Raw genomic sequence first — 72,089 nt, forward strand, 5'->3', positions numbered from 1 at the left:
ATGCCAAAGTGATCGTGACCTACAAAATGTTGGCCATTGTCACAGGGCATAAAATTCATAAAACAATAAAGAACATTCCTTTTTGTTCTACCAAAGCAGCGGAACCATAATGAGTTGATAAAACACAAGGATATTTGTTGTTATTTTGCAAACCATTGCTAATAAAATCAGCTTCAGAAACTATTATTATTGTCCGCCCTAGAGGAAAGATTTTACAAGGTGGAAATCACTGACTGTCAGTATCCCTGGAATGACAACCAGTATGACAACTATAACTAGTTTGTGCATCAGTAAATAATCTTGAGTAGCCACTGCACCTGAAATGCGTGCAGTCCATTCATCGAATACCTCCTATTCATTCATTGCATAATACACATTTTACTTACTAAGAATACCCTATCACAGTATAAATGTTTAGTCATAAATCGGGAAAGTTTACAACTGTATATGCATATTTATTTCTATTTTAACCGTACTGTCATAAAGGTACTTCTGTGGAGGCTAGTGTGTATATGTCATGATGAAAGCTTATGTCATTAATAGTTTTCTTTCTTTGCTCTTTACAAAAAATCAAAATAATAAGACTTTCGTTCATCTTTTGTTAGATTTCATATTTTCTTGAGAATTTTTTTAAAAAATGTATCTGGAAAGTAAACATAAAAAATACGATAATTTAAAAAATGAAATTTGGGTCTCCATCTAAAGAATTTATATATTCTTAGTTACTACTCAGTAAGTTTTAATTATTCATAAATGATTGTAAGATAAATTAGTTTTACAATGTAAAAGTGCGAGTTTGCTCCATTTACAGAAGGGTTTACTTGCTATTCTCTTTGTATAATTCTCCCAGCTTTAAACTACAGATACAGAACATTACATAAGACAGCGAATTTCAGTCTTAACCTAAAGCTCGAGGCTGGAGAAGAGGTCACTAAATTACCGTTTCCATAGTTACACACTGGTCAGATAGAGCAGTCTCCCGCAGGTATCATTCCCTATAGATGAATTAGAGGCCAAGTAAACTGCCTTCATTTCATGAGCTATACTAGTGTAGTATAGATGAAATAAGTTTTAAATTGCAAAAGTTGTCTCTTTTGTAACCAAAGTGCAAATCAATAAAGAAATATAATGACATGTAAAATTACATCAACAGCAATGAAGGATCTTTTCACGAGAGTCGCAAAAGATTGAAACTATTTAACGAATTTCATAAATTTCATTTTAAATAATCTTAAATGTAAGATTATGTTATGTGTATCACATGACAGAAATGATATTCAATAAAAAGCATAAAAATAGGTTACATAATTGACTTTAAATTACATTCGTCATTACACCTTCAATTCATATGTCGTCATGCCGGCATTTGCTGAGTTATTGGGTGTTATTAAACGTATCATATAGTTACGTATGATACTGGAAAATATCATATGGGTATATTAATCTTAAGAGGAGCAACATTGGCTCAGTGGTTAGCGTCTCAGACCTGCGACCGAAAGGATGCAGGTTCAACCCCTGCCATCGGATCAAATCCTCGACCTTATTGGAAAATTATGAGATAACAAGTACATTCTACAAAGACATGGAACCTATTACCTTCACTGAAACGTACGAAATGATCATCTAAATTTGCAACAAGTGATCAGGAGAAGTGCGACTTGTTGAACTCGGAAGTTTGATATGTTACACGTTTAAAAATTTATGATAAACAGTTACCGCATTTTGAAGTTAGAAATGAAACTTTTATTTCTGCCATCATTATATATAAACAAGAAATTATAGATGTAGTAACTAGTCTTGACCTAAACAAAACCGCTGGAACCAATCCAATAAGTAATAAACTTGTACAAGTATAGTTGAAGAAATGTATGTTCCATTGCAAATACATTTAAATAAATCACTCCCAGCCAGCGTGTTCCTAACACAGTGCAAGCTAGCGTATGACATACCGATGTATAAGAAAGGAGATAAAACACTACCGTCTAAATGCAGACTAATTGTTGACTTCAGCTAAATTATATACACTATTCATAAGTCCAACCTTAGAATATACTTCTGGAGTCTGGGATAATTGTTCTATTGAAGATTCGGAAAGATCAGAATAAAGGGGGGAAAATCAGATGGAAGATGCACGGATCGTTCCAGATCTATACCCATTAATTCTTCTAGATAGTCTCTTTATGCGGAAACTGCTTGGTTTGCACAACGAAGGAAAAGGAAGAGATTATACATTATGTATTCGATTATAAATACTCAAGTACCTAACTATTTAAACGAACTTCTTTCACAAAGGAGATATGAGGCATCTAATTATCGTCTACGTTACTCTCAAAGTATCACACCAATCTCAACCAAACTTTATATTTTCACACGTCCTTTTACCATATACGATTCGTCTTTAGAACTCTCTGCCTGATGATATCCGAAATCCTCCAAATCTTTCTATTTTTAAGAAACGTTTCTCTAATTTAACTAACGTGTCATCACACAAGCAGAAAGACATCTTATTGTAGGTGAGTAGTCACGTCACTTTTCAATGATAAATCTAGACTTAACCAAGAAGTGTATTGAAAGGTAGAGCGAAAGAGCTGGGATCTTTGGCATTAGGTAAGGGGCAATAGACAAAGTGTTCAACTTCTTCATTATCATAAGCACATGCACACGTGAAAGAGTTAACTAAATTCACCATGTAAAGGTCGGATTTCAGGAGACTACCTGCTTGTCTAAGTTTAGTATGTAGGATATTAAGGTGACATTTGTCAGTAGCGTAATTTTAGCGTGATGACCCGTTAGTTGAATTAGAAAAACGTTTCTTAAAAACAGAAAGATTTGGAGGATGAGAAACCTATAAACTGATATCAAATGTGTTAACATCGGTGGTTCTTTACAATTGGCATGACTTATTTGGTTATATATAAACCATCAAAAAACGGCAAGGGTAGAAGCGGGTAGCAAAGATATGAAGATCGGTAAGTCGCAAGCAATACCGAGACAAAAAAGGCAACTTTCAAGGTAGCATTTTCATACATTTATATTGACACGGGTCGTTTTAGACTAATGAGAAACCAATAACTGGATATCAAATAGGTCCAAATCTTTGTAGCTTTTTTTACGATTAACATGACATATTTAGCCTTATAGAAAACGATCATGTTGCAAGGATATAGGCGCACGGACAGAGAAATGAAGATGTATTTAATAAGATACATACACATAATTTTTACTGTTTTATTGCTTAAGTATATGCTTCATATCACTAGTATCAGCATCGAGGTATGTGATACCATCGCAAAACAGCAATACTAGAGGCACGTAACAAGGATATGAAGATTGGTAATGGTAAAGTCGCAAAGGATACTGGGTAAAATATATAAACTTTTCTAGGTTGCATTTTCACACATTTCTGTAGGCATAGATCAATTTAGACTGATGAGAAACCTACCAAATAATACCAGATTTGTCAAAATCTGTGTGTGCTTACGATTGGTATGACTTATTCGACTCTAAGATAAACGTTCGTGTTGTAAAGATCTAGGAGCACTAACATTCAAATGATTATCATCGAATTATATGGTACCATCTCAAAGTGGCAAGGGTAGAGGCACGTAGGTAGAATATAGAATATGATGATCCGTTGATGATCCGTAATATCGCAAGCGACACCAAGTAAAAATATCAACTTTTTTACTTGCATTTTCACACATTTATATATTTCACAGATCAATTTAGACTGATGAGAAACCTATCAATTGATATCAAATTCGTCTAAATCGCGTTTTTAAAAAATTACTAATGTTATAACTTATTTGCCTATATGGAAAACGCTCATTGAGGAAGACATTGAGCGGACATACAGACACACAAAGATGTACTTTATAAGATGCATACACATATTATATATTGTTGTATAGCTTTCCTTATATGTTTGAGATCTATAATATTAAAATTGAAATATGTGGTACCGTGGCAAGCTGCAATGGTAGAGGCACGTATCAAGGATATGAAGATCGTTAAAGTCGCAACCGATATCGAGTCAAAAATACAAACTATTTTATTTTCATTTTCACACATTTCTGTTGGCACAGATCGATTTAGACTGACGAGAAACCTAACAATTGATATCAAATTTTGCTAAATCGGTGTTTATTACTATTGTAATGACTTATTCACCTGTTTGTTAAACGATCGTATAGAAGACATTAGGAGAAAAGACAGACAAATGAAGACGTACTTAATAAGACACACACACATATTATTTACTGTTGTACAGCTTTAATTATATTCTTCAAATTTATAGTATTAGCATCGAAATATGTGGTACAATCGCAAAACGGCAATGGTAGTTTCACGTACCAAGGATATGAAGATCGGTAATGTCGCACCCGATATTCAGTAAAAAGAACAATCTTTTTTATTTTGCATTTTCACACATGTCTATTGGCAGAGATCGACTTAGAATCATGAGAAACGTATCAATTAATATCAAACTTGTCAACATCGTTGGTTGTTTGCGATTGGTATGACTTATTCGCCTATATGGAAAATATTCGGTTAGGAAGGCACTAAACGCAAGGACGTACAAATGAAGACGTACTTCATAAGACGCATACACATTATTTACCGTTGAACAGCTTTTATTATATGTGTCAGGTTTATAGAATTAGCATCGAAAACATGTGATACGATCGCAAAACGGGAATGGCAGATGGACTTAGCAAGGATACGATGATCGGTAACGTTGCAAGGGATACTGAGTGAAAAATACCAACTTTTCTATTTTGCATTTTCACCCATTTATATTGGCACAGATCTATTTAGACTGATAAAAATTTATCAACTGATATCAAACGTGTCAAAGTCGTTCTTTGCGATTGGTATGACTTATTCGCCCATATGGAAAACTTTCGTATAGGTCAGATGTAGGCACACGGAAAGACAGATAAAGACGTGCTTAATAAGATACATGCACATATTTTATAATTATGTACAGCTTTAATTCTATGCTTCAGATCTATAGTATTAGCATGGAAGTATGTGCTACCATCGCAGAACGGGAACGGTATATGAACGTAGCAAGGATATGAAGATCAGTAAAATCGAACCCAATATTCAGTAAAAAGTACACTTTTTTGTATTCTGCATGTTCACACATGTCTGTTGGCACAGATCGAGTTAGACAGATGAGAAACCTATATATTAATATGAAATTTGTCAAAATCGGTGTTTATTTACTATTGGTATGACTTATTCGTGTATATCGAAACCGTTCGTAGAGGAAGGCATTGGGCGCACGAACATACATTATGAAGACGTACTTAATAAGAAGATACATAAACATATTATTTACTGTTGTACAGCTTTAATTATATGCTTCAAATCTATAGTATTAGCATCCAAGTAGGTGCTACCATCCCTAAACGGGAAGGATGGAAGCATCAAGGATACGAAGATCGGTAAAGTCGCAAGCGACAATGAGTCACAAATAGCAACTTTTTTATTATTCATTTTCACACATTTTTTTTTTTTTTTTTTTTTTTTTTTTTTTTGTTGCACAGATCGATTTAAACTGATGAGAAACCTATAAATTGATATCATATATGTCGAAATCGGTGGTTGTTTACGATTGGTACAACTTATTTACCTATATGGAACATGTTCGTGTAGGAAGGCATTTTGGCGCACGGAAAGACAAATGAAGACGTATTTAATAAGATATATAAACATGTTATGCTGTTGTTTAGTTTTAATTTTATGCTTCAAATCAGTAGTCAGCATCGAAGTATGTTGTAAACTCCCCCTCCCCTTAGTATGCAACTGCAAGCACACTTTGTCAAATGCTAAAAGGCACTAACTTTCTTGAAAATTATAATAATCAAAAAAATTCCGGATTCGTATATTATAACGTTATAATGCGCTTTCATTTTCCGTCAGGTAGGTCTCCAGGTCGAGTTGTTATGAACAACAGGAAACAGTATCGTACATTCTTTGCTAAGCGATCGCTCAGGTGGTGCAGTGTCTGTACAGAGCGTCCGCCTTGGATGCGAGAGGTCGCGTATTCAAACCCCTGCCGAATCATACTAAAGACATAAAAATGCTACTGGCAGCTGCCTCTTTTGGCGCCCATCATTAAGATATTGGTGTGAGGATAATGTGATTGGGTGGGACAAAATGCTGTATGTTTGTGGCATGATGCCACATTGCTAGACATCATTATAAACTGTCACAATGCAGACATGGTAGCGATATGATTGCATTTTTTTTTTTAAAGCTACGTTAAAAATTACACACACACACACACACACACACTTTGCTTGGTTATTTGCTATTTGAAGAGATGGAATATTGTTCATATTTCAACCGCTTTTTATTAATGATCATCGATGTGACCAACATATACGATAATAATACTCCCGATGATGATGATGATGGTTGTTGTTCTGATTTCTGTATTACTATTGCTCCATGGGTATATTATATATCGAACTTGAAAACAGAAGCACTACCAGCAATAAAGCAGCTTTGAAAACAAATCGCACTTAATCGATATCAATATATATTGACATCAAAATGAACGTCAAATGCTCTGTGCAACTGTATCGAAATGAACTATTACATGCTGGGTTTTTTTTCTTTTTTTTTTTTTGGACAGTTTTAGACCGAAAAAAGTAGTACTTCAAGGCCCTGTCTATGGTATAAATATGTTCATGTACACTTTTCCATTGTAACTTTAATGTATAGACTGCAAATACGATGAAGCACAAATCGAGGACGTCGAGTGTTAGCATTGGAACAATGTTACTACTTCGGTCGAGAAGGATAACGACCTATATATGTATTCCTGCCCACTACCATGTAGGATGTATCAAACTGTATATTACTCAAGCGCTCTTTGTCGAGCGTGCTGGTGTGTGTGTACAAAAAAAAATGGAATATAATAACTTTAACTGAAATATATACAATTAAATTCTATATAAAAGTGATGCGGCACCTGGGAGTAAAGCAAAAATGGAAGAAACAAATTTCCGGATCGCTACTATCAACAGCAATGGGATAGACAAAGCGAAAGCAGACAAAGTAGCCAAAGAAACAAACTTTGATGTAATAATGATACAAGAAACACACTATAGAATTAAACCAGAGTTCAAAATTTTAGTAGAAGACAAACTTAACGCAATAAAGATATGCAACAATTTTGCAAATAATGATATTAGAGTTGGTTGCAACAATAATATTTTTAAAAAGCTGGGAAAGGTTTGAGGAGGGGGGAATTTTTTAAGGGACGGTTGCTACGTGTTAAAATGTTTAATTGGCATATTATAAATGTGTACATGCCAGCTAATAGAAATAAGAAACTAATTTTAAAGAAAACTTATATACCTACCTACAACAATATTCGATGGAAAATCTAATCATAGGGGGAGATTTCAACTGGGTAACTATAAATTAAACCAGTCTAGCAGGATTGATAAATTTTACGGAAATTTTTATGATCCATTAATATATATTAATACTGCAATAACCAACCAAAAGCTATCAGACCATTTCATGCTCACTATTGACCTAAAAATGAAAAAAATAGAAAAATGTGGGCCAGGACTATGGAAACTAAATAATAAGATTTTAAATGACAAAGAATATGTCGAAATAATAATTAAAAAAAGAAATTGAAACCGTCAAAAATGAAGAAAATATTAATATAATAATTGATTGGGATGTTTTAAAAAACAAAATAAAAGGAATAAATATTCATTACTCAAATAGAGGGCGGAAAAACCCCAGAAAAAAAAGACAAACACGAACTCAAATTAGAACTAAGCAAAACAACAAACGACGATGGAGAAAGAAAAAAAGAACGATTGACAGACAAAATTAAAATCGTTGAAGAAGACGAAAATCAGGGGAGAATAATAAGGGCGGGAAAATTTACAGAGATCTACAACGAGGCAAAAAACGTATATAAGCGAGAAGAATTTAGAAAAGGGGGTGATACAATTTTAAACAATATCAAAATAAACAATGTAACCCATACTGTAAAAGAAGATATCCTAAATAATATTTCCAAATATTATAAAGAACTATACACCACACACCACACAGAACATATACTTCAGCACAATCGACAGCTACTTAAAAAATGTCGACTGTGAGATGACATCAGCAGTACATAGAGACCAATGTGATGATGTCATCTCAGATGAAGAAATCACAAAAAGTATATCAACACTCACAAAAGTCACCAGTGAAAGATGGACTCATCGTGGAATTCTACCAAAAGTTCCACGGTGAACTGACGCCGATCTTAAACGCTTTGTATAATAATATAGTTTTAAGTAAAAATAAAATGACTAAATCTATGAGGGAGGGAGTTATCACAATTATATACAAAGGGAAAGGGAATAGAGACGAGATTAAAAACTGGAGGCCTATATCACTTTTAAACACGGACTATAAGATTTTAAGTAGGATTTTAACAAATACAGTAAAGGGTAGGATAAACAAGATAATTAACGTATATCAAACTTGTGGGGGAGGGATATACAAAACAATATTTTAAACATTAAAACTATAATTAACTACATAAATGAAACTGGTATGATGAGTGCTATGGTACTCTTCGACCAGGAGAAAGCTTTCGACTGATTTGAACAAAACTGTATAAAGAATGTTTTTAAAAAATTTGGTTTCGGACCCAATTTCCAAAATGGACCAAAATCCTACACACTGGGATAATTAAACGGGGAATGCACGAAAGAATTTGAAATACAACGATCAGTGATACAAGGATGTCCACTATCAATGCTAGAATACGTAATGGCAATATAAATCCTACGTCACACGATAAGAAACAACCCAGATATACAAGCAGGGGCGTATTAACCATTAAGCAGACTAAGCACGTGCATAGGACACCAGGGCCAAAGGGGGCACCACAAAGTTGAGAAAAGGGTGAAAAGAAAGAAAGAAAAAAGAATGAAGATTTGTAAGAAAAACTGATACAACTAGTGCAAATTGATCATGATGTTCTGTTTCTTGATCATGGTACACCCTAGGGTTATCTTCTCAGGTGTACGTGGAAAAGAGGGGGGCACCAAGATTTGTCAGTGCTTAGGGCACCAGTGAGCCTTAATCCGCCCCTGATTATACAAGGCATACAAATACCAAACCTAAAAAAAGAATTAAAAAATGCTCTAACGTGCATATGATTGCAACATCTTTATAAGAGAGGGGAAATGCTATAAGCGTCGGGTTCCAAAATAAACCACAACAAGCACGAAATCTTAAAAATAGTTAACTGGAGGGGCAACCACCCTGAATTATCGCCCCCCCCCCCCCCCACACACACACACACACTTACTGAGAGACACTGTAAAGGCTCTAGGGGTTTACTTTGGTAATAAAAAAAAGAAGCTGTAGAAAATTATGAACATATTATCAATAAAATAAGAGAAAATGTGAAAATCTGGCCATGGCGCCATTACCTATCATGGAGCGGGCCCAAGTGGCCAAGACTTATTTATACTCAAATATTAACTACATAATTAAATCCATAGATATGGATAATACAATTTTAAACAAAACAGACAACGAAATAATAGATTATATATGGAATCATAAAATGCATCATGTAAAAAAGAGACATTATATAGGGCCAAAAGTAGAGGGGGCTTGGGGTTGCCGAGCCCTCTACTACTATAATTAACTAACATAATCAATAGATTAAAAAAAAAATGCACTCAGACCCGGCTACAGCGTGAGAAGCACCGTACATCTACTGGTTCGGCTTCACCTTGAGAAACCGACCAGAGATATACAAAAATAACAAATTAATATAAAAAAATCGAAGTGCCACGCAAACATATGAGAACTAATTTTAAAATAGAGAGACAAAACAGATTTATGCGAAATTTAATAAGTAAAAGTCACGCTTGGATTAGGGAGGAGGTAACCAAAAATATAAAATGTAGAGTAGAGCAGGACAACTGAGGGGGTAAATTGGACAAAAAATTGGAAAAATTGGGGAAAATAAGATCTGTCAAAACACAAAGTATAATTTTTAAATACCTGCACAACACCTGGCTAACAGGCGAAGAAACAATCAAACATCGTATGCTGAGGATAATGTCGAAATGCCCTTTATGTAAAACAGCGAACTTCACCAAACTACATACGATTGTCCAATGTGATAAAACTAAACATAATAGGATAAAGTTAATAATGAAAATTTGCAAAAAATATAAGTATAACAAAAATAACATTTTATTCATAGATTTAGACTACGAAAACAAAATCGTTCTAAAATGTATAGACTATATAGTAACTACGATGATATCCTGTGGACAGGTGATAAAGATTTTTAAATAAGATACGTGGTAAAAATAAGAATATTAACCACAACAAGAACTCAATACGTCTTACGACGAATAGATACTTACCGTCAGGTTGATATAACGCAATTGATGTTGGAATTGGGGGAGAGAGGGGAGGGAGGAATAGGTATTACAGACCGAAGGGTCGCGTAGCGCAATTGCGAGCTGATGCCATACCCATACCCCCTCCTCGCACCCCACAACAGCCATATTTCAAAGAAAATTTCAAATTCTATTTCAAATATTTCAAAGAAACTCATATAACTTTTTTTTTAAAAGAGAAAAGGGAAGAAAGGAAGAAAGAAAAAAATAAAAGAATTTTGTAATTTAATTTTTTTTCTTCTTTCTCTGAAAGAAAATTCTAAAGACATATATATGAAGGGATACAGGGAAAATATAAGGGGGAAGTAAATGGCGATGACATCATGGGGCTAAGTCACAGGGCTCAGTGAAGTGCACAGGCCCATCATGAGTCTTTGAAAACACCCAATGTAGAACATAAACAGACAAAATAAAGACACAAATACATACTGTATAACACTTAGTTTAAAACCCTACTAACTTCTCCCGCACTGCATGGTTGACCACTATAGAATAATGTGGTCTCATAAATACGTTTGGATCTTTCAATAAAGCATAATCAGATAAACTAAATAAAGGAGGCCTAACGCGACCCAGGAAAAACACATAGAGAATAAAGAAGCGTGAACCTTGGATCGAGCGTAACCTACCTATCAACATCTTTAAAGACTATTATGAGGAACGACACATATTATCACTCGAATAATAAAATAGGAAATTATTTTTTTTAAACAAAATCTAAATAGTACACCATTCCATCGTCAAAATTAGAAAACCATAAAACAAATTAAAAGATACAATATAACATCATAAAGGAAGAAATACAACTGGGAAAGATATTTGATCTATACTTGCTGTCTCAAACATAAAGAAAATATAGCATACACACAATATAACACCATTACATATAGCAAACACTGAGACCTAGGCGACATATAGCAAAGGTTACAAAACATTTCAAGGGAAGGAACTTCGAGCAAGGTGAGGGAAACCAGACTCGGACGAACAACCCTTTAGATAACACTATGGAAACATAAATACCCCATCAAAAATTCTAAAAACTAAATTTTTTATATAAAATTTTGTTTTAATAAAACGTAGAACACATCTGAGGGGGAAATACACAAATATAAAATACTTTTTATTTTTTTTTGGAAATGGGGGCATCTGTCCGTTGCCCCCACCCCACTCCCAAAAAAGTGTGTGTGTGTGTGTTATTATACCCATTACATTACTTGCAAAATATATATGGTGCTGACATTTTCGGCAAGAGGGAGACCTACCGATATTCTGCATATAATTATTTTAATGTTTTTCAGAGCGAGAGTATTGGGGCCTGATCTGTTCAATATATTTCTCAACTGATACAGCAGGCATAATCAGAGGCGTAGCTGGGGGGGGGGGGGGAGGGGAGTACATATGTCCCCAGGCGCCAAGGTACAGGGGCGCCAAAATGAGGCTTACAACGTTACATTATAATAAGTAAACAAGGGTAATATTCAAAAATGTGATTAAACGGGGAGGGGGCTGGGGCGCCAATTTTATAGTTCGTCCCCGGGCGCAAAATATCATAGCTACGCCTCTGGGTATAATAGAGACACCCACCCCCCCCCCGAGTTTGCCACAGAGCGCTCGTGTAATATACGGTTTAATACAAAATACATGATTGTGGGCAGGAATATACAAATTTTGGTCGATATACATGATCGTTGGTATCTATTCAAACAAGGGCCATGAAATACATTAGCAAATTCCTACAGTATTTTAAGGCAGGCGATTACGAATTATTTAAACCACGTTTTTCATCTGTCACAGATTTTATAATCATTTTGAAGTGGCTGCTTTATCTCGAGGAAAACGAGCGGTAAGTGTTATACAAAACAAAATCTTAATAGCAATTTGATCACTTTTGCGTCATTTGACAGTAAGAATAGTAATAAATAGAGGATAATTTCTTTTCCTACGTTAGGCCTAATACCTGGTATGTTTTTTAGTGTGGTACACACACAAAAAACAACCCCAAAACAACACTAACAACGTTTTAAAAACCCACAAAAACGAGTGCCGTGCCGAAGCCACGGGCTAAAATGCTTTATTATCATTTTTTTTTTATTTATAGCATCAATCACAAATTGAAATATATACAGCATTAGCGTTGGAAAAGAAAGTTTTCTTTTTGTTACATTTTTTTCTCTCACCCTAGCGAAACACTTTCTGCAAATGACCTTAATAAAGAAAAATAATAAATTAACCTAAACCACTTTGAATGTCGACCGTATCTTTTATTTACACGGCATCATGCGCGGAAGAAAATACCAACTGAACCGGGATTTCAGACAGCAGATGAATTGAAGTTGATTCATTGAACATCATTAGCAATTGTACAATCAAACAGATGCAACAATGAAAAGTGGAACTATGAAAAATCGAGAATGTTAGATTTGCGAAGGATTTATTCCGAATCATTGTCTGCTAATAGAGAATTCATGTCAGTTGCTGTGTCGGCGATGCCCACACAGCGCGCCGTCCAAATGTGAAGTTGCGTTTTGCTGACAGACGTAACACTGTGCCATAATTTTTATCTGATGGCATGTAAAGAAGCTGCTTAAATTATAGTATTTAAAAGTTTCTTCATTTTGTAAGAGCTCAAGAAATTAATTCTGGTTTGAAAGACAAGATGACGGTAAAACTCAGAAGACGTAGCTGTACAGTACCGTTGGTGTTGGAGACATCATAATAAAGGTAACTGCGTTAACTTCGCTTTTTGTTTGGTAATTTGTTGGATATTATCTTTTGCTGATCTTCTTTGAGCTTGGAGTAAATTTTACATTCTGAACATTTTTATTTGCACTTATCTGCTTAATATGTATTGCTGGGATATCATATAGAATATGAAGTCAGTATAATGGTACTATATTTTACATATTTGAATGATAAAAGACTGGTAAATGATATAATGATAAACTACAAAATAAATAATTTGCCCATTATCCCAAATATGTTAATTAAAACAAACATTGAATGTAAATTCAGATATAATGAGCAGTTGTAAGAAGTAAGAAATAACATTTTATCCATTGAACCTGTTATGTGTTATCATCATCAGTTTTAAAATAAACACATGGAGACAAGTTTGCTTAAATTCTAAAATTAACACACACACACACTCACACACACACACATATGGTATTTTAATTTAATACAGAAATGGTGACATTGATATATGCAGACCAATAGTTTTTTTTCTTCTACAGATATAAATTAAAAAGCCTAATTCTGAGAGTTTCACCTACAACATTCATGATGGGAAAGGGCCACTAATTAAGAGTTGACATATGTGGAAGAAAAATACCATCCATGTTGAAAAGGGCTAGAGATAATGTGAGAAAACATAATTTATCAATCTTATTTAACATTATTGTTGATATTTTATCTCAACTGGTCAAAAGGCTAAGTGGGTTTATGTAATGGTCCAGAGTGTGTTATTTATTTCACATCCCCTTCTGTCTTTCAACAGTAAGAAATTAGCTACTTTGGAGTCCATAGTTCTGATCAATTTGTTTATATAAAACTTGGTTTTGGGCTTAAATCAACACCTTGGATAAATCTAATAATGAGCAAAATCCAAGTATATACATGTGATCATGTATAAGATTAGTTGAGTTTTTTAACCAGCCTAAAAGCCATACTTCCACAATATAGGCTAAAATCATTAAGTTGTCCTTGAAGTTTGATGAGTGTTAACCATTAATAATAATAAGGTGATCTTTCATCTGAGTATGTTACCACCGCATGCAATATTTATACATGTAGTGCAGTTTTTACTAAACTTTGAATACATGCTTATATAAATGAGATCTAGATTGAAGAATTGAAGATACATACAAATACATGAGGTTATAACCACTACTGCTGATTCAAGTTTGATCATGCTTGGCCATTGGGCTTATATAGTCAAGTTTCACAATGATGCTTATTATGAGCGTGATAAAGGTATGGTAGTGAAGTGACCTTGCATCTGATTGGCAGAGTTTCTTATGATTTGCACAACAGTGTTTATGATCCAATTTAGATCTGACTTGTTTAATTATTTGCTTGTATGTCTGAGGCTATAAGCAAAATCTATGCATATAATGTGGTGGTTCTACATCTCACTAGCCATTCTTGCTACTGCTCTTAAAACTATTTCTCATTAATTTTATCAGACCAAGTCTGACTTGATGAATAGATTTATCTCATCAAGATATAGCAAAAGAGCAATTTTGTAAAAAAAATATTCATTCATATTAAACTCAAATTCTGCATCTGATTGGTTGACCTTGCAAATACTATAAGGGCTCTATTTCTGACAAAAAGATTATTTTGATCTAATGTAGCAGAAATGCTTATATGATCAAAACATTGAACATATTTGATGACAAATAAGAAATAGTTTTTCATGCAAATTTGATAAACATTGATAAATCGGTTCATATCATTAAAAGCTTGGAAGAGTTTGATTACATGCGAGACCATCACATATTAATCATTCTTTATTTAGAGAATTATTTTTGTCAGGATTTAGTAAAATATGTAAAATCAATATGGACTGGTTTTGTTATGTACAGCAACACTAGTTGTTTACTGAGTGCTGAGGGAATTGGAGTAAGGCAAGGGTACATTGCAGTAGGTAACCTGGTTGACTTGATAACAGGATTTTAACACAAACATTTTTATCAGGAGTCTAGCATACTAACCATTGATTCACTGCAGATCCTGCCCCCATTAGTTACCTTTTAATACATAAAGCATTTGGGTTTTTTATGTCACAAATCCCATAGGGATTACAATTAACATCATAGGTCTCACTGGATAGTTTCGTATTTTGACATCCCTCTAATTTTTAAGGTAGAAGGCATGAACCTAATTATCACAAGCCTAGCATTTATAAATTTACACATAAGCTAAATCTATAATGTCGTTCAGATTTACTTTGAGTTAGGCATGGAAATAGGTTGGCTTGTTGGTGACTGCCTGTCACAGTTAGATGAGCATTGGAGATCATATGCTTAACTTAGTCTGCAAATGAGCTGCCGACTTTTATTTGTGTCTGCTATAGAGGTAAATATAAAAAAATCTTGATGGTAGAGGGGTGATGAAAAGTATGCTAATTTGTTATAGTACTAGTGAACTTTATTCATGCATAAGGCACATACTGATTCTTTTAGTTGCCTTGTCACAGAAAAATATTGAAAATAGCTATTTCTAGTAAAAAATGAATGTAAAATGTACCTGCATCCTTTGACCCTACCAGAACCAAACTAAAAGCTCAAATTTGTGCAGCTGCTTTTGCTCATCACAAACATAATTGGGAGTATAACTGCTAACCCTACCCTCTAGCACACATTTAAGATCTTTAGAGTTTTTAAATACAGCCTTCTAATTATACAAGTTTCATTACATTGGTCAATAATTAGTCACATGTGATGACACTTGTAACTAATCAAACCACAGCAACTGAGAGCAGACTAAGCACTGATATTTATATGGTACAGTGGCAATATACAGTCTGTCTGCCGCAACACATGAAACAAACTGGACAAATCTGAAAGCTTTGAATTTGACTTTATTTATCTGTATGGTAGAACAGAACCTGAGTTGAAAAGCTTTTAAAGAAAGACCTTGATATCAAACCTAATAATAACTGCAGGAGTTATATTATGGATAATTAACCATTCTCTCAGTTTCAAACTGGGCATTCCATCCCATGGGGTTCTAAATGTAAACCAAGTGTAACTGATATCCTAATGAACTGTAAAGACCATAGCAGCACAACAGCAGGGGACCAGATATGTCCAGATCCAGAAATCATAGACCAGTTTCAAACTGATGATGAACCACATAAAAATTACACATCTGCTAGAACTTATGTTATGAAGATAACTTAAATTGCATTATTATTAATCCTCCTCCTCACATTCATCATAATTGAGATGCATCATATATGTTTTATTGTAAAATAGTTTATGCAACATAATTCAGTGAAGACCTTTGCTGCCAATTTACCAGTGAACCATTTGTTTCAATGAACATATTTTATGTTGTAACAAGGAGCATCATTTAAACATTATGATACACTTATCATACCTGTATATGAAATCTTAATACTAACACTTATACTTGCAATACTACTGCTAATAAAAACACCTGCATTGATAATTTGATTATGTTCAATTGGACTTGTATCTAAATGATCACCAGCTGTATGAAAAGACATATTTTAATATATAGATATTGGATGGAATACTAGTTACCACAATTGAATAGTCATATGATAAATGATATATTATTTTAAACAATTTATATTTGCAGTGAAACATACTTTTACATTATTTTCACTTAAATTTCATTTATAGAGCAGTATACTCTGCATTCATTAAATTACTGAAATGGTTAATAATACAACAACAAATACTGCAACTTCCAGAATCACAAAAATCAAAGGATATAAACAAAAACTTCCCTACATGTATCAACAGTTGTCACCTAATAGACAGAACTATGAAGATTTAGAATAGGATGTTAACAAATTAGGTATTCAAGTTAAAAAGAAAAAAAATACCAAGTAAGCTTACTACCAAAAAATCAAACAATAACAGTGAATTTTAGTACATTCCCAGGAAACAGAATATATGATTTTTCTTAACTTGATCTGATACATCTTAAATCTATAGAAAATGATTCATATTGTATGACTAAAATATTATGTAAACAAAAATTCCATCACTTTTTTCAGATGCAACATGCATACCCCAACCCATCCTTCTTGATCATAAAGTATACCAGCATTCCACTATAAGATGGGGAGCTGTAGTGGCTCAGTGGTTAGCTTTCTGGACCTGTGAAATAAGGTAGGTTCAAATTCTACCATCAGACCAACCTGGGTTAGCTACCATGGTGTGTCCTTGGGCAAGGCACTATACTTAAAGTGCCTTGGCACTAAATAACTTACTTGTGTTGGTTTACCATAAAAGGCCAAACCAAACACAAAAAACAACAACTTTAAAATATGAGTTTTGTCAATACTAAGTAAATGAAAATCATACTGAAGAAATGTTTTTGTTAATACAGTTTAATGGATCTAAAAAATCTCTTTCTTCTGCAGGAGTTTAAAATGTTAAATTAAAAAGGTCATGGTACACATTGCTTTGCTCGTGCACATCAGGCTCCGTAACCCATATCCAACTAAAAGTTTTAGTAGAGTCTGAATAAAACATATTTTAATCTGGATGATAATATTCTTTCTCCATTCATATATTACACCACCAAGATTGATCCAAATAAGATTACATTTTACTATAACACTGAGGATGAGTATGCCTCTTAACAACTGACAAATGTGGAGAGAATGGAGTTAAACTGAACTTTGATTTCTTTTCAACCATAGCACAAGATGATCATTTATTATTAAAAAACCTGAATAAAGTTGGAGTTCATAACCATGACAGTCTTGATACAATATAAATTCAATATATTATTGTTGTCTTGAGGTATAGTTCTGTATATTACAATCTCACACAAGATCAGGGTATATTTTAGTACCATACAGTTAATTCGAGATTGTATTAATACCTATTCTGGTGAATGAACATTGAATAAGATTTACTATTTTGGAACCAGTTGCAATAAAGTTTACTAAACAAGAGAAAATATGACTTTACTGTAATATCTAAAATGTAAAATCTGCAAACAGAATACTTGCTTGACTTTACACTTCAACTATATCATAATATTTATTTGAAATGAATTTATACAAATGGCATTAAATTGGGTTTCAGGCTGGTAATGACAATGGTAGTAGTGAATAGGGACGGTCTAGGGACTAGGGAACTTCCATGTTAAAAAGGGTATATCCACTCTGGGGACTATGTAATTTAACATGGGAGAAAAAAAAATATCCATTCTAGGGACAAGGGGAATTTAACATGGGAGAAAGAAAAAAAAACTATTCACTCTAGGGACAAGGGAAATTGAACATGGGGAATAAATCGTGGGACTGTCTTGGGACTAGGGGAAATGGAACAGGGTCGGGACCCTATTTTAATAAGGTCCCGACCTGATGGGTCTATGAAAATGGAACAGGCGAAAATTGAAACAGGGAGGGGTCTCTATTTTTTTATTATTTTTTTAAACAAAAAAATAAAAAAAGGGGTAGGCAATTGAAAGTCAAGATCTTTTCGAGAGATAGGAATGGCCCTGAAAAGGGCCTTTGGTTTTATGTTAATATACCCTTAACATAAAGGGCATCTGTGACATCTTCTTCTTGACCTTAGGCTGCGCCTGACTGCAGGACCATAGATTAAGACTCTTTTGAGGCATCCTTGATGCTCCACATAAGATTCTTCGCATCCACAGGCTGGTGTCTGTCCTGTGGATAACTGTCCAGTTGGATCGGACATACATTGGTATGTCCGTCTGGAACATCATCGAAGACACAAGCGTTGAAGATTGTACGTCGGTCCACATGTTGGGGTGCTGAGTAACAGGTGAAGGAATGCAGTGAACTGTACTTATTTATAGGGAGAGGAAGGATTGAAACGGATTGAGTTCATTCACCAATCCAAACACGCGTTACAAAATTCAGTCAGCACACGTCCAATCCGAAGAGAGCAGTCTGTGACGTCACATAGTCTATATAGATTCGCTAGCGCCTGTGCGCAGTCAATCTAAGCGACAGTTTTTCAACATGACGGAAACTCAGAAAACGATCAGTTTGGGTGCACTGATGGTGGAGACTACCCAAGGGAACCCAGACTTACTTTCAGAAGAGGTGAATTGGGATTTTGTGGATTTTTTTACCTTGCAAGAATTTGTTCCTGAACCTTCGTCACCTTCTCCTTCATTACCGCACATGGAAAATTTTAGACAGAGACAGAAAGAAGAATTGGAGAAATTTATACAACAGCAAAAGGAAGCGGAACAAGCTTTTCTCCTACAGCAACAGCAGCAAGAAGAAGAGGTAAGAAAAAAACAAGAAGAAGAAGAAGCAGCAGCAAAGAAACAAGGGTTTCAAAATCAAACGGTCACGGTACTGTTAGACATTTTAGCGGAGTTAAGAAGTCTGAAACAAATGTATCAGACTTCTTTATTACGGCCGAAGAGAATACGACCTTCCCAAGCTAAACACTCCAACCCTGTGACTACGCTTACTGCACCACCCTTAGTGATTTCAACGAAATCATCATCAACAGTACGCAGTCCAGAAGTAGGCCTTGGCCATGGCAAAGGCTTAAGACAGTTAAAGTTGATTGTTTAAACACACCCCTTACACCAAAAAAGGCCCTTTTCAGGGCCATCCACGTCTCTCGAAAAGAGATAGACTTTCAATTGCCAATAACTAAAAAAAACCATTTTACCCAATAGTACCTGTCTGTGTATGAGTGTGCGTGAGTGTAGGTTCTTATTTTAAAATCAAAACCCAAAGACACTTACCTTTTATAATTAATTTATTCTTTTATAAATATTTACAATTCACAATTCACAACAGAGCACTTTAAAAAGTTCATAGACTTATTCTGTCTCATTGTTCACTCTCTGTTTTTTTAATTTCTTCACCGTCATAGTCTTTTCCTCCTCTTCCTCACTTTCTTCCCTTCTTTTCTTCTCCTGTTTCTTTTTCTTCACATGTCTGTTTTTCTTCCTCTTCTTCTTTCTCTTCCTCTGAAGAATCCCTCTCTTCTTCTGACTCCTCTTGTTTCTTTTTTGGGCAGTCGGGTGACCAATGTCCTTTTTCTTGACAATAATAACAGGTATCTTGACTTTTGTCTCTTCTAACCCCTTTTTTTTCTTTTTTGACGGTCTGGACACTCTGAAGACCAATGCCCTTTCTTCTGACAGATATAGCAAGTATCTTGACTTTTATCTTGAAAGGAAGGAGAGTAGTCCCTCGGCTGGTCTGAAGAGAATTTTCTAATGACCCCTCGCAAAGCTCTGATGAAACGTTCGATCTTGGTAGTCTCTTCCATCGTTGTGCTCAGTTTGAGAGTGAAATGAATAGTGAAAGGACAAGACACATACCCTTTATATACGCTGGTCTGCTATGACTATAAATTAGTCCATGGTGTTTAAACTTTAGTCATTTGACTTTTTGCTATCGAGATGAAATGATCCAATTCATTTGAGAAGAAAGAAGAAGAAAGTAAGAGGCAGAAACGTGATCTATCGCCTCGTACCAGGGCTGAAGTATTGGCACAAATTCATGCCAGTGATTTTGAAGAGGACATGAGTGAACCAGAATCCAAACCCTCTAAACAAAGTTTACCACCCTTAGTCAACCCTGAAAAGTACTATGACATTCGAGAGACGGAAAAGCGTCCCTCTAGAAAATTTAGAACTACGGCTTACAAATACACAGTGAAGTTTAAAGATTTCAAGTCTGAAGTACTGTTAGAGAAAGCAGAAGGGTTCATCACCGACATGTGGGATTCTTTGCTCACCACACTCAAGCGACAATGTCAACCCAAAGAAGATGATCGCTTGAGACTTTCCATACAACATGACGGCTTGAAATCCCCTGTTTGGATCGAGTTTAGCAGCCCTGCAGAATTGACCACTTCCAAAGTCATGGACAAGATTCAACACGTGCAACAATCTAATGACCAGTTTGACATCACCGATGGAAAAGCCACACTGGACATGACCCACGTCTCTCCTCCTCAAGGGACCGGACAATGCAGAAAGAACTTATTGGTCAACAACCTTCGCATTACCAAAACAAGTCTTGTCCAAATTAACAATTTTCAAGACCACATGTGTTTAGCCCGAGCCATCGTGGTGGGATGAACTTATGCCGACAAGAACGACATGGTAGAATGGAAAAGAGCCTGGGAGAACATTCGAAAATCGAACCGAGCCAAACAACGAAATGAAGCAGAACTTCTGTTACAACAAGCATGCCTGTCCAAAGACACATCCTGTGGCATTCCTGAGATGCAAAAATTGCAAGATGCCCTAGCTCCACGATACACCTTGAAAGTGCACCCTCAAGAAGTGCGCGGGTCTCTGTTGTTTCGAGGGAAAGACTGTAAGGATGGAAAATACATTCACCTCTATCATCACGATGACCATTTCGATACCATTACCACTATCACTGGATTCCTGGGATACAAATATTACTGTGAGAAATGTGACTTATGATGGTTATAATAATCGAGAGCAACACAAACATTGTGGATCGAAATGCTCAGGATGTTTGGCCTCTCAACCCTGTCTGAGCGAAGGGCAAGAACCAGTGCATTGTCCTGCTTGTCTGCGCACATTTGTCAGCCCTGCCTGTTACCAACAACATCTGAAGATGCAAGGTTCACAGCAGAAATGTGCTTGTCAATTCCTGAGATTGTGCCCAATGTGTGGACAAGGTCTATGTATCAACAGTACCAAGGCACACGTATGTTCAGGAAAGAAAAAATGTCACATTTGTCACTGCATCGTGGACTTGGAACACCAATGCTACATGCAAAAATACCAATCCCAACCAGAGAAAGAGGATGGTCACAAGAAGAAGAAAGGCAATTTCATCTTTTTCGATTTCGAATGCATGCAAGAGACCGGTATTCACATTCCTAATTTCTGCGTGGCTCATCGAGCGTGCGAGAAGTGATTCAAGAACCTATCTTGAGTTATTGCCCTCACTGCAGTAAGATTCCTGGAGGGCGTGAAAAAATCTTTCAAGGACCGAACACACTAGCCGATTTCACACAATGGGTCTTAGACCCCATCGACAAGACGTGGAGCCAAGAGGACATCGAACATTATTATGGAGAATGTCATCACCATGCCACGGTGATGGCTCACAATTTCTCCGGATACGATGGACAGTTTCTTTTGAGATGTTATACGGAACGTGGCATCGAGCGTCCTAAAATCACTTTGAACGGAGCCAAAATCATTTTCATGCAAGTGGGACAAGTGCAGTTTAAAGATTCGATGAGCTACTTAGCCATGCCTTTGAGTCGATTGCCTAAAATGTTTGGAATGACAGAAATGACTAAAGGGTACTTTCCACACTTTTTCAATACAGAAGCCAATCAACACGCCGTTCTACCCCATTTGCTTCAGGCTCACTATTACGACCCTGACAACATGCGTACCGAACGAGAAACTTTCTACGCTTGGTACCAGGCTCACGCCTCCGACCCTTTCGACTTTCAGGAAGAAATGCTAAAGTATCGTCGTTCCGACGTGGACATTTTACGGCGATGCTGTGGAAAATTTCGAGAACTGTTCATGGAACACGGAGGGGTTGATCATTTAAAAGAGGCTTGCACCATTGCCAAAGCGTGTTCCTTAGTCTACCGACAACGATTCATGCTTGAAAACACTGTGGCTGTCATCAGTCCTCAAACGACCAACTATGTCAAACGTCAATACTCGGTCAAAGCCCCATGCTGGTTGCATTACTTGTGCGACAAAGAAGACAAATGGATTCAGCATGCCCGCAACGGACAGGGCGAAAAGATCATCGGAATGCATTCGGTCGATGGCTGGGACTTAGAAAACCCCAAGATCATGTACGAGTTTAACGGTTGCTTATTTCACGGATGTCCCGTCTGTTACCCTGACCGCGGCACTAAAAATCAGTTCTTACAACGAACCATGGAAGACTTGTACCAGGCCATTTGCCAGCGACGCCTAAAGTTAGAACAGGAAGGATACCAAGTGGTGGAAATGTGGGAACACAAATACAATCATCGTTTGAACACCGATCCTGAGTTTAAATGCCTCATGGAAAGTTACCAGTTCATGGACCCCCTGAACCCAAGTGATAGTTTGTACGGAGGAAGGACCAATGCCACCTGTTTGCTGTACCAAGCTGACGAAGAGAAAGGAGAAGAAATCAAATACTTGGACGTGTGTTCACTGTATCCCTACGTGTGCAAATATTTTTGCTTTCCTGCAGGGCACCCACAATTGTTCACCGAACACATCGACCTAAAAAACATTCGACAATACGAAGGCTTGATCAAGTGCAAAGTTTTGCCTCCCACGAACCTATACCATCCCGTCTTACCTCGCCATTTCCAAGGCAAACTTATGTTTCCTTTGTGCCGTACTTGTGCTGAAATGTGCAGCCAAGATCAACCTTGTCATCACACCCAGGAAGAACGGGCCTTGACGGGGACATGGGTCAGCGTAGAATTGTTCAAAGCTCTGAACATGGGATACCAACTGTTAGAAGTGTACGAAATTTGCCACTTTCCCAAGACACAATAATTCCACAAGGGTGACCCAACGCAGAAAGGCATTTTCGCAGACTACGTGGATGCCTTTTTGAAACTGAGCAAGAAGCCAGTGGCTATCTGTCCTGGTGTCACACTCCCGAAGACCAAAAGACATTCAGAGAGAAATTCTGGGCACAAGAAGGCATTACTTAAGATCACATTGAGAAAAACGAAGGCAGGCGATCGTTTGCCAAAGTGATGTTAAATTGCTTGTGGGGTAAAATGGCACAATGACCGTGTTTACCCAAGATGGAGTATTTGACCGAACCTTTCCGCTACTTTCAGATGATTCACGACAAAGCCAAATTCATGAAACACGTGGACGTCGCTCGTGAGGATTTGATCTTGGTGAATTACGAAGAAGATCTGAACTTTGTAGAAGATGACCCCTTTGGAAATGTCATCATTGCAGCTTACATGACAGCTCATGCTCGCTTAAAATTGTACGAAGCTTTAGAACTGTTAGGGGAACGTGTCTTGTACTTTGACATGGACAGTTGCATTTATATCGATCACCCGAGTCAACAGCACCCTGACATCGAAGGAGACCGTTTAGGAGCCTGGACAGACGAGCACCCCGATGACAAGATTCTAAGTTTAGTCAGTGGCGGTCCCAAAAATTACGGCTACGAATACTGGGACAAACAAGGAGAAGTGCACACGAAGTGTAAAGTGAAAGGACTTACTCTGAATTATCGTACCAGTCGAGTGGTCAACTTTGGCGTATTGAAAGAAGCCTTGCAGTCTAGAGAAAGTGACCACCTATCAACCCAACAAGATTGTACGTTTACCCACACATCACATCGTCAGTCGACCCTTGGAAAAAGTCTATCAAATCGTGTAGCAGAAGCGAGTGCGGCTTCCCACCCACTTTACTTTGCCGTATGGACATGTCGGTATAAAACATTGGTTGTAAGAGGATAGCCACCCACCAGAAGGATGACTTCGCCACAGCAAGAATCGAGTGAGAAATCCAGTGAGAACTCCAAGTTCAAACCCTACCATTTTCCAGTCTTCTTACCTGACTATTGTGATTGTGCCCGTCGATTGGACACGTTTCAAAAATGGCCTACGGATAGGGAAGGATTACCTTCTTCGTATGTTTTAGCTAGAACAGGATTTGTCTACTTCGGACCCAAGTCAGGATTGGGATACGAAGTACAGTGTTTCGCTTGCGGACTGAAGTTACGAATGGATCTATGTATCTACAAAGATTCAGCTATTCTGGAACATACTCGATGGTCTCCGCACTGCCCTTACCTTTCAATGGCCTTTCCACCCATTAAACTACGGTACAATTATGACGGTACCTTAGAGACGGTACCTTCCAAAACTAGACGTAAACACATTGCATCCTATTGCATTGTTGTTTCTTTTCCACATAATAGCTTATTTTTTATAAAATGTTAAACTTTACTAATCTTTTTTCAAGATCACTTTAGTTTGCAAAAATATATATTGTCATTTATTGGCATTCTACATTGAATTTTGTAAACTAGCTATAAACCTGACCTAATTACTCAACTTAACTGCTGACAGAAACAGTCTACAGTAAATGTATTTCATTTCTATAGCTCGATGGATAAACATTACATCTTTTAAAGCTGTGCACAGAATAGGCCGATATATCACGAGTCAGGAAAACATGGGGGTGGTATCCCCTGTGTCCAAAATTAATATCATTTTGAATAGAATATTGTAGTGACAATTGCCTCTTTTCAAATGGTAAGCATTGCTTTTTTTATTTTCGTCAATCTGTCAAATTCGGTATGCATTTTGCTTTAATATTTGAGATGGAAACCTTAGGTGCATAGAAATGTCAGACAGCATTGTACATCATGGATGGTGTCCAACATACTTTTATGATCATAAAACAAAATCCCATTGTTTTAGTTATGGCCACTGATTTAAAAAATATTCATCCAAGCTAAATATAATAATAATAATAATGAGGACTTTGTATAGCGCCTAATCTTTAGAAGCTCTAAGCGCTTTGCAACATTAGACAACATAAAAACATACACAATGATGATTACAAAAACAAACACCATGAAATTAGAAAACATAAAAAACATGCTGAGAATATTTAAGGTAGTTAACATTATTAAGTCATTAAGTTTGTTTTTGTAGTCAGAATAAGTAGTTTTGAGAGCACTCTTGAATGGGATCACTGCGTCTTTGTGTCTAAGTTCAGTGGGCAATTCATTCCATGTTGCTGGGCCCTGGTATGCAAAAGAATGCTGTCCATATGACTTTGTTTTCATAGTGAGAATAATGAGTATATGATTGTCGGAAGAGGAGTGTAAGTATCTTGCTTGTGTGTACACATAGGTGAGGTCGGATAGGTATGTTGGACTAGAGTCTGTCAGTGAAACGTAACACAGAGAACTAATGTTGTGTTTGATTCTGGATCGAATGGATAGCCAGTGTTGGGCACAGAGCAGCGGGGAGGTGTGCTCTGATTGTGGTACTCTAAGTATGATCCAAGCAGCTATGTTTTGAACTTTTTGAAGTTTCTGCAGTAGATATTAAGATGAACAAGACAGAATTGAGTTACCATAGTCCAGTCTTGAAAGTAGTAATGAACACACAAGTGTTTTAGTGGCATCAACTGAAAGATATCTGAGAATGGAGCTGATGTGTCTCAGCTCAAGATATGCAGCCTTGCATATGTTCATGACATGTTGGTGCAATGTGAGAGTACTGTCCAGAGTAACACCTAGGTTTTATACTGATTGTGTGAATTTAATGTTGGTGTTGCTGATATTTATTGTGTGAGGTAAAGGATGTGAATGAGAAAGTCTTTGTGTTGTAATCAGAATGGCCTCAGTTTTATCATCATTCATCTGCAGCTTGTTACAAGTCATCCATGATTTCACATCAGAAATGCACATCTCTACACCTTGGATGGTAGCATCAACTTCAGTTGGGTGGCTAGATTTGTATATTTGGATGTCATCAGTGTACAATTGGTGAGACACTGGATGATGATCTATGACACTTGAGAGCAGCTGAGTGTATAGAGTGTAGAGAACAGGTCCAAGAACAGACCCCTGTGCAACACCACAACATAGATCAACTGGGCTGGAGTGTAATCTATTTGCAGACACAATTTGTGTCCTGTGGCAAGGGCGATATGCAGATTGTACATTGCTAAAAAGACTGTTTGAATTCAGACAAGATGCAAGCTGGGATTGAACAACCTTTTGTAAGATTTTTTATATGAATTGGAGATTAGAAACCGGGCAGTAGTTCTTTAAATCCTTATGGTGTAGTGTTAGTTTCTTCAGCAGAGGTTTTACAATGGGAGTTTTGAAAAATGATGGAAATTATGCTGATGAGAGAGAGGTATTAATAACATCAGTTAGTGAAGGCAATACTGGATCTAAGCACTCAAGCAGCAGTAATGTTGGAATTGGATCAAGTTCACATGACTTTGGTGCACTCTAGGATGATTATTTAAAGATGAAAATCTCAAGTGGAAACCTTTCTGGTCAGCCATCTCATCCAAAACCTCCTGAAATGGAGAGTATTTTGCAGACTCCAAGATTTCCTCTTATCCTGCTGGTATGTTCTATTTAGTTTATCTGGTCTCTTTTTATTTTTTATCAATTGCTTTTATACCATGCCACAATTGGAAATTCTTTATCAAAAGTATGTATAAATTTCATCATTTTTCTGTCTGTTTAATAAGATGTGTTTAAGAGTACTTACTTACTCATGATGCTGTATATATGAGATTAGATGTTTTGTTAAAAAAGAATGCATTTTGTGATATATTGTATCACTGCTTTATATACAGTGGTCATTGCAACCAGTATGCATTTTGTTTACATGCCAAAAAATCCAGTCTGATTTCTTTGTTTCTTTTTTACTGCAATTAAGGAGTAGTGATAATCTTTATACTCTTAGCTGCATCCAGAAGGACAACACCATCACCATCCCCATCCACTCTGGAGTGGAGAATATAAAGATTTCTCTCTGCCAGTTCCTCTGCAAGTAGTAAGTATTGAGGATGGAAAAAAATGTACATTATAGAATAATGAAACAAATACTACAGGTGTTGACTTTTATATAATCTCTTCTTTCATTTCCAGCTCTTTAAATACGAGTAGGTCAATTATACACTGTATTTATGAATTTAATTCTCATCTAAGGTAGTAGAACTGTTTTATGTTTGACAAAATGTTGGGTAATTTGTGGCCATACACTAAAAACACATTTTGTAGCATTTAAAAATGCTTATGTTCAATGCACGTAAAACTCATTGGTTTGTTGTCACTTCAGTTGATAATAGTCTTGTCATCTTGTAGACATTTTGAATGTTAGTGTTCAATGCTAAGGTCATATACATTGATTCAACATCAAAATTTGTTTGCAAAATGGAAGATTATGACATGAAAGCACAAGCATTTGTAGCTTAGATACTGTTATTTCAGATCATTGTGAGATGTTAATTAATTAAATTATAGGTCATAAAACATACTGTTCAAGACTTATTTGTGCAAATAAACAATGAATTGTTTTTCATTGATGTGTCGACTATTCATCATTCCATTGGTTTTTTTATTTTTCTTTCTGATGTATACCATTGTCTTGTGTAAGTCAGACGCCTAAACCATCTACATTGAATGCAGACTTTACAGACACCAGCAGTGAAACAACATATCCAGGAAATAAAAAAATAAAGGATTATAGAGAAAAGTTTTCATATAAACTGTACAAAAACCATGTATTTCATTTCATAAATATATTTCATTGTTAAACCCATGTTCACTGTACAGATCTTTTTAAGGAGTTTATAATAATGATCTTGATCTTTCAAAACTAATTTCATCACAAATCTGTTACAGATTTCCAGTTCAATGTACTTATGAAACTGGATACAAATATTGAGAATTTGTTGGAGCAGCTGGCCCTCCAAGTACATACACAAGGCCCAGACACAGAATATAGAGAAGAAATTCTTGCAATGCCATGTGATTCAGTGGAGGAACTAGAGGGCCTTTGCCAGAGGTTGGAGGAGAATCCCAAACTCTCCAAGAAGATGGTAAATTGGGGCTTTATTTTCTATTTAAAAAAACTGTTATAACCTTTATTTGCTGTTGTGAACCTCAATATGCATTATGCAAGTTCTGCAGTGCCTGTATAATTATTTTTGGGGGTGGGGTGAACATGTAGTGGTCGGCTGTTTTGTCTTACGGATGTAGGCCAAAACATGTTTAGAGATGAACATGTAACAGGTATTTTACTACATATACACTATTACATATTATGTGGCTACTTTAATTCAATCCTTGAGTGAATGTCATTTATGAAGTTAATAGATTCACGGTGGTTAATTTGGTTTATAATTGCTATTAGTACATTGTGTTGCATAGTTAATGTTATCAAATTTTTTTCAAGTTAGAGAAATTAAATTTGCTTGCAAAACCATGGCAAAAAATAACTATATACAAGCATATTTTGTCACATCGATCATGAAATACTACTACTAATAATAATATCAAAATCAAAAAATAGTAATATTATTATTATTATTATTTTCAGATATGCTACTTGAGCTCCCTTGGCAGGTTTACAATTGGGGATAGTGTCTGCAGGATGATGAAAAAGCTTAAAACAAAAAGACTGGCCAGAGTATAGTCCAAAGGGACGTAAAGGGAAAAAAGCATTTCAAGAGCTTGTGATATGTCAGGTTTTGATAAGTAAGTATGGCTTGATTTAAATTGTGTTTTTCATGTGACTTGCCAGAGATTTTTAAATGAATTGATAAAGTAACTTGAGACACATTTCAAAGTACATGTTTTAAAAATATTCCATTGATTATTGCTGGCATTTAGAAAAATGCAATGCATCCTTTGTTGTGAAACTTATTTTAAAACATTGTATTACTCTTGCAGAAGCCTGCTTGAAAACTAATGGCAAAGCAAAGGCAAATGGAATGGAAGAGACCATATCAGAGACCCTCAAATATGCACCCAACCAACGCAGAATGATAAAAAACAAGATAATCCAAATGACTCTTATTTCATCAATATTGGATTCAGTTTCGTCTTTTAAAGCATAGTATTTGCAAAGCGGATGCATTTCTAAACTGATAACAAAATCAGCTTATCCTATTGCCCAGGACTATCAGAGCTAGAGTCCAGCTAACTACAATATGCATATATCTTGTCTGATCGGACAGGTGCCTCCATTTGGAATTTTTATTCACATGAAATATTTGGATGAAATAAATTCATCTTTGTGCAAATTGATTGCACCATCCACTTGCCAGAAATGACAAGTAAGTGCAAAGTTATCTTGTATCATGGCTTAACGATAGTAAGGGAAGCACAAGTGCAGTGAAGAAAATTTCATACATTTTTATAATGCTGATTAACATGACTTCTGCATATGTAACTAGTGCTGAGATGATATGACTTTATTTAAGCATTACAATTTTGTTTTAATTTGCAGGTGCCTGAGCAGAAGAAGTAATAGATAAACTTTACAGTGGAGTTGGAGACTGATTCTGATTCATAATCTTAATTAAATCTAGAAAATAAACATTAAAGTCATATTAAAATATCTGTTGTATTGTTTCCTTCTTTCATTTTTCTCTTAAAAACAAATGTCTGAACCTTTAGTCTGTAAATTCAGTGGATTCCTTATCAGCCCATCTACTTTTACTTTACACCATGCTACTTTAAAAAAAAAATGAATTATCCCCATTGGGGTAGGTCCCCCCAACCCCCCACCCTACTTTGTCAACTTACCTGCCACATTTAAATCTAATGGAAGGCCCTGCTGTAAAGCCTGTTAGTAAAACTACCCAACAAGAGGATTTCATACATTTGCAACTCCTAGATGGATGGTAATGTTTTCATTTTTGTAATGTAGATTTGGACATTCTTGCCACCAGTATGGAATATGTGTTTCAGAAACACAAGCAGCTTTCATCAGATTTGCATATAGGTTTTATATGTTGTGAGTATGTTGTAGGAAGTTTTTTTAAATAACATCATATGAGATGATGCCAGTGGAAATGGCAGAAAAGTGTCTGTATTGTTCACCAACTACACCTTGTTCTTACAAAATGTGGCTGTTACACATTCCCATGATGATGTCACTGACAGCCATCAGTGAGGAATGCCCCAACAAGCATAATACAAATTGCTTCCATTGTAATTGTTACAATTCCATTCTGACCACTCCGGTGTCCTAGTGGTTAGAGCGTCCGCCTCAGAAGCGGGAGGTCATGGGTTCAAACCCCAGCCAAGTCATACCAAAGACTTACAAAAATGGTATTAACAGCTACCTCGCTAGACGCTCAGCATTAAGATGTTAGTGTTAGGACTGATCGGCCTGGTGTCAGGATAATGTGACTGGGTGCAACATCATACTACATGTTTGCAGCATGATGCCCCAGTGCTATACATCACTATAAACTGCCACACTGCAGACATCGTAGCAATATGACTGAAAAATTATTCAAGCTACGTTAAAAATCCAATCACACACACAATTCCATTCTACGATCCAGAACCAACACTAATTCCGTACTACAGTTCTTGCATTTCAATCCAATTTTGCTTTTGAAATGTAGTGCCACTCAATTCATAATGAACCCATTCATTTCAAACACTCGCAAATACTTATTATTCCTGTCTACAACTGAAAAATATCTATATAAAAAAACGTGTAACTGTGTTTTATGCAAGGGCATGGAGATGCACAAAAACTTGCACCTGAAGCTTGAATAAAACCCCGACTGTGGATAAGACTTTACCCATCGATTACCCCAGCTTGGGGATAAATTCCGACCGTGGCGATTTATTATATATCCTATGACTGCTCCAGCTTGAGGGCAAAATCCAAGCACATCCCTAAAAAGATAACAAGTATAGCGGCTCTTTACCTTCTGTAAATGCCACTTGAGCTTCCTGATGCTGTTGTATCTGCCATTTGACAGAATCACGAATGTGGATATATTTCTTAATTGCCTCTAGTTGTTGAGCTAGTTTAGCTGTATGAAATTCCTTTGTGCAGACTCACTCATTATTAATATTACAACAGTGATTTAATTACACATCACCTGTCAGCACACCGATGATAAGTCAGTTATTTTATAACACACCAACAAGCTTGCCCCTTGCACCCCCCGCCCTTTTTTTTTTATTTGGGCACCTGTGGACATGAATCTGCAAGGCTCAAATTGTCATTTTTAATATAAGATCTCAACATTTTTAAGGCCTTAATTTTAAAGACATCCTTAAAACCCCCAAAAGGTTATCAACTGGATCACCAGCCTTCGTTTAGAGTAACAGCAAGTATATATATATATTTAGGTCTAAGGAAACACAATAAAAATGTTTGATTTAACAATGACATATTTGCCTCAGGTCTGTGATCCTGAAGTGAATATTAACTGTCCATTTATTTTCTTGGCTTTTCTTTACTAGGAAATTGATTATAGAGATTTCTGCAATGGTGAAGGCAATGTAAAAACTGGTTACTATAACATACTTTTTACGCCATGTTTGAAAAAATAAATCCAATGGAAAGGTTATAGTCTGAAAATCTTCATTAAATTAAGTTAATATAGGGGAAAAAACTTTAAGCGTTCATAAATATTTTTCAGTGCTGAATAAAGATATAACATAACACTTTCTGCTGTGATTTTAATAGTTTCTGAGAGCATGAAAAATTTCTAGAACTATAATGTATAAATGTTTTCAAAAGATTATATTAATATGAGGGAAAAATCTGTTATGAAATAAACCGACAAGATCTTGTATGAATTCATGTTATCTTTAAATATGATATTTGTGTGAAAATATCTGGCAGAAAAAACAAGATGGTGCCACTCACACATACAATGTGGTTGCCACAGTAGCCATATTAAGAAACTTTTTATCGCTACTTCTGAATGGATAATTGTGTCAGCGTGTCAACATGTGTACAAAATACTTATGTTGATGTCTAGCAGGTCCTGAATGAGAATTATGGTGCTGTACAGACATCCTATAAGGCCACCAATGTGGCCATCCTGAAAATCTTGGTATAACTACTTCTCCTGAATGAATCGTCATATCAGTGAAAGACTTCTTATGTCTAGTTGGACGTAAATGAAAATAGTGCCAATCTAACCTCCAATATGGCTGTTTTAATGGGCATCTGGAAAACCCCTTCCTTGCTACTTCTCCTAGATGGCTGGTCATTTTGACATTGTGCTTTCACTAGATGACCTATTTGATGTATGGTTGGCCGTAAATGGAACTATGCATATGGTTTTGATGTCTAGTTGGTCCTAAATGTGGTTTTTGCTGCTCATAAACTGCTAATGGTATTATAGTTGGTTCCTTAATGAAACTGCTGTACAAAATTAAAAGGCCTTCTCACTTTCTATCAAGTTAGATACAATTATCTTTACCAGCTAGGATTTCTTGATCCTCTTTTTTATACATCAACCCTTCGCATATGTAGTTAGCTAAAACAGTATTTTGAACAATTAATTGCCCTCTTGCAAATACAATCCCAATTGCATGCTTTTACCAGTGTGAGAGCTCCTTATATAAGTAGCTAAGTATTCAGTAACTGAATTTCCACATCCACATGCATCAACTCAGAATTAAAAGTTGCAAAACATATACAAATTTGAAAATCTTGAGACATGTGTCACTTTGCATGGTGGGTGTTATGATTTAAATGCAACAAGGAAATTGAATTAGGGTTAATTTCTTTAAGCTGTATTCAATCATGGGGCCCTGGATTATAGAATGGTCTAGGCATACACATCACTAATCAACTCTCTCTAGTCCAACCAATGTGTGGATATGAGAAAGCTTGCCAGTAGCGTTATGTGTGTTGATTTCTTCCAATAAATATGTTGGCTGCCATGTAAAGTCTATGATGTCCTGAAAAATGGTGTTAAGCTCCATACAAGCAAGCTAAACAATCAATGATATAATGGAACAGTAGACACCATTTTAGCTAAATATGCCAAGAATTGATTTAGAGACTTGGTTAGTGATGATGACTTAAAATTGGCAAGGGATTAAAAAGATGAAAGAAATGACCTTTCATGGCACTGTAATATAACAAATGAGGAAAAACAAAAGTTTATTGCATTTGAACCTTTTGTTTTTTCAGTTTCAATTTAAGTCATAAGGCCCCTTATTTTGCCTTACCAAACATATAGCAAGTTATTACCTCAAGCCCTAGCACTAATAATGCCTCACAAGTAAGCAGTCTTTTATGAAGTCTCAGGTCTGAGTATATGTCTAGCAATACTTATGTCCAGTTTGTTTATAAAATTCTTTCTCACATGGTACAGTTTTCAGAGAGACACGATAAATTCAACAAGTGTGGTAATGAAGGGACAGACATTCTTTATTTATGCACACATCCCAAAGGGACATTGCTATGTTTGAATCAACACTGAACTGAAGAATGGAGCATCAGCTGCATCAATTAAAATATTGTGGCCCACACAAAATACTGCAAGGACTATAATCAATTTATGAGTGCAATGGGCATGAATTACTGTAGCAGACTGGAGGAAGTAATCCGAATTTATTAATATCTTGAAGCTAAATATAGTAAAGTTTTCATCTATAATCTGTGGAATCGTTTTTGCACACAGTTTGCAGGATTTGTCTTTGGGTCATCGTTTTTCTTTTTCTTCATCTTTCTAGCTCATGGTATCTTGATAAGTCTTATGGTGCCGTGCAACTGCACTTGATGATTACCACAGACAGTGACATTGTATCAAATCTTCTGGGATCAGATGATTCAATGCAAATTCCACATAACCTATCACCATCCTCATGTTTGCCATCTGACTTACTAAGTTATTTTGCCTAAATAATAATAAAAACAATCTGGTCTGATGTATTGATAGCGTTCTGAATGACCATAATATATTCTCTGTATCTACCCTAGAAAATCCTGAGTGGATCGCTGTTTGGTTTTAATAAACCAAAGTAATCCAATGAAAGGCATTTTACAGACACAAGTGTCTGTTTCCTGTATGCAGTGATTAAATGATAGTATTATGTCTTTATTTTTTTAAAACTGATGATACATATGATCACCTTCAATGTGCAATATTAGTCATGTTAATTAACGAGTGGGCAATATTTGAATTTCAAAGATAAAAGTGTATGCCATGATCACTTTAGTAGGATGATTTGTCAAGTGAGGTTATCTTTTCTGTTTGAATAAATATTGTTAACTAAACTATTTTCGCAAGTTATGACATAAGAATGATTCAAAGAAAGAAAATTCATTAAATTGAACATATAAAATGTAATACTGCAACAGAGTCTAGATGAACTATTTCTTCAGAGACACAATCCAGACTCTGTGGCAGCAAAATTATCAAATAGGACACAACTAAGAGACAATCACATTTTCAGTCACAATGGTTTGACAATTATCAATGGCTTGAATTCATTGACTGTGAAGGCAAAGTGATTTGCAGTTACTGCAAAAAAAGTTCCCAAACTGTCACAGATTTTAAATTCTACCAGTGGACTTGTAAGTGTAACTGACAAATTCAGGATTTAATCAAGCAAGTCTCATGATAGTATTATACCTAATAAAGCAAAATGTAGCACAGTATATTCATGACACTTAGGCCAGCATGTACAAAATATTCCTCAAGTTACAGTTGCTAGCACTCCACTAAGAAATGTCATTTTATAATAAATGAAAATGTAATGGAAAAAAAAATCGATAAAGTGATTGCACTCTTTAACATAGCCTACTACCTAACTCAATAATGAAAATGATTTGGTTCATTATATCTTTGTGTTTTATGGAATAAATGCATACATCTGATTGAATTTTAGGCAAGAGACTGAACTTTTGGGTTAAGTTAAAATGTATGTGGAACAAATGCATTTTCTAAAACTACTTGTATCAGTGTGCATTGTGACTTTTCTTTAAGATAACTCTAAATGGTACTGGGTATATATCATTTTCTTCAACTGCACACTGTTGTCTTCCATTTGATTTGATGACTTACAGCTATACTATCTACACAGTAGGCCTCAACATCAGGAAAAATTATGTATACTTCAGTTACAGCTGAAATAAGTTTTGCATTAGTACCTGAATCAGACAAGAAAGGTTGTGTTCTGGTGTGTGAATAGAAATGGCTAAAAGTAATATAGACAAAAGCCATAAGAGTACACAAGTTACATATGAAAACCACCAATTCACTTGCATGTGTGGCATACAAGTTCAAAGATTTGCTTCATGTTTATTTGTGTACACACATTGTTCAACTCATAAGATATTTTAAGAGCTATTTCTCTATTGTATGCATAATTCATTTACAAATGTGATTAGTGGGCCACACCGAAGGCCATACTATTAGTTCACTTGGCAATATGGTAACGTCAGCTGAAAAGCATAATCATCCATTAAAAGAGCATTATGATATGAACATTAGGTATTTAGGACATATAGATTTTTCTTTTCCAAATGGAGTCCAAGTAATTATTGCCCAATCCAGATATAATTTTGTACACAAGTAAAGAACAAAATAAGATAAATCTTCATTTATTTGCAATTGACAATACACTTCTTAATGAATATACACTTTTGCATTTATTTTGTATCACTTGAATAAACAATATTTCTTTCAGTTCATTTTAAACTTTTATTTTATATCACTTGAGTAAACAATATCTCTTTCGTTTCATTTAACACTTAGAAACAGGTTCTTCCAGTTACAATAATCAACTCTGGAAACAATAAACAAACTGGAACTTTTGACCTAATTATATTACATTTACTAGGGTTAAAACAATAAATTCCTTAACATAATAAATTAACAGTTCCAGTTAATCAAACACAAAATCATCTTTTATACAGGGTGTGAACTGTTAATATTTACAGGATAAAGCTTATAGTTTCCAAATTGATTGAAGCTTACATGTTGCAGTTGCTGGCACATATCTATTTCCAGCATGGTTTGCATACATTCCACCTTTAATAATTTTGTTACTTCCCTACCCCACCCCATTCAGTAACAAGTATCAAAAATCAGGCTCATTCTAAGGCAAAGTCTGTAACTTGTGTACCACAGTCATCAGAGAGACAAAGATGCAAAACTTTATGATGCCTGTCAAAGGAAGAAAACAGTTTGTTGTTTACCCAAGTTTTGAACCAGTTAACTTGAATTCTCAGACCATCAATTGCTACAGTCCCACTAATTACAATTGTTAGGGAATAATGAGAACTCACCTTCAGTTATCTGTGTATATATATAATTTTAATAACCAAGAATACCGGATGTCTGGGAATATTATAGCATTCAATGGTAACTTCAGAACTGAGATGAGAGAATTAAACAAGCATAGTACATGACATAATATATCCATAAACTATTGACTGGGAAAAATACTACAGAACACCATTTCTGCTGGCAGTAAGATGTTGAACCTATATGTCATAAATATCAGGTTGGACATCTAGGACCAGTAATATTCATAATGGGCAGTACCCACCCCCCACCCCCCAAGTGAGAAGGGCCTGATTTGTAATCTAAGCCACCCAACCTATCACAGCCTTTATAGTACTTGAAACAAATATTGAGTAATAGTAAAACAAACTCTGAAAGTTATTAAAACCAATTTGTTATATTTCCATAACTCTGCATAGTTAACTGTACAAGCAGACTTAAACATATCAGAGCAGCAGGGAAGTTCTACAGACCAGGTGGCTCAGATAAATTTAACCCTCCCACACAAACTTTATCCGTAGAAGCCTCAGAAAGCAGAAATAACGCCTCCTACGCAAATTAATCCGCAAAATTTCAACCCAAGATGCATTTTCAGGCATAAAAAAAAGCAGCATTTTTTTGGGGGGGGGTATTGTAAAATTTGTTTGTGCCATAATGAATTATGGTGGGTTGCAATTTTATGAGTAAATTTGATCAAGACCAACTCGATACCTACTACGTGGATCATGAAGATTAATCGTGATAAAACCGTGTGGTGTTGCCTGAGCGTGACTGAAGAAATTTTTAAACTTATTTATATCCATATCGCCGTTACACCAAGTTTGATGGATATTCCTCAGCGTGTGAGTATCAACGCCATTGAAAACTGATAAAATATTACAATTATCTCTAATCACCTTTGGAATTTGCGTATATCGCTGTGTCACGTAAATCACATCGGTGTTCTTATGTCGGCCACGCGAGAATATCCTAGCTGGGTTAGTTTGCTTATCCAGCATCACATCATCGAAAACAACAAGATTATTAGCATCACCGTTTAAACTTTCCACTGATGGAGATTCATTGATGTCCGTGATAAATTCTATTGTGCCATCCTCAGTTTTATCGCTAAATTCCTTTAGTACTTTATAACATCGCTGATCATCAACGGACGGTGCAACCAAATACAATTTATCCCATTTTAACCATCGCATAATCAAATTTAGCAACAATTGCGTTTTTCCAGAACCAGATGGTCCAATGATTATCATTCTAATCGAATTTGGTAATGCCTCGGTGTGCTTTACTTGCTCGCGTTTTTTTGTGGCTGAAAAATCAATTACATTCATGTTATTAGAATATTATGGATTCATATTGTGTTAAGTGTCGCACTCGAACTGCTACGCTAAATCCAATCGAAGTCGTTACGCGCAACAACAGGAATGCAATCAAGGGAGAATGTGCGGTTTGTAAGACAATTAAGTTTAGATTTGTAAAAAAAAAAGTAGAACCGGAGGAGACATCGCAACCTCCTTAACAAATCTACCTGGAACTCCCTGGGCGAAATATCCCGGAGAGAAACATTTACCAGGATATAATTACTGCGGACCTGGTACAAGGCTAGATATAAGACTTAACGATAATAATCAACCAAATCCTGGCGAGGATCCAGTAAACGCTATCGATAACGCATGCTACTATCACGATCTTGCATATCGCAGCGGAGATTTACAACAAAGACATCTCGCTGATATTAAATTAATTCACGCAATAGATGCTATTCCTGATAAAAATTTCAAAGAGAAATTGGCAACTTGGTTAATAAAAGGAGCAATGAAAGGTAAATTAGTACTAGGTGCTGGTAATTTATAATGGAGCAAATATATTATTCTCCGCGAGGATTTTGGCGAGGAAAATCAGCAATTGCCAAACTTGCTAAGGCAGCAAAAGTAAAGCAATCTGTCGCTGAATCGTGGCTATCGAGGCAAGCAGTCTGGCAAATTTATCTTCCTCCGCCTAAGAAAATATCATATGCGAGTTTCTCTGTCAGTGTCCCTAATGAAGTCCATCAGGCTGATCTTATGTTTCTTCCTTACGATACCGTTGACGGAGTTACATACAAATATGTTCTGACGGTTGTTGATATTGCAAGTAGGTACAAGGAAGCGGAACCGTTATCGAATAAAACAGCAACAGATATTGCTAAGGCGTTTAGCGAAATTTATTCACGATCTCCATTAACATGGCCGAAGCTTCTCCAGGTTGATCCAGGACGAGAATTCCTCGGTGCGGTTACTTCACTGATGAAAAAGAATAATGTTAAAATCCGTCGCGGTATTGTAGGTGTTCATCACAATCAAGCTATCGTTGAGAGATTCAATAAAACTCTTGCAGAACGATTATTCGGATATCAGTACGCGAGAGAATTTATTCAAGATAAACGATCTCGCGATTGGGTAACAAGATTACCTCACGTGATTAATGCGCTAAATAACGAAGTAACACGAACAATATCAATGAAACCCGCAACTGCAATTACAAAACCAAATATACCACTAAAGCGAGATTCTACTATTCCACCTGTGCTAGGTAGCGTCACGGTCAGATATTTATATAAGGAAGGAGAATCCGAGGGTGGCAGAAAAAGAGCAACTGATCCAAACTGGAGTGTTACGACACATAAAATATTGGCAGTAACAAGATCATCAGGAAGACCAGCAATTTATTTTCTAGATTCATTAGCGCCACAACGAGGATTTACCAAAGAAGAACTACAAGTAATTCCAAAAGATACTCAATTACCACCATCGTCGTTAATGTGAAATTTAATTCTACCTAACTGAGATAATTTTCTTACTCGAGAAACTGCTAGATAAACTAAATTTGACCAGGAAATTCTATCATCGACGATCCAGACTTGACCATCTACTGTTAATCCCTGTGACGAGTGAATCGTTGCTGCGTATCCAAGTTTCCATGGCGATCTTTCTGCGTTTATCGCATCATTGACAAGATTAATATCAACGAAAATAATATCGTTCAAAACTAATATTTTTTCTTCTCCGCACGGCAAAGTAACATTAATATTTTGTTTTCTAGTATCAGCGGGCCTATAGCATAATGGTACCGGCAACGTTGGAAATTTATCACAATGAAGTTTGAATAATATTTCCTGAATAACATCGCGAACAATTTTTCTGCTAGCAACGATCAAATGATCAGGACGCCACAAAGTTAGAAAATTATCCATCGAAGTTTCGTCGATTATTTTTCTCATCACATCACATTGAAATTTATTAGGTTGCAATCGAATCATTTTTTTAAAATCGGTCAGTAAAATATCATTAGATCTATAATCAGCGTCAATTTCTTCATAATAATCTACAAAATTTCTAAGCCACCTGTGAGGAGATTCACCATCAATAGGATCAGGTTGGCCGTGATCTCCGCACATTATTACTGCGGTATTTTTTTCTTCTAACCAACTCAGGAATGATTTTAGTATAACTAAATTTACTGTGCAAATTTCATCAAATATTATAATCTTGTTGATATATTTATTTCCCATTCGAGCTGAATCCCACAATCCACCGCTGTATTTGAAATAACTGTGATAAGTACAAGAACTAACGCCACGTTGTTTTATTTCTCGCGCTAATCTGTGAGTTGGAGTTAACACTATCATATCAGAATTTGAAAATAAGTTTATTGCTCTTGTTGTTTTACCACTACCGCCAGGACCATTAAGATAAACAAATTTATTTCGTGAAATCGGATCAAACGCAGATGCAGCCGTTGATACTTCATCGCATTTATCTTTATGAAATTTATCGCAATCTTCTACATCCGCGTCCTCACAATAATCTAGAATATCCTCGTTTTTTATTCTCCAAGTTCCCCAGGAACCATCGGTGATTAAATTTTCCAATCTACATTGAAATTTCTTATTGATATAAAATGAATCCGTTGCAACCCTTACCGCGATATCGGCAAATTTATTTATCATTGATAGCAAATTAATACTCACATAAGCGAGCATCGATGATCTTAAATGAGTATACTGCGCGGATTCTCCATCGAGATAAGTGATCACTGTACCCAATTTTTCTCCATCAATAATAATATTTTCTCTGTTGCAAAATATTCCACGCGATACCGTATCGGCAATAATAAAATCCATCTCGGCATCATTGATAAATAACCTAGCGTGGCGATGTTTATGATCAACTGATCCTCCTTGAGTAAATTTACCAATTATTTTTCTTCCAATATCTTTCGCGTTCTCACAATCTGTCGGCAACCACACCTCGGTCTGCTTTCTATACGATATAATTGCTTCACTTACCGTCAGTGATATTAACATCGACGAATCCAGCATATATCTCAACAATACCGTAGGGACCCATCTTCGCTGAGATAAATGCCGACCAAACCAAATATAACAAATTTTATGCAAATTTTCAGCAAGTTCGAATGAAGTAACATGAGCGAATCCTGTCATTACAAAATCGGGTAACGGTCCGTTAATTGCCACTCTCGTCATCTCGTTAGTAGGATGACCGAATTTAGCAAAGTAATTTGCACAATCGCCATACCCAAGGAAACTTCCAGGATAGCATGCGCTCATATCAACGGAAATCATATCTTCGAAATAATACTTGGTATTCCATAATCCTCCATGGCCGTATTCGATACAGCTAAGTTGAATATCATTAAGAAATTCATTTCTTGTAGGTTTCCACGAATTTCTTTCTCTGGCAGCATGAGCAGCAACAGACGGAACAGTAAAGCAATTTGTCAGTAATCGATCTGGATTAGACGAATACTTCTCCGCGATATTTCTCATCGCTTCGTGTAATATTTCATCTCGGTAAATATCTCCGCGTGGTAAGATAAATTGATCGTATCTTTCTTCGCTAGAAAATAACCAAATCGATATTGGATCGGACTTGGCTAATAGTTTGATAAACCTAAACATTGCATCGGAACTATCTTTGGATTCCACGGGATAAAACTTAACAACACGATCTCGTGGGAATATCATTACCGACTGACTCCACGCATGTGAATTATGATCAACAATTTCGATTGGTGTTCCTCGAGAATTATACGGCGATGAATATAATATTTCACCCGATAGTGTTTTAACCGTAATAGGAAATTTAAGTTTCTTACTTAACGCAGCAACATCATCGATTGATGCGCCATCAGTAACTGTCTTTGCCCATGAATTAATTTTATCCAATCTCAATTGAGTTAGACCAGATCCGCGACGGGCATTCCTCATATGTTCGATAACTCGCTCAGCTACGCAGTTTATTATCGGCGATTCCCTCATCGCAGGTAGATTTTTCACATCAGGATTATTATTCAGCCGATAAATTCCATAAACAACAGCACTAGAAGGATACGCCCTAGCATAATAAGGACCATCAATCCCCAGCAGCAATCCCGGTTTCGAATTTTTATCAAGAACAACATTTTTCTTACCGCCGCGTACCGGATCTCGTTTATCACGAATAATCCAAATGTCATCGGGCATTTGTGCAATAAATTTTATTCCGAAAATAAATCTCTCTTCTTTGTGTGAGTTTTTTATATGTTCGATTATCTTTTTCGCTCGCTCCAAATTCATCGTAGCATCAACAAAGTTAGTTTTCCAAGTTGACCAAACATGAATCGCTCCATCATCAAAAAATTCCTTCTTCGCACTATCAACTTCAGGAATGATATATTCTGCCTCATCGAGATCAAATAAATCCATTATTATATTTTAGACAAATATCTAAATATAATGAAGCAATGCGCGTGGATAACAGTTGGATCAACAAAATCATGTAACAAATCCTGCAGAGGCGAATACTGTGGTGCTCACATATACGAAATTCGACGAGGCAACAAAGGACCACAGCGATGTTTAATTTGTCAAGTTGGCATTCGAGGAAAGACAAGATTATGTTTCTCCTGTGGAGGGAAAAAATATCGTGAGTTACGGAGATATTATGAAAAAAGATCCTCCTCGGTAATAAAATGTGAAGAAGATTATATTAATCGTTTCAAAGCAAATTTCGATTTAAACAAAGAGAATATCATATATGGAAATGAAATCAGCGATTCCCATGAGTGAATATAAATCGCATCCCATCATCGAAGGTTACGAAGCATCTGAGGATGGTAATGTCAGAAACATCAAAACAAAGAAACGTGTTGGTAGTATTTGTAATTCGGGATATCTCAAATTTACAGTCCATAAAAGAAATGAAAGAACAGAATGTTATTCGAATCATAGATTTATATTCGAATGCTACAAAGGACCAATAGAGAGAGGACTTGTTATCGACCACATTGACGGTAATAAACTTAACAATAAACTTTCCAATCTGCGCGCGGTAACCCAGAGTGAAAATTCAAGATTTGGTAATAACCGTGGATTTCCTAATTATTCGAAGACTGTTAAATCAGTGAATCAGGCAACAGGTGAGGAAATCGCGTTTACATCGATGAGTGCAGCAGCAAAACATTTCTTTATTGAACCACGATCAGTACAATTTGTGGCAGAAGGAAAATATAACGCAACATTTTCTTATGATGCTGATTCGTGGATCAAATTCTCCTATGTACCAATAATATTTGATTCGGAGAGTGACGAAGAATAATTGAATATCTCCGCAAAACAAAAAAAAAAGATTAATTTTTTGAAAATTCTCCTGGGTTTTATTTATTTTTTTCGCCCATTTTTCCCACGGATACAGATTTGGAAAATCTCACTTGCGATTTAAAAATCGGGAATCAGAGATTCTCACGATTTCACCAAAAGATTGATACTCACAGTTTCTCCTCGTATATCAAGTAAATTTCCTTTCTGATCCGTTAATTTGAAATTTATTCTTGACAAAAATCGATTATGACATCGCAGGTAAAACGGATTCATTGGTTCCTTGATTATCAAATAACCGGGAGATGCGCTAGGTGAAAATGAATACAATATAAAACCCTGATGGGCTTGATTTGACTCTGACGCATCAACATTGTAACTACCCTCTACAACATCCGCGTGAAGATAAATCGCGATAACTTCCGTTATATTAACGATACCCGGCGATATATGTCGTCCACCTTTGTCAGGATCGTTATTGTGTTTAAGAATTAATTCTGAATGTATTTTTTTGGTCCATGCGGCATGTAATTTCGGAAATAAATCATCAATGGTATCAGTGACGGATTTTCTCATCGCATCAAAATCAGAATTGGGAAATTTGAAATTTGGCAGTGTTTCCTCGGTTAATTCAAATACTCTCATGAATTTTTGTTTTTCACCCGAGTTCTTGATCAACTCGAATTTGCTAATAGGAAGAACATATTCGGCAATTGATATATCGTCGACTATCGCCCGAATAAACATATCATGATAATATTCAATATCATTTGCAAGTTGATTTAAAATTTTCACGTGCTTTATAATTTCGCTACATGAACTAGATTTATTTAGGATGCATTCATGAAATGATCCTCGCAATAAATTTAATTGTAATTCGTGTTCTTGAATAAACTCGTCTAATGTTCTTCTTACCAAGATACCGTCTATGGGGGCTATTATCCTGTTAATGTGGGTAGCGTCGAAGATTTTCACATCTGGGGGGATTTTAGGAAGAGGCAACCATGAGAGAATTCTTTCGTTAATAAAAGTGAAAGCAAATATTACCAGGTTAAATTTGTGGTTATTCATGAGATTGATGGCGCTGTGGATCAGAGGTTTGTGTTTGATATCTCCATACCATCCTTCGTCGGTTGTAAAATCTTCCTTTTTTGGTTCCGGTATTTCTGGAAGGGTTTCATCATACCAACCTGGAATAATAACATCCGATTTCTTTGGTTTTATCAGAGGTGCGACCTCGGGCCAACCTAATATATTCCTGATCGATGATTGGTAAATATCTACCACGTACGGTGATTTCACTTCTATCATTGACGATAGTGTTGGATCATGTGAAGATATCTTTATTCCCGGAGTAGCATCGCCGGTTAAATTTGATATTCTAGTGGTAAACTCATTATTCAGCTGATCAATTTCGTAACTACCGGTTGGTATACCAACGACGATCCAATCGGGTGTTCCATCGGGTTTATTTTTATTTGCAAAAACAAGTGAATTATTTGGCATCAAATTACCGAATGATTTCGATCTAACATTAGGCCAGCTATTGTAGACGCGCAATTGTGTTAATGCAATTTCGCTAACGTTAATTGGTGTTGAGAAATTAATACTAAACTCGGGTTTCGTTGAACTTAGCGATATTAACGTTGTTGTCGGCGGTGTCGTGTTTGTCACGATCTTGGCTAACTCGGACATTATTAATATTCATTTGTTCAATCTCCGAGTAAATACTAATCATTGAAGAAAATTCTAGATCGGATATAATACCGTCGTTGAGACTTTCAGAAAGTAGCAATGATAACTTCGAGTATGCGTCATTGATCTTAGTTAGTTTACTTTTGTACGAAGATAGTTTCTCACTTGTGCACGATGAGATTTTTTTCGCGATGATATTAAGAACACCCGCGATTGCTGTTGTTGACGAGATTATTATTGTTGCTACGATTGGCGCGATTGTTGTTACCGCGGATAGAATTATTCCTGCACCAGCGACCACAGCTGATACTGCGTAAACAGCAACATCAATGATAACTAATTTGCGCTGGTATTTATTTATTTTTGTTTGATAATCGTCTAGTTGTTTTCGCAACGAATCCTGCCATGATCGCGCCTGATTGTAACGGTAATCCGATGCTGTCATTTATTAGTATCCTACGATAACAATTGCATAATCATTATTTATCCAAATACTTCCAATCCCGACAAAAATTCGAAAATTACAAAATAATCCACCGGTCCTGTGGTAGTTCTATCTGGTGGTTCCAGATTGCATACTGTATCCTCATCTTTTTTTAGTGAAATAATAAAAGATGAGGGATAAAATTCGTGGATTTTATGCCACGATCGGATTCTAAATTTCGTATCAGAGATAATATGTATTCGATATATACCGGTAATTGGCACGGTGAGACTAAAATCGGTTGTGGCATTTTTAATACTCCAAATATAGGATTTTGTCCTTAACACGAATGGCACACTGCAGGTAAGATTTTTTGTTTCTACTTCCTCTGGTATCGAAATTCGCGATAATCTTCCAAATTTCATTGATGATAATTTTGTGCTGATTTCGTTGATGTTTGTTGTTAAAGTAAGAAATTTCTCATTGATAGCTTTTATTTCTCCGTGATACACTGATGGATCGAGTTTCTTATGTGTTAGTTCAAACATTTTATTGATATTGTCGTTAACTTCCTTAATGGTTTTTTTTGTTTCTTCATGTGATTTTATATCGACTTTATGTTGCAATAACATATGAATTACTTCGAGATTATCTTTTATTATTCTAATCGCTTCGGAATTTGCATCATTTCCTTGAGATGCGTTTATTTTCTCGATATCTTCGTTGATTTTTTTTATTTTCTCGCTAAGATCGTCATGTGATGCTTGATCGGCTTTCTTATTTGATGCGGAGGAAGAATCGCTGGATGTTTTTATATCCTCGTCAAATTTTTTGCTAAATTTAGCTAAAGCATCCTCAAGTTTTTTAAGGTCGTTATTTAGCCTATTAAGTCTTTTTGTCATTCTATCCTGAAGATCGTCGTGTAATGCTTTATCGGCCTTCAGGGGTAACTTCGCTATAATATCGGCGATATCAGCAATAGATTTTAATACCATCTCCGATTGGCGAGTAAATTGACTAATGTGATCGCGGTATTCGTCTCGCTTAATTATATCAGTTATTTTAACGTTGCTAGTTTGTAATCGCCCTTCTGTATTTTGAAATACAGCAACTTCACCAGGATCAACTTCTGACAGCGATAAAAGATTGTTAATATCGCTCTTGGTTGCAAACTTTGATGTATCGATGTCGACTGCGTCTTTTTTTTCTTTTCTGAAGAGAGATCTACCGTAAATGTCAACCATGATATTTATCTACGGTATATTCAAATAAAATTTTGCGATAAGGACGAGATGATTTTGAAATTGCATCAAGGACATTAATTGACTCCGGGCCGCATATTGGTGGATCTGCTAATGTTTGTGTTGGAAGTGTTGAATACCAAACCGAAAGTTTTAGTTTTGACACATATTTGATAAATTCATTTGGCGGTGCTAATCCGTATGAGTCGAAGTAAATGATTTCGCGAGGATTAATCGCGTAAGCAACCCAGTGAGTGCCAGGACCAGAATTTTTATCGAGGTTTATTATTCCTGTCTCGGTAGGATTTGGTTTATCTGGTAGTTGATCTCGCATAAATACGCCTCTGAAAAATTTTATTTTCTTTTTTTTTGCTTCACTGATTAAATCTAAATTTGAGGCTGGTAGGCTCGACTTAGACCGGATCCGTACGGGGGTCGTCTTAGGTAAAGGCCTGATCCTTGTTGCGGCTGCAATAATTTTGCGAGAAGAGAGGGGAAGAGAAATCCTCCCTTTTTTTTGCGATATCTTCCTCCGACGACCTTTCTTCCTAATGCGGAACCTATCCCTCCAAGTGCACCTAATCCTACTGCCTTTGCAATCATGGGGGCCGCTGCAGCTATTAATCCTGGAATAGCGGCGAATAAAGGAAAAATACCACCTACTTTGATCATATCTCTGATTGCGCCTATCGAGAGATTCAAGCGAATACCAGTATTTGCTGATCTGGCTCTGGTGAAATGTCCGTGTTGATTTTTAGTTAACGATAGTTTGTTAGGTCCACCGTGAAGTTGATTACTTTTCAAAGTTAAACTTAAACCTCGTCGCGCTGTTGTTGCTGCATGAAGTTTTTTCACCTGACCGGGGGTCAGAGTTACGCTGACGTGATCGTATGGCATATTAATAATCACTTTATCTAAATTTAGAATTTATCACATGTTCTCTACGGGAGCGTCGATGACTCTCATTCTTCCACTAATACCTTCTAGGATCATTGTTCTATCGCTGAGAATAACCGCGATTGCTCTTGCTGGTCCTCCCGTGTTAATTCTGGCTTTGAAATGAATATCGACAACCGACTGCTTTACCAAATCGAGATGTTCCAGGGAAAAGTAATAGATGGGATAGAGAGTATTAAAATCTAGTTGTGATATTTGCAATCCGGTATCAATATTTTGATCACGTCCCATAAAACTTAATAATCGATGATACGCGCGTGCCGTCGAATTGTTCTCAAAATCGATGGCTATTTCCTCGGATGGCTCCTGTTGGCCATTTATTCTCAACGATACGTTTGTTGCCTCTAATCGATCGAATATCATGTTACTATGTAATTGATCGTCTCTGATCATGCTTTGCAGAGCAACAAAGATATGTCTAGGTGCGGAAGAGCCTTGCTGTGACGCAATTCGCCAAGTAAATATTCCGTCCAAATTAACATTTTCGTTGGAGTCAGTCATTGTTGTCAACCAAGACATGATGGATTTTCCTCCTTGATTCATAAACGACAGTAATTTTTCTTCTATGATCATTGATGGAACTATTGCTGGCATCCACAAGGTAATTTTTTCAAGGACAACTTTACCAGGATCACCAGGATCTCGCCAAATGGCTCTGTCATCATTGGCATCTCGAACGAAAGATATCGTATGCTTCGCTCCGTAAATAACTTTTCTGAAATGTCTGCAAAATCCAAAAATATGAGATAATGGAATTGCACAGGAGAATTTTCGTTCAGCTCCCTTCAACATATTTTTTCTTATGGCAAATCCAAGATTGTAATTGCCATTGGGGGCAATCATCGCTGAACGAACATCAGCGGGTTGGCCAGCGGGGTCTACCGGTCTACCAATATCAAATGGTAAATGTTCAGGGTAGTTGGAATTATCCTTGGCAAACATCATACTAGGACCGGCTGATCTGGTAAAATCATCCGAGTATCTCGCTAGACCTATGATAGTCGTTGCTATATCAACGTTGTTCGTAATTGATTCAATCTCTCTTCCATCAATCATGTAAGTGGCATTCTTGAATAATGCCATGATACCATTATTGACAAACCCAACACCAAAATCCGCATCGTAGTTGGTACCATCAGCTGCCTTTACAATTTTACCAACAAATTCGATATACGCCTCAGATGGAAGAAAATATCTTGTTGTATCGTGGACTTGAATTTCCTTTCGATTTCTTGAATCTGGCTCAACTACATCGTACGAGAAATACTGGAAATCTCGCACTGATGTATCCCTACCTACTGGCTCGTCCATATCAAATACTTCATTTGACACTTGTGCGAACATTTATTACTAATAATATCGTCTAAAACGAAGACCACTACCTGAAACAAAACTTGTATTTACAAGATTTTTCTTAGCAACATCCTGTGCTAGATTTGTATTAGCAACTTCCTGCGCTAGATTTGTTATAGCAGCTTCCTGTGCTAGATCATTTATTTTTTTATTTGCCGCATCATTTATGGCCTTACTGACTTCAGGTGGCATTTCTCTGGTAATAGGTAATTTGACGGGTTGCTTTTTACGTACTAAATTTAATATTTTATTTTTGATAGCGTTGAAGCCTTTACTGGCCAAATTACCGATACCAGAAATGGCAGTCTCGCCGATCTTTCCTATCGCTTTCAACCCAAATTGCTTAATCACGGGTCCAATTTTAGGTATTACTCGCGTGACAAGACTTCCAATGATATCGCCAAATCCATTACCGTGAATATATTTGTATACTGGCAATCGAGAGTTTACTATGCGGACCTGATTAGGTCTGCGTTGATGTTTATGAATAATCATGTTATTTCAATTGTATTGATTTAATCGATGAGTTCATCGACAAACTCCTTGTAAATGTGAGAATCGATGATACCACCACGGAATAATCGCTGACAAATATCTGATGCTTCGTTGACTATCTCACGGGAGTTATTTCCAGCTCGCTTTCCTCCGATTAATACTTCAAGGCGAGATACATCGTTGACAACACTGTCAGGGCAAACTGAATATCCGCTTCCTGTTTTTTTTGTTTCTGGAGATTCCAATGACGTTACGTAGAATAAATCGTCTGACGGCGATGAAGATTTCTTCTTCTCCTCTGATGATGACCCCGGCGATGTCCCTGACGATGTCAGTGGTGAATATATTTCTGGTGGAGATGGGGGAGTCCCAGCCGGGTGTCTTTCTAGTTTTTTACCCTCAGGATCGTATAATAAATATTTCTCAGTGGGACCCCTGTAGTTTGACGCTGTTGGTTCCGGAGGTGGGGAGCGCCAAGAGGGGAATGCAGAAGGTTCCCTTGGATATAATGTAGGAGAGAAAAGAGGAGAGTGGTGAGGATCAAAGGAAAATGATTCAGGACTATCACTTTTAGGTGGTGAACCTTTATCTTTAGGTGACGAACTTTTACTTTTGGGTGACGAACTTTTACTTTTAGGTGGCGAAATTGTCTTTCTCGCACTCGCAGTTCTATATTTAATAACATCTGATGAAAATTTTCTAAAATTTTCATCATCATATTTTACTGGTTTTTCTGTACTACCAAAATACATCATTGCTAGCCAATCAATTTCGTCAATTTTATCAACATCAATATCTTTTCGCAAAAGTAATCTTTTATTTTCCGGAGAATTATCCGCAGCCATCTGAACTGTTGAATCATAGTTGCGAGTTAAATGCAACATGTTTTCATCCAAATAATTTTCAGCAGATATTCTAGGATTAATTCTAAACACACTAATAGCCGGTGATGGTACATATTCGGGAACAATTATTGGTTCATCACTCTGATCTTTTTTCTTTCTTGATTTTCTTTCTTTTTTCTGTGGTGGAATATCTTCCTTTGGTCTAGCTCCTAATTCCTCTGGTTGAAATATTGGCTCCTGTGGTTGAATATCTTCCTGTGGTGCTGCTTTTCTTCCTCGTGTTTTAGTTTTTTCTTTTCTTTCTTGTTGTTTTCTTTCTTTCTCTTGCTGTTTTCTTTCTTCTTTTTCCTGTTGTTTTCTTTCTTTCTCCAGTTGTTTTCTTTCTTCCGCCTCTTGCTTATTATATCTTTGTGTATCTCTTGCTGTTTCTAAAAATCTTCTGTAACGCGGATCCGCTGTCTTCCTTATTGATGTTGTTTGTGTGTAAATTTTATATACCATATCATACCAACTATCGCGAGTTGCATATCTTTTTTTCCCCACTGCAGTCAAAAATTCAGTTCGACTACTAAAATATTCCTCCGCAAATTGGCCAATCTCATCTATATTATACAATGTCGAGAGGGGCTGTGATATTATTTCCCATCCCTCATCGGTGAAATTTTCTCTTAAATTATCGATATTAAACTTCCCTTTTATCATTGAGATTTTTCTTCCTCCCGGTTTTCCACCTCCAGGTTTTCCTCCATCAGCAATTGCAAGTTGTTGCGCCGCTGCTGCTATTGCTAATCGCTCGGGTAATGTTCGTGATTGATCCTCAATACCTTTCAACATAGGAAAAATTCCACGTTTTCTAGCATCTGGATCTTTTTCGTCGCCATATACAACCTGTTCAATTGTTCCGGTCACTGGCTTCAACCATTTTGCCGAAGTTTCTGAAATTCCATGTTGCATATCTTCGTAACCACGAACATTTCTCTTAAATAATTGTTTTGTCGGAATGAACTTCTTTAATGTCGCTAATTGCTCTCGTGCTAATCTGGCCGAATGAGGTTCTCCAACTGTGCTAACTTTTCGACTCATCTTATTTTCAACTATATTGTTTTATTGTGAAATAAAATTAGTATCCGCAACCCAAATTTGCACCATAATTCATTATGGCACAAACAAATTTTACAATACCCCCCCAAAAAAAATGCTGCTTTTTTTTATGCCTGAAAATGCATCTTGGGTTGAAATTTTGCGGATTAATTTGCGTAGGAGGCGTTATTTCTGCTTTCTGAGGCTTCTACGGATAAAGTTTGTGTGGGAGGGTTAAATTTATCTGAGCCACCTGGTCTGTAGAACTTCCCTGCTGCTTATCAGTGTATGACAGTTAAATTGAGCTATATCATCGATTAACAGAAGCTACGAATTCATCAACAAGCAGTGAACAATCATCTTCACAATAAATGTCAAACATAAGCATCCATAAGCTGTCAAGACAAGTTGTTACACTGGATATATAATCATCCATTTATTTCAAACAAGCTGTGAAAAACGAACCTCACGTCCGCTATGTCTACGCTGGCCATTGCAAAGGATGCTTTAATAGATTAATGTTTATCGTCGTGTCTTGACAACCATTTTGCGCGCGCACACCGGAAAGTCATGCTATATATTTGTTACTTGTGAACGTATTCGTGGGCAGTACGCTATATATTGTTCCCGTGGCCGTATTCACGGGCAGAATGCTATATGTTTGTTCTTCGTGAACGTGTTTTTGGGCAGTTACTTTGTCATCTTCAACCTAAAGGTCAAAACTGCCCATGAAATTTATATATCTGCCCACGAACCGAAAACATGAATAGGACTATAACATAAGTGTATATACTTATTTTCAACATATACATAATTACTATGTAAGAAATACAACCTATGTATATGTATTTTGATTTGAAATGTAAACTATATCATGTCCTTCCCGTAAACCCACTTTCGGGATGACTGCCCACAACGCACCTAAAACATGTATATATATATATATATATATATATGCCTAGAGAAAATATCTGAGGCAATATTGTATTATAGCAAAAGTTTTCTTTATATTCACACATTTCTTCACTTCGACGAATGAAATATACATTTTTGATTATCCTATGACACCTAATTCATCGAGACAAATTCATTTCGTGTCGACAAAACATTTCCATTAGGTGTGAAACAAATCAAAGCTATGTCATATATTATGTCAAACAGGAATAAAGAGAGGTGGTTGTTTCTTAATTACTGCATAGTTGTTATGATAAAAGTATGATTGATGAATCTACGTTAACCTAAACTAATTGAAATGTTTTCATGATTGATATGCTTTATTATAGTTTATATGATCATACTCACCAACAGCCATTGAGTTAGATATGAAGAGAATCAAACAGGTGAGGAAATTCAAGACTTCCATCATTCGCAGACTTAGTGGAATGGGTTTCCAAAATAGTGAAATGAAGGCAATGTATTTGTATTTGTCCAGTATTCCAAATACGTGTCTGCACTAGGATGAACGTTAGTAATGAATGATTAAATATATACTAGTCGCAAGGGAGATGAGAAACGTCGATTTCAGTCAATAAATGGGATGGCATGTTGATATGGCTGCGCCAATTTACCCATTATAATTGCTTGACCATTTGAACTTATTTCGTTATAGGCAACCATATTGATTTGCAAATATCTGATTCTAAAGGCCTTGAAGAAGCTACATTTCTGCACCTGCATGCTCAGGTCCATATTTATTTATTTTGTCACTCTTGGTATTTATTCAGTATTGATATTAGTGCTTGATTTGATTTGAAACATTTCTACTGAACTTTGAAAGGTTATCATTAAACACTATTTAATTATAACCGTTGATAGAGTGCTGGTAACTAACTAGGGTTGTAATAACTTTGTGTGCTGAAATGACTCATATTCATACCAAGAAAAATAGATATTCAAAACATCTGCAGTCACGGTTTTAATAGTTTGTAACTTCTCTTGCCATAACCTACATTACATACAAAACAATGGTCAGCATTTGTACATAAAGTTCAAGAATAAAAGAAATGATTTAACAAAACGTATACTACGAAAGTTGGTAACTTTATAATAGCTTCCTTTGGTTTTGGAAATTATTGTTTTTGTTTTTCTTTTCTATTCTCTCGCTTTCTCATATGCATTTAATTTCCATGGGTACATCGGTGAAAAGTAATATTTTCATCTTGACTAATTGTTATAATACTCGCTTGGTCAGTAGAGATTTTCCGGGCTATCATTTATATAAATTTGTAGAACATATTCTTCCCAATCAATTCCGTCTGACGGATGCGTTCATTCCTGACACAAAATGTGCTTTAGGGTGTGTCGTAAAGGGACAAACATAACAATGCACTTATAATCTTTTCTTTGCTAACAAACTTAAATCAGACCATCCGTGACAAACATAATTCAAAATAGGTACTGGAAGCCTCCTCAAATGATACGAACTGACTGAAGACTTGCTGTAATGTATGAAACGAACTAACTCCAGACTTGTTTTAATGCATGCAATAAGCTAACTCAAAACGTGTTGTATATCTCATATTAGCATTCATGACCAAACGACTAGTGCCTGCTTTTAAAGTATGCTCGTAGGAATTATGAAGAACAGACACAAGAAGTTTTGTAATACATGCAGTTAATAATAATAAAGAACAGAGATTGATATCATGTTTCTCCAAATCAACAGAATGTGCTCTAGGGCGAGGAAAAATCATTGAGTCATTGTCGCGCACCCACCACCTCAAAAAATAATACAAACAATATGAATCCATGCATTAATTGCTCACTTTCCTGACGTGTATTGGCTGAATTGCAGGTAATAAAGTTCATCGCTTTAAACAGTTTTGTATCTAGCTCTTTTGGCATTTTAAGGGATGGAATCGATCAGACATAAGATAATTCTTAAAATGCTTATACTTGTATCCAATCTTTTCTCGCGTCACATGTACATTACAAGCAAATTATACATGACAGAAATGTTTGCATTTTCTAAATAGCAACGTCATATAGGCGGAAGAGGGACAACTTCCAGCTGTTTGCTGTTTTTGCATGAATGTGTATGTAACTTATCAAATTATAATTTAAAATAAAATAATGCAATAAGTTTTAATGAACATATTTAAGCCAGGTTTACCATGTGCTGCTATATCAAATGTTATTGTTACAATATACATTGTTCTATTTTGCAAACCTTCATACAATAATTAATTTTAAAGAGAGTAAATTATGCCAGTGCCAGCTTTGAAAGAATGCTTGCGTATAGTTATGCTATCTCATATTTTATAATCCTAGTGTAAAGCTAATGCCAATATCTCCAAATGATTTATGTGCACATTCATTGAAATAAGCAGCTTCATAATTAGCATGAAGATATCTCGTTCACATGAATATGAGCAAGTAAAAGGTTGTATTGCAACACAGTTAAAGTTGATTTCTCCTTTTCACAAGAACGCTATAAAATGGGGACCTAATGTTAATTTCCCTTTGGATCCCAAGTGCCATATCATTTTCAGTTTAGTCCATTATATCCAACTCATCCGAAGTGTGCAGCAGTTTATCAGTTTTTCCTTTCCTCTATTAAGACATTCTCTCAAATTGTTTTTCTCCTCATATATTGTTTTAATGTGTTTTCTCATCAACAAATGGTTCCTTTCATACGAAGTTTTTTGTTTATGTCTTTTACTTTGCATTATGAATTCGTTGTATGTCCTAATATGATTTTATGATATTTTATCTTTGTTTCGTAGGGTTATTGGTGAAACCGAAATTATAAAGCCACACAGGTTCCAATTTGGTATCTTGTGAAAAGCTAGGTCAATATAAGAAAAAGAAGATCCACTGATCAATCGGCTGTTGAAGTGTTGTAATGAGTGACTAAGTTCTCCCTCCTAATTCATATCGACATAAGACTATTCATCTGAGAAATATTAAAACTGAAATTTTTATAAGTTTTGATATTTTTCAAAAATAGTCCTCTCATGGCCCATGAATTAGCAAAGACCAAACTCAACTAGTCATTACTTTACTCGACCAAAAAGAGAACTTAAGGTTTTATAGAAATACAAACTAAATAAAAATACACCTTGATGTTAGAGGTCAGACTCTCTTGACCATACATGGAAATCGGTTTCGAGCTAAATCTTATAGTACTTATACCATTGACAATAAAATAAATGACTAAAATTACATCATTAACACCCCCGGAGGTGGAAACCGAAACTTTATGATAACAAAGTATAACAAAGGTGGAAACTATGGAATGAAATCTGACTGTAGTGACATCGCTTTAACCAATATTGGGAATTCAGAAATATTAAACAATCTGGCCATAGGTTTTCACATCTATAACCAGAAGAATAGATTAAACCAAAACAGCCAGTACATGAATATGAGCACTTTCAAAACGAAAAAATAATATCTATCATAAGGTTGAGATTGCAGCTTCTCAACTAAGACAATTTAGAAAAAGAAAATTAATATTGACAAGATAAAGATTTTATAGGAAGAAGTAAGAGTAACTGGTGTTCATCCATGTTCACGATGCTTTGTGGTTTCTGAACCAGATGACAGCTGACGTGTACAAGTTAAGGTCAAAGCTGTGCTTGAATTCCCTGTGCCTATCATCAAAGAGCACCTGATGTGATATTTTAGGCATAGCTGGATATTCTGTGAACTATTGTTTAAATTTTAGTCAAATGTTAAAGAGGTCTGTTGGCACAAATGATGTAGGAGCTGATGGAGTATATATTCACAGAGATGAAAAGGGTGTGGATCACCCAGAGTCATATGTTTAAACAGGCGCTAGAAAATTCAAGGAATAGTTGACTTTGATATTCGGTTTGCAACATAAGTGCATTTTAGTTCAGCTTCTCCATCGATAATTACCAACCCTTTACGTTTTTCATCAAGATGAAAAAAGAAATCGGTGCTTGATGAGATGGAGTTTGATGCTGCCGGAAATACACATTACACAAACTCGCACACAAACATTATATATATATATATATATATATATATATATATATATATATATATATATATATATATATATATATATGTGTGTGTGTGTGTGTGTGTGTGTGTGTGTGTGTGTTCTTGCGTGCGTGTCGTGATCGTCCATTGTCTAGAAAAAAGTCAAGATCTGTTGAATACATTCTACAGCGGTAGCTTAAAACATAATAAAATTAAAAGTACATGATGAATATTGTGTTTGACATGACTTACAAAGTCTCTGAGGAGTTAAATGTAAAAATGAAACTCATCAGGAAGTTTAAACATTGCCCAAGCTTGCTTTCAGTCCAGCACCTCCTGACGGTTTGCTTCGATTAAACGAAAATGAAACAACGTAATAACATGATATCATACATGGACCTAATGAATATGAAGAATATATACAAACTGAAATAAGCTATTATACATTTCACGAGTTAACTCCATATATCGTAGAAAATGCAGGAAGTATTTACCCTATCACCCGGTACTTCTGGGATTATTTTATTCAACATTTGGGAAGGGGAGTTTAACACTATCTAAAGAGCCACATGTAGAGGGAGAGACAGCACTAGTAGAATGTCTAGAAAGATTGCCTACCATTTCAAAATTCGAATATAAATATCAGAAAGATTTGAATATGAAGCCTATACAAAATGTCAAATGTTGTTTGATTTGAAACATGAGTTTCATCAGAAATATATTACTTGCCCACAACAATTTTATCAAATAATTGTGAACAATGCTGACTCTGTACGATAGAGTATTACCAAGCAGCACATGAACACATTCTCCTTATTGCATGACAAACACGAAGAATGACTAGTATACAAAGTCACTTTATACGAGAGATGGAAGCATATTTCATCTACATGAAGTTTCCTTTTCCTATTCAAGAACGGAATCAATGTTCATTGTCTTTGCTCGCATTAGCTCCTCCATTAAAATAATATATATATATAGCATTTCAACAGTTAAAAACTGAGTAAATATTCAAGCAAATCAGGTTTAGTTGCTTGCAAATCATGATGCGCAAAAGTGATCAGTCAACCGAAAGAGATTTGTTTCATGAATTTGATAACCAACACCATGGTCGATCGGTATCATATAAAATAAGTGATCGAAAAGTGAATATAATTCCTACAAAGAATGTGGACTACAACGTGACACCGGGTTGTGTCGACATCATGATCGCAGACACAAGATCCATTCAACATATTCCCATGAACCTAGGTTGCCCTTTGGGTTGTCCGCAACGAGGAATATTCATGCCATCCAATCCAAAAGCTTGCATCAGTTTCCTCGGGCCGTATGTTCAGATCAGTTGGGAAAACACAATTGGAAATATTTTTGATGGGCTAATTAGTATATAATGTCCTTTTTCTTGTGGGTGGTGACTCGTGTGGAGACGCAAGTACCTTCTTATGTGGAAAACCACATTGGATCAGATGGTGCAAAGGCGGTAAACATTAGCTCTCGGTACATTTTGAGAGTAAAAACATATTAATTATTATGCTTCACTGTTACCCTTGGCATTAGGTATTAGTGTTAAAACGAATACAAACGATAAGCCGCCTATGCATAAATGTGGCCATGGCTTCTTTGGTGGCAGCCATCTTCCCGGTTTATCCCATAGGCTGCAATATCCTGTCATAAGGTTGGAATTCTTAGCACGGGAAGCAAGGATACAAATGAAGCCTCAAAAGCAGCGTACTTTTAAGCATACAGAATCACGTCAGTTTGGTTATGTAAAATAAGTTTGGTTGCTCTCGTCCGGATTCACCACAAGGCTTTCAGAACGTGTGGAGTTTTACATTCAGCAACGTCAAAGCATCACTGTCCCAGACACATGCGTCTAGTTTGTTGACCTAAAGTGAGCTGCTGTTTCTGACCTTTGGCGTCCTTTTCAACCCTTGTCAAAGTGATCTTTCGCAAAGGTCTTACAATTACCTTTCTGTTTATGTTTGTCGCCGCAAGGATCATTCGATGCGAGGATCTCAACATTATAACACCGTCAGCATCGACTAGTCATCTTTGTAATACGTAGCTTACAACAAATGGGTGAGCAACAAAATATAGACAAGGAACATAAATTGTTGACCTACGGATTACCAAAACTAGGGGTGCTAGACTATCTGCACCTACTCAATGTTCATTCAGGTCAGTTTCCGAAGAAACGTAAGGAGGCAAATTTAAGAAATATCCACGAAGAAATAGAAAAACATATAATCTTGAAGAAAGAAATACATACATAAGAACGCTAATAGACAAAATGATACGTTATTATGTCACAACGTTGCTGACAAAGTTTGAAGAGGCTATCAAAACCAAACTATCCTAGATCAATGGCACACGAAGCTAAGTATACACGTGAAATAGTGCATAACAGTCATAAATTTTTACATCCCTAGACGACAATTTTTCACCTGTTTATCACTGTATACTTAACTCTTAAAGAATATCTTTACCTTGATCATTGGTAGATCTTTGTTTATCTAAGACAGAATATCTTTACATTGATTATTGGTATATCTTTGTTTATCTACGACAGAATATCTTTACATTGATCATTGGTAGATCTTTGTTTATCTAAGACAGACTATCTTTACCTTCATCATTGGTAGGTCATTGTTTAGCAAAGACAGAATATATTTATCTTGATCACTGATAGCACTTTATTTATCTAAGACAGAACATCTTTACCTTGATCACTGATAGCTCTTTGTTTATCCAAGACAGAATATCTTTGCCTTGATCATTGGTAGATCTTTGTTTATCTAAGACAGAATATATTCACCTTGATCATTGACAGCACTTTGTTTATCTTAGACATATTATCTTTACCTTGATCATTGATAGCTGTTTGTTTATCTAAGACTGAATATATTTACCTTCATCATTGGTAGACCTGTGTTTATCTAAATCAGAATATCTTTACCCTAATCATTGATAGCTCTTGATCAGTGCCTGCTCTTTGTTTAGCTAAGACAATTACTAAACGTCTTGTTGAAATTAAGACAAAAGAAAGTTAAATAATAGATGTAAATAATATTTTAACTTGCTAGAAAAAGCGGAGAGCTTAGTTCTCTTAATCAAACCTTTGAAAGATCCCAGATCAAACAAGTGGGTTTATTCACCTTAGCATATGTATAATTCTGAGCCGACAATGGCACAATTTTCGATCAAATTCCCCACGACTCGAAATGGTCAGATACGTTAATGGATTTATTCTAACCTTATTATTATGAATATTGTGCAAATTAGGAATAGCGTATGTGGTGAAGTATTTACATCAGATTAGATCGTAAGAAATCATATAAAAGGGCATACCGATGACAAATGTGAAGAATGCTGTAAGTTGTAGATGTTGTATTTAAGGCCGTGTACACATGTCACATTGACCGTCTTCAACAAATAAATACATGCATACAACTTTTTTGCAAGATCAACATTATGTAACTGTAAACCATTTGTACTTGTCAAGTGCATTTGCATATAACATTATGCGAGGAGATAGCGCATCCCCTCCTTGTACGTTTACGTTTCTCTCATTTTGCTATGTTTCCACTTTGAATCCAATTCTAATAATATTTAGAAAACAATTTAAAAGATGAATTTTCTTCATAAAGAATGTATTATTTACGTGGGTTTACCATATATGGATGATATGTTCAAATATTTGTAATCTGTAGTATTGATGCTCAGTTGTAGTATATTGTATTGTAAACTATCTTCACCTATTAGTACTATATACTTTGAATGTCGATAAAAAAAACAATATACAGATGTTCTCCAGCCTTAAGGTAATAATCCAGTAATTTCGTCGCTGTTATTAAATTTTTAATGTTTAATATGTATTTTGCATACAGTTCATTGTGAAACGTGTTTTATTTTTGTCATTCATTAAATAGGAGAGGACATTTTTACTACTGTGTGTATTTGGCTATTCAAAATTATTCTATATTTAGCCATATTCAGGAAAATCTGTCTATGAATGTTTGTTCCCACAACCTTTCAATAGGATTCATCTCAGCCGATTCGGAAGCTGTCATACAGTTGGATTCGAGTGAAGATCCAACAACCAAAACCAACAAAGGTTTCTCCATCCCTTGCGACAGTTCGAAATTCTTAGAACATAATAGCAAGGTAGACTAGTAACATCCAACATTAACAAAAACATATTAGTCTCATACAGAAATGTTTGATACTAACTGTTGACATTACAATACACTGTAGAGATCAATTCAAAGGTAAATTTTGAGCAGTCCATCTTTACCGTTTTATTTAGCCTGAAGCAACTGTCAATAGCACAATAGCAGTCATCCTGTTTTGCCAAGAAAGCACGTAAATATTTCAAACTTTTATACTAAATTGCAAGCTGCAATGTAGCGAGTGTAGCAAACATCTCATATTTGGTCACTTTCCAGGACCATGCTTATGAATGAACAACTGAGTAGCCATAAATACCACGTTTCTTGTAAGATTTTAAACACTTTGAATATGCACTTACATGATCACGATCAAGTATACGTTCGATAGTGAGCGTGGTTCACGTATACTACTGAGGTGAACATACAACTGCTTGGATGAATTTGTAACTACTTTCGTGGGTGTATTCTTCATGCAGCTTTGAGTAAACATGGTCAAGAGACATTAATTATAAACAGGTTAACAGAGTATTATTACGCGCAAGATCTGCGCATATTAATCAAATTCAGATCAGGTAGATCTGGTGTTCAAATCGTATTTATTTTAATATTTTCTATGTCACAATGCCGTCTTCCGTCTCTTAATAAAAGCAGTGTGAACAAAATGTGACAAATGATGACATGTGATATTTGGACTCTTAGATTTATGGTTGCACGAATTTATAACGCATGCGCAGTCATGCAAACCTGATCTAAAATTTGGGAATACAAGATGGATATTTTACAATAGGAAAACGTAAATACTGCACTTTAGGGATTAGAAATAATAATTTTCACGGAATTGGAAATATTTTAAGAGAAAATATTACTTGCAATTGACCATAACATATTTGAATTGTAGCAATTAAGGATCGTACAATTAGGAAATTATCAATATATGTTAGTAAGGAATTGTTTATTTTCCATTATAGAATTTTATCTAATACAAAGGTATCACTGTGAAATGAAACATATCCAAAATTATATTGCAGTTGGAGAACAAATATTGGCATGTTTCGCATTGTTTAAGTTGGAAAGTAAGCCAGATTTACTTTGTTAAATAGAGTTTGTCAGTTGCTCGCGCTGACATTATATTGTTCGTGAAACATGTAATTATATGTTTATCACATGCATTGTTAGGGGTTCTATGGAAATGTGTTCATGTTATGTATTTGATTTAATTTATATATGATGTAATTTAATTTTTGTAGGCTTTATTGTTTTAAAATTTCATTATACGTCAATGTAATGTAATTTTGTTTACAAGGAATTTAATATTTTCCAGAAAATTGAGTTTGACCTGAATCTTGTCATAAACATCTAATAATATAAACACTGTTTCTATTTTGATTTATTTCCGACATTGATTCAAAAATCACTGAGACAAGTGAACAATTTTCATTTTTTTGTTTTATTCTTGAGTAAAAATGATCGGATTTTATCAAGATCATATTGGGAGTACGTGATTTTAGATTATAAACAGCCATATTTCGAAATTATATGTTTTCCGAAATTGCGCAGTAGTTAGATACGTTAGTAATGTTCAGAGAGATATTTTTCAGTTTGGGCTTAATAACACTTGATATCAAGGCGTTCGTTTTGTTGTGACCAGCTTCGAGGTACATTTTAATGTTTATTCAAATTAGTTGGATTCTAAAAGATTAGTTCTTTTTTCCTGAACAAATTTGAGTGCTCACACAGAATTCTTGGACAAAGACATTTCTCTACATTTTATTGAGAAATTCAAACAACGGAATAGTATTGTTTGTGAATCAATAAAGCACTGTAGACACAACAGCACGATACAGACTACAGCATACGTCATTGCTTTCTATTTTGGATTTTTCGTCAGGACTCGAGCTCAAATTTCATTAGAACATTTCATTACTAGGACTTCTGAATTTCAATTGGCGGATGATTCTTAGATTATTTTTGGATTTGATTCTTAACAATGTAAGTTCTTATTTTATTTTTTTCATTTTTACAGCGTTTATCAAGGGAAATAAATGTATTTGCTAAATTTGTCAAAGCTTGTTGTTTTCATTCTTTCTTTTGTTACTGTTTACTATAGCCTAACCACGTAACATAAGAGGTAGACTAATACAAGCCATCATCAGCAAGAATGAAGTATTATTGTTTAAGATTGTTTAAAGATATTGTTTTCTGACCCGAATTAATTATTTTTTTTCCAATACTCATCGTTGCATTGGGATTGATGTCTTTACGTCATTAACTCCAGGACGTAATTATTATCAGAATTAAAAGGGCCTTATCATACATAGATAATAATATCAGACATATGTGTATATGATAAATAATTTAAGAAAATGGCCTACCAACGGCGACCAGTCTCAATATTTATCTTTGCGTTTGCATGAATTAAACAAAAAATTCTTATATTTTTGAAAGGAAATTCATCAAGGAATATATCCTTACAGCAGCTTGGATTTCTCGAATGTTTATCGGAGCGTGGAGCCCCATTACATGCTCTTACTCTAATATGTACGTGCTAACCGTAAGCTTCGTCAAACAATGAATAGCCCAGATTAGCATCAAACCGACCACGCATACTAATTGCTGATTATCCTTAGCAAAATGTGTGGAACGTTTGCATTATTCCCATCAGTGTCTTTTTAGCAAAACCGTATAGTCCAGTTCAACCAAATTTATGAGCGACGTCACATTTCGTGCATACGATTTTCCATAGACCTAGTCAGGCATATTTGTCTCCGAGCAATTATCGTTTATAAAGTTGCAAATGCTCCGATTGTTAGCAGTTCATCACGGTATGGTTCAGTTTTATAAGATATGTTTGTATTGATTTTGCTACTAAAATACTGCAAGTCATAGTTTCTACGGTAATAATTGAACTTTTGTACCTCTCACAAGGGCACAAATGTAAATACGTGCCGTCATTGCCAACCTTTCGCTAACGCTGTCAGATTTCAAAGGTCAGATACGGATTTTCTCCATACGTAACTTGTACCTCTGACATGGGCCCTAATGCAAACACACGGCGTCATAATCGATTGCAAAGTTTAGACAGGGCTTTTCTCCATATGTGACCTTAGAGTGACAATCTTTCGAAATGTTGCATCTTTTTTTTAGCTTTTGATAAACCAAACAGTAGGTGAGATATGATCATAGAATACATGCTATTATTGTTATTGCCATTGTACCGCAAATTACTAGAAACCTTAGATATAAACTAATAGTCTTTGAAACATTCCATTGAGGCACTTTTAGAGAAGGTTTACGCATTTCAGTTTTAGCAAAAGCAAACTTAGTGTTTAGATAGTAATTCGATCATCATAAGGGAAAAAAGTATCATATATTAATCTCGAACTCCGTCAAAAAATGGCAACGAGCTGACTTTGGGGATGCCTTTATTGTTACTACTCTTGTGGGTCACCCAAGGTCTGATTAAAGAAAGAACATTTCAACTGACGACTATGTAGCACTGAAGAACAACGTGACATTAGTTGTCAGTGTCATAGCCAACCCAAAGCAAACATACAGAATGGGGTATCACAGGTCAGCGGTGACATATATATGGCAGTCGGTTCTTTTCTATTATCTGGTATTCATTCTAATAATATATAAAATTTGTAAACTAAGTTGTAAATAGTTACAACAGTTTAGGAACCTATTGACATATCTTCCATGTGATTCCAGAAGTTGTCTTATCATACTTATCAATAAAATGGAAACTTTTCGATGTAGTTTTAATATACATTACCTCACTATGATAGTCAGTGGGCAATGAAAGGGTTTATTGTCTCCGACCGTGTGCCTCTTAATTATATCTGTTTTAATACCAACAATATCACTTATACATGAGTTCAACTATATTGCATATGATTCATAGTATTGTCGTTGAATATTATGGAATATTATGGTTTCTGACGTTTCTGAATTATTGTTACCAGAAATAATAACAATTGGTTAACATCGATAACTGTTAGGCATATTTTATCTCAATATCTACTTCTCAATCGTTTTATTCATATTTACGTATAAACCACCACATTTGTCTTTCTGTGTGTCACAGTTGCTAAACATGACGTCGCAAGTCTGAAACTCGCGGTGGCATCCCATCCTTTGTTACACGAGTTTGTATTGGCATGTTCAAACTTTCTTTTAAACGCGTTCATTCCATTTTTTAAAACATTTTACGTTATTTGCATTATCGTTCTATGATTGGCAACTAATCTAGTTTAATAATATTCCTGTCCAGCCCGCCTTGACAAAAGCTGAATGTAGCAATCACGGGCGTGTAATGTCCGTCTTGTACATCCAGTCAAATCACAGATTAACTTCAATGCAAAATTTACTTCTAATGTTTCAATACTTATAATCTCTGCCATTATATTTAGACTATAGTTTAAGATCAGCATGCTGAATGAAAGATGAACCCAAACTGAAAAATACCTTAGGATCAGCATTCTGAATTGCCTGCACTACGGGTAAAAATGAACCCAAACTTATAAATTCCAATGTTCAATATCGTCTCTAACCGCAAGAGTTGAGATCGTTTCGCATAACTAGACAAAGCTTAGTGTGTGACCTGTAGCTGGTGTAGGAAACACTCCTCTTGATCTATTGATCTTTATGTCATAATCGAGGACAAGGGCAAGTCACTGGCTGAAGAAACAAAAGGTTTTCTGTACAAAATTGACAAAACTCGTATTGTACCTTTACTTAAAGTTCATGTCTTCTCAATAAAGTACTGTGCAATCACATTTTTATGTACCCTTTGTACACATTTGGTACATGACTTACTTGTCTTGCACTATTAAACCAATAAATAACTTAGAGTACAATCATAATGCTTCTAACTTGATTGATTCCATCCCTCAATTAATGTAGTGAAGTTTCCTCTATATATACATGCGCCATAATGGATAAGTGATACTTGGTAACGGCGCTAGCAGAAAATGATATCTAAAGTAGGGATATATTTGGTCCACAAATAGTTAGTGATTGTATATGATAAAGATTATGTCACTTCGACAAAATACTGGTATCAGCAGGAATCAAAGACTCACATATGTTAATTTACTAAGATATAACTTACATGATATTGTCCACCCAAAAGTTTTATATATGCTACATCCCAAATCTAAATTTATTACATCACCTAATGCACATTAAAATACAGAAAGTAAAAATCTGCAAATTTAAATCTTGACCACAAAAACGTTGTACAGGTAACAAAATGGTTTGAGTATATACTTATTAACGGCAACATAATATTAATATTTCCACTTTATGTAATGCATCATCTAAAGTATCATTGCAACACATCTTTATCAATCTGTTTCCATGGCTTCCTTAGATGTGGGGATTAATGAGCCAAAGGCCCCCTAATGTAATATAATTAAGCATATAATTTCCAATTTCCTAAAATAATAAGTAGTTGATCATACATTCTGCTTCTGGAACAAGATGTGCTTATATGTATGTGGACACAATGTCGAATTTATTCATCTTGATTGATTCGTATTCTACCTATCAAATGACTGAAACAGTATCTTTATGTGAACGCCTGTCTGTATTCAAATATGAATAATTTAAGATCAAGTTTTCTAGTCCTCACCCAACCACGGCCTTTTATAGCATTTCATCATGACTATATGAGGCATAAATAAATAAATAAATAAATATATATATATATATATATATATATATATATATATATATATATATATATAGTTGCATACGCATAAGGCCCTTTCATGCTAAATCTGTTACAATTTTAACCCACACTGATCAAGTATTTAGATCTTTTCCACAGAAGGAGCTTGACCATAAATCTAAACTAAGCTTTGTATTTGGCCAATCATTAAGATATCGGATAAGTTCAATATTGAGTAATGTATATGCATGGTAATGAAGTGGATTAACATATGATTGGGTGATCTTGCAACACCGATATCTAGCCAGACTGCAATACGACTTGTTACCTTTGATCATCATTTTCTTTTTGGACGAGATAAATTTTGTATCAGCATCTGTGTATATTTAGGCCTTTAATATGCGATTATAATTTTATCCGACCAATTACATTCAGAAATTTACTTCATACATTTGCCTTTTCTCTCATATCAATATATACTGAAAAATGATGACAGGTAAATATTCCACAGACTCATTGCAGATCGAAATAAAAACTCGTCAGAATTAGTTGTTCAAGTTCGACCTAGACGTTACTTTAAGTGACGTCTGTCATGAATTGATTTCAATCGATTAACCATATACTCCAGACTATAATTGTTGATTGTTTTATATACAGGTATAATCTTGAATTCTTTCATTCCACATTGAGCCGGTGCAATTCTTGCAAGATAGTTTAATGGCGAGTTTAAATCCTACAATCAATAAGGTTTTAAGTTTGCTCTTTGATTAGATTGCTTACTCTTGTAATCTTATGATTACTAAATTTTCAACTAAGTGGAGGTTTAATAAATACGAAAGGTCGAATGTAGCTAGCAATGAAATGTTTGCTTCATCCGAAAGAAATTTTTAATGAATTTACCAAACGAAGTCTGGATATTTGCAGGACTTCATCGCCAATCAACAATTGCAAACATTATTTCCAGGAGGAGTAATCGTTAAATCGTTTTAACGCATGTAGTAGTTGACTTGTTGAGAACCATATTACATATTTCAAACACATCACCAGTCAGGGTTAAAGTCTTTCTTTACGTTTACCATTTGTGACACCCAATTATTATTGCCACCATTCACAATTTAGTCCAATAATACAGATCGAGTTTTGTCAATAAATAATCATCAATAAAAAAAGAAGTGAGACGTCGATGAATATTAATGTCAAAGTCGATTTGGGAATAGACCTTGCGATAAATTGCTTGTCACAGGTTCGTAATCAGAGCATAGGATGTATGTAACTAACATACGGTTAATGTATATAAGTGTACATTAAAAGCCAAAAACTGCAGTGTTTGGGGATGCGCATCAAACTCCACTATGTAGTGTTCTAGTCCGTCAATGTGACAATAAATTCTTTATTCCACTCAGTTGACACGTTATCGCAGCCATTACATGAAGGGGCATCCATCTGTAACTCTACTGCCTTAGTGTCGGTGGTTACTATGGTGTTATGTACCTCGCCATATTCTGTTTCCGACCAGCGCGTACATTCATTTCAAAGTTTTTAGCCAGGTTTTTACATTAAGCAGCAGACTGGTTTGAGATATCTTATAATATTAAAGGAAGGACACGTAAACTAAAAACTTAAAGGAAGGAATATTGAAATAAAATATTACCAAAAGCTTTTAAAGTCTTCTAAGCGCGACATATCTCAATACGGAAATAAATATTGATCCATTCCATTGACTAGAGTGAGGTTGAAGTAATGTGGGTCGTTGTGACTAATAGCACTAGCATCATATACTAAACACAACAGCTCATTATCCTATTTTATATTTCACTTGCAAAATGCTATTTAATTGAGCACAATAGGATGGCATTTACAATAGCTTTAAGCGGCGATGCACCATCAACAAATGCCAACCATACATAGTTAAATGTGTAGATCCTGGTATTGCCATCTATGACACCCAAACTGATGCGTATATTGCAGAACCATAAGGGGATTGCTCTTTTGTGGCGCTTGTCATCAGAAGACTAAATGATTATACTTGCCATACAACCTGTTCGACCTTTCAGGCCACCTCACCTAAGAGCTAACTTCCAAAGACTACGACATGATGATATAGAATAATAACAAAGGTCATCACTGGTGAGCGACATTGCATCCCACAAAGGACTCCCACACATGATAAGTTAGAGTATATAAAATGGTTCGTAAAATCAGAAATACGAGCCTCTGAATGTCAACTTGAACACGTTGAGGAAAACAATAACTGTTGACAATTTCGCTAATTTATGAATAACACAGAGCGCTGAGTTTGCGTGTAACAATTATTTTTCTTATTGTTGTTTTTATTGCAATTTTCAGTGACTTTTACCTTGCCATACCTTCAAAATAAAACTGGATCCATGTGCTACTTCAACGTAATTTTGTAAAATGTATATGCTGCAGCGCAGAATCATATGGAATGAGGAGGGATAAATCTTGACTACATCATGATGGGGAGCATGTTTTTTTTTCTGTTTTTGTTTTTTGTTTCCTTCTTTTGTTGTTGTTGTTTTTTGCTTAACGGACACATCATGTTCGTATCCAGACCGCTTTTTATTCCTAAAGCCCATCTAACCGTACTTTTTGCAAAGGTTCGCCTGTCGGTGTGCAGTTCAAACCGGTCTGCCTTATATTTGATGCCAAAAAGGCTACAATCCGGACACAAAATCGTTTTCCAACCACGGGCGAAATTTTGGTGAAAAAAAAAACAATTTGGTCAGAAAATTACTTTTTTCACTCTGTATTTTGTAGTGCAACTAGAAAGTCCAGATTATTTAGTGTCATTGTAGAGCTACATCTGTCTAACGTTATATAATATCACCCACTTTAGTGTATCTTAAATGCCCTTGAAGCTACATAACCCGGAAGTAGGCTACTACCTTCTGACGCGTAAACGAGGCGGCAGGGGTTAATGAGTTGACTTCCACAGGAGAAGCGATGACATAAAGCGGATATCGCTTTCTATCCAAAAGGTACGAGAGCCTCACAACTCCTTCACAATTAAAGCAATCAATGGATGAGCAACCAAACATTAATAAAGAACATAAATCGTTGGCGGGAATCCGATACTTTATTTTAATCCCAGGATTATATATTAATAGGTTCTTTCACCTAGATTTTTTAACCTGTACTTTGTAAATACAACACATATATTGCTGTTTAGACTGCTATATCAGACAGATAATGAAATTTTACAAGTTGTTTTTCAGTTTCAGTTATACGCGGATCTTTTAGCTTTTGCAAAGTCACTTTCTCTTGTGGTTTTAGTTTTGATTTAACTAGGAACGGAATTAAAGTTTTCATAGAGAGTTATTCAAGCTATGCGTGTCTTCTTGCAAGTAAGGTTTAGTCAAGCTACACATATTTTAATTATTGCTTAGGTTTATTCAAACCACCTTCAATTTATTTCCCCAAAAAATTATTGTTTCCTTTAGAGTTATTTAAGTTCTTATAATCGCAGGTATATTTTTTCAAGTAATATTTTCTCAACAGGAAAATATATTAAATTTATCTTGAAAACAATTCTTTGAAATTTTCATTTTATGTATTTTGTTATTTTAGAATTTCTCATTATTACATATTCTTACAGCACACATTCACCGCCAAACGAGAAATCATTTTATCCGAATTTCCTATTAAAAACATTCATTTTCAGAACGCTAGCATGAAATTCCCGTAGCCCATAATGTAAAGTTAGAATATAGTGATTCTTGAAGTCACACTTTACTGTCATGAAATTCACATAGACCATACTACAAAGTTAGAAAATTCATGTAGATGATAATGTAAGGTTAGAATATAGTGATATTTGACAGCACAATATGCTCTACTCCTTACACTAGTTAATAGGTTCTCAGTTATTCATATTGATTATTTGAGAACATTGTCTTGTCGAACCCGCGTATGTTTTAACAAATGATCATAGTATCGTCATATATTTATATAATGTATGATTTAACGTAATGGTTATTATTGCATTCCCTCTTGTCTTATCACACCTTATTTCGATTAAAAGATTATTATCAGACGTAGGATTATCAGACGTAGGATCCGTTTATTAATTTTCTGAAGCTGTTATTTAATTTCGCCATAAGCTTAACATGACACATGATTGATGCTGCATGTATATATCTTTGTTATGTTCTCTCTAGTATGCAAGGAGTCAAATTAAATGCGAGGCTTGTAACATGATTGCGCTGTCTCACGATAATTATCCACCTACATAGAGTGTACTTGGCTCCAGTCAGACCACAATTCTATGATATGAATACATCAGTGAGAGGGTAGATTGTCGGCGATCTCGGCAAAACAAATGACCCGGGCCAGTGAGAGAAGCAAGAAAACGTCCAATAAGGAGGTGGGTGCTCTCAGGCTTACTCACAATGCAAAATCGGTGGCAAATGCAGAACTAGGAAGATTGCACGTCATAGTGAAGCCCATATGAACCAGACCTTGACATACCGCGGACAGAGGTGAAAAGACAGTAATGGGAAAAGGCGAGCGCCTTAGACCACACGGCCATCCGGTTATACAAATGTTGCACTATATGCCGATCACAGTGTTCGGACGATGAGAAATTTAAAATAAATACGTACATAAAATTAGAGAATTCTAGTTCGGTACATGTACTACACCAACACAGCTAGTTGAAATCTAATTTTTGAAAATTTGACCAAACTGATTAAAGCTAGTCATCATTATAATCATGCCTTTTAGGAAGCCTAATAGCATATATTGAGCGTACAATGTACAACTACTAATAAATACATATGAACCCACTGAAATATGTGCAACATGAACGGGAATCCTCGAAGGTAAAACCATTTTACATAAATCGATATTCACGGCTAATGCTGGTGATTTACCCGATTCCCTTTATGTTATGGCTCTTCGCCAGACAGCCAGCTCAACGGCTGTGATATATTTCAATCGTTCCACTTAAGAGGAAGATTGATCTCTTCGAGCTGCAGCAAGGGTAGTATGTCCTAAAAGATTAATATTATATAGTAACGACTATATCGGTCTCGTGCGTACAGACCCTGCCTTTCAGAGTGAAGTTAGCGCGTGTCCAATATCTGCTAAAAATTTGAATAAACAGTTTGATGCATAGTTCTGTTATTTATATTAGCACGCTCAAGGCAATGGGAAATTATCCTTATGATTTGTATGTGTTGATAATAGTTGCTTTGTACAGTGTATAAGGTATACAAGGTTATTTTCTTTTCTTCTCATTCGGATAACATTTCCCCTAAAATGGCCTAGAACTGTCTAGACGTAACCCATTTGTCCTGCAATATTCAACACCATAATATATGTCTCATCAGTTTGCAAAATTTATCACAGTTTGTTTCTTCGAGGGCTGGGGGCTCATTGGGGATCTGTTTGGGTTTTTCTTTTGTTTCATTCGTGGTTAGATTCCGGAAAACGTTGTTATTCTGGGGGTGGGGGATGGCAGTGTACATTTTGTTTTCTTATAATTTAATTCAGGAAATTACCGAAACAAATTCACTGGTGAAACAACAGTCACGTGACGGATATGATAGCTACGAATGTTCTCTCATGAACTATTTTAGTTGTGGGAAACGTCTTACATCACAC

General features: G+C 35.6%; 1 long non-coding RNA gene across 6 annotated transcripts; it reads left to right on the forward strand.

Annotated features, from left to right (window-relative positions):
- Nucleotides 1–12,768: 12,768 nt before the first annotated feature.
- Nucleotides 12,769–30,280, forward strand: LOC149782284 (uncharacterized). Of its 6 annotated transcripts, XR_016414298.1 has the most exons (6): nucleotides 12,770–13,190; nucleotides 13,703–13,822; nucleotides 17,222–17,338; nucleotides 27,593–27,709; nucleotides 28,561–28,757; nucleotides 29,258–29,604. It is a non-coding gene; the product is annotated as an uncharacterized LOC149782284 (long non-coding RNA). The 6 variants fall into 6 exon arrangements; XR_016414299.1 differs by lacking the exons at nucleotides 28,561–28,757; nucleotides 29,258–29,604 and having other exon boundaries at nucleotides 12,769–13,190; nucleotides 27,593–28,548; XR_016414297.1 differs by lacking the exons at nucleotides 12,770–13,190; nucleotides 13,703–13,822.
- The last annotated feature ends 41,809 nt before the right edge of the window (nucleotides 30,281–72,089 follow it).

Source organism: Sinohyriopsis cumingii, chromosome 15 (genome assembly GCF_028554795.1).
Source record: "Sinohyriopsis cumingii isolate HCF-2022 chromosome 15, ASM2855479v2, whole genome shotgun sequence".
NCBI lineage: Eukaryota > Metazoa > Mollusca > Bivalvia > Unionida > Unionidae > Sinohyriopsis > Sinohyriopsis cumingii.